Source organism: Micromys minutus, assembly GCF_963924665.1.
Source record: "Micromys minutus genome assembly, chromosome: 15".
Classification (NCBI taxonomy): domain Eukaryota; kingdom Metazoa; phylum Chordata; class Mammalia; order Rodentia; family Muridae; genus Micromys; species Micromys minutus.
Window position 1 is genome coordinate 4,098,475 of NC_137984.1, and position 72,089 is coordinate 4,170,563.

General features: G+C 43.0%; 2 protein-coding genes across 2 annotated transcripts; one reads left to right on the top strand and one right to left on the bottom strand.

Moving 5' to 3' along the window:
• Positions 1-2,073: 2,073 nt before the first annotated feature.
• Positions 2,074-37,332, bottom strand: STX7 (syntaxin 7). The gene is made up of 10 exons (XM_080929218.1): positions 37,247-37,332; positions 31,322-31,471; positions 13,083-13,152; positions 11,528-11,621; positions 10,733-10,870; positions 9,815-9,867; positions 9,123-9,219; positions 7,921-7,993; positions 5,792-5,874; positions 2,074-3,303 (listed from the first exon to the last, which is right to left on the bottom strand). Exons 2-10 carry the CDS (start codon positions 31,404-31,406, stop codon positions 3,211-3,213), a joined length of 786 nt encoding a protein of 261 aa, XP_080785344.1. The 5' UTR covers positions 31,407-31,471; positions 37,247-37,332; the 3' UTR covers positions 2,074-3,210.
• Positions 37,333-67,595: 30,263 nt separating this feature from the next.
• TAAR9 (trace amine associated receptor 9) lies at positions 67,596-68,642 on the top strand (the record flags this gene model as incomplete). The annotated part of the gene is made up of 1 exon (XM_080929307.1): positions 67,596-68,642. One exon carries the CDS (start codon positions 67,596-67,598, stop codon positions 68,640-68,642), a length of 1,047 nt encoding a protein of 348 aa, XP_080785433.1.
• Positions 68,643-72,089: the final 3,447 nt, after the last annotated feature.

Sequence of the window (72,089 nt, forward strand, 5' to 3'; positions counted from 1 at the left end):
TGAGTGAGTTCACCTCTTGCCTCCCATCCATGCCCACCGCTTTCAGAGTGAGCAACTCTGTCTAACAGCACTTACAGTAAACACTTAAAAATTTGTACTTTGGGTTGGCCCCAGTGGGAACTAATGCTCTTTCAAGTTTATTTAAAGACTCCTCAGTGCAGTTCCAGAAGACTCCTTGAAAACAAGCAGAGGTGTTATGCATGCATGGCCCACACAGGAAATCTGGTTTTGCTTTCCACCACGCTCAGGAAGAAAAAAAAATCCTGTAATTTCACAACCTCCAGGAACCCACTGGGAGTAACTGGGTGACAGACTTCTTAAAACCCTGCAAGAGGCAACAGCGTTGGCTACTTAGCTTGATTTCGGTGTTTGAGAAGGTTATTTGGATAATAATCCTCCCTGGTTACCTTTTTTTTTTTCATCAATCAAAATGATCACCAAGACAACAGGTTAAGATCAGCATGTTGGGGCATGTATGTGAATTACAGAAAATCGGACTAGCACCAATCATCCGTTTAATCCTCCTTCTTCCTTGTTCTTTTTTCTTCCTCCCTTGCCTCTCTTCCCTTTCTCTCCAGTTCCTTTGAAGACAGGGTCACAGGGTCACAGGTAGCCCGAACTGGCCTGGCTCTTCCTATGTAGCCAGTGGGGGTAGATGTTAATCCCTGATTCTCTGCCTTCTTGCCCTATGTGCTGGGATTTCAAGGGTGGATTACAGCCTAGGTGAGGGTTTCCTTCTATACTGGCTTTTCACTAGAGACAAAATAAAACCACAGACTAGAACAAAGGCTGAGGGGTGGGGTATGGTTAAATATGAATATCCTTTGATACAGTGTTGCACAGAGGATACTCAGTGTATCTGTTTGAGGCTGTTATGTTGCAATAGATTTCCAAGTCTGGTTACTCTCTCCCTTCTTTAGGTATCTCTGCCCTCTACTGGAAACAGTGGCATTCTGGGAATGTCTTTCTAACAAGGGACCTTGGTATTTAAGATGCCCTGAATCCAGCCACAGCTATCAGAGCAACTCCAGTTGGTGACATTTTAGATGTACCATCAAAACGATTATTTCTAGAAAACTTGATTTTCTAGAGGCCTTCTAATTGAGGAAAGAGGGTTTATTTCTGTCATTGTGAGAGAAAGATAAACAGGAGAGACTGGTCCTTAGAGTCTCGAAAATGGCTGAAGTTCCCAGAGGTCCCAGAGTGAATTTATCTCTGTACATTCCTTTCCTTTCCTATGCTGCATTTTCTTATGATGCATGAAGCGTAGCCCAGGCTTGCCTTAGACTCACTGTAGTGGAACATGGCCTTGAACTTCTGACCATCCTGCCTCGTGTCCCAGAGTTCTGACTGGTGTATGTGGTGCTAAGGATTGGGCCCATGACCCTGCATATGCCACATAAGCAGGATATCAGGCTGAGCTGCCTCCCCTTGTTTTACATTCAAGTCTTTTCAATAAAGGTAAGTTTTGTGTTCTAAATACTTTTGTGAAAGTTTCCTCAAATTAAATTCTTTCTAAAAGAATACAAGCAGCTAAAGTTCCTGTCAAAGATCACTGGCCAGTGCCCCAGGTAAAATAATAATCAAAGCTTAAATTTTAAATAGAGTTGCTCCAAGTATTAGGGCCTCCACTAAGACGAGAACAGGAGAAACGGGTGTGGTCTACAGGAGAAGAAACTTCCTTGGAAGCCCTCAGCACAGAGCCATTTTGCAGATACCACTGAAACTCTCCCTCAGCTATGAGATGACAGAGCACCATTTGATGCCACGCTACAGGGGCACATGGGAGAGACAACCTTGTGGGAGCAGGCCTCGCAGGCTGGTGCTGTCCTGACAGCATGTGAATAAATTGCTCTTGGAGTCTGAGCCAGGCACCAGAAAACCTCGGTGTTCTAGACTCTCACAAAAAATGTTTTTTCTGAGAGTAGCCCATTCAAAACTTCAAAATTAAACATCTTAACCAGTGATTCAGAAATGTGAAATGTCCCACCAGGGCGAGTACATCAGCAGCTACTCTCAGGGAAGCCCAGGTTCTCCAGCGAGAGTCCTCAGGAATCAGAATTGGGAGACATCTTCCTAATCATCTTTATTCTGCTTGCACAGGTACAATTATTTTGTTAATATTTCACGTGTTCCCATCTAAAGGTTTCAGAGTCACATTAAATAGCGCCATCATCAGCAAACCACTGCGTAAGGACGTTATAAAACACAATGATCTGAAATATACCCTTTTACAGCGTCCATATTAGTGCATTTAAACATCGATTCAGAAAGACAAGTAAGTTCACTGGCAGACATCTGATTCTTATCTGAATGAAAAATGGCAAAAAAAATCGCATCTAAATAAAATTTAAGGGTCAAAAATTAAGTATAGAAATGAAATCCCAAATCTGTAATTGTGGGAACATGACTTCGTGAAGACGGGACCCAAAGATACATGTCTAATCAGTGTTCTGTGGGACACAGGAAAAGTAACTAATGCCAAACAAAACAAACAAAACCCAACCAGACTGGATGGTGAAACTAGAATCTTTACCATCCAACTTACACTGAGCAGTAACTACACTTGCCTCAGTACACACTGAATTAAACAGTGCGTATGTGAGACAACCTAACCTTACTACCTTACTATGTGGTCTACACATAGGGAAGAGATTCACTGACTTTATTCAGACATGATAAGAACAATCCAATAATGTAACAGCAACAGTGATCTGCACTGCTGTGGACCAGAGGGGATAAAACGTCCCACAAACAGGTCTGTTAAGGTTTTCCTATTGAGAATCTTTACCGGACTGTGAAATTTAAACTTGGAGATTTTTTTTAATAAGATAGCACAATCATGTTACACACATTACACAGTGACAGAGGTGCAGGCAGAGTACACATGCCAATCAAATAATCTCCCCAAACTCAGCCAAATAACACAATAAATTATAAATGAAAGGCATATACAACGTGAGCAAAACCCCAACAGTTGTTGAACTGAAAGGCAGGGAAATTGTGCCAGCAAGGGTATTTAGAAAAACCTTGGGTATTAGAAAATATCAGATTGAATCCAAAAGAACCTCCTCCCCCTCCCCTGGTAAAAATGACAAAGTGTGGAACCATCTTTTACACAACAGCCTCAATACAGTGACGAGAGAGTGACCTCCAGCATCTGCCTGCACTGCTCAGATGACATCCTGCCGTCGGCCACACCTTCGGGGCTCAGCCTTTCAGTCCCCACACGATGAGGAAGATGACCACAATTCCGACCACGAGGATGAAAATGATGATGCAGAGGGTCTTCCTGGATTTGCGCTGTGGAGGCAAGAAGATGTGCCGTGAGGTGAGTCAGCAAGGGGACCCCACGGCAGCGGAACATCACCCCGTTTGCCTCAGGAACAGTTTGGAGACTTCATATTTGGGGCTGAGATTTTTCTTCTAAAAAAACCTCTACCACACATGGCATTGTTTTTTTTACATTTTTCTTAAAATAATGTTATAATTCAAAGATCATTTAAAAAAAATATTGCTGGTAGTTTTCTTGGGAGTATGGCTAGACTTAAGAAAGAAACCAGTGGGTAGAGAGATGGCTTGGTGGTTGAAACGATGACTAGATTCCTTCCAAGGACCCAGGTTCAGTTCCTACTACCTGCACGGCAACTGCATGTCTGTAACTCAAGCACGTGGTACAATGCCAACACACACTCTCAACATGGTGCAAGAATGGAGTCATGTAAGGGGAACTCTAACTGCTTGTGAAAAACCTTAAGAAAACATGGCAAGAGCCTTATGACCTCAGTTTCTTCAAACATGCAACTTTTAGAATGTGTTTCTGTGGCCCTGCGAGGTATAGCAGGCAGAAGTGAGCTTACCTTAGATTATTCCTCACAACTAGATACTGTTGTTTATGTGCCTCTGTGGGAAAATGTGTCTACACTGTCTTTTCCTTGTGACTGTACACTTTATTCACGTGGCTCTTCTTAACCCCAAGAGCACAAACTGATGCTCTGAATAAAGTTGGCTGTTTTGTGAGGTTTTACGAGTCTGTCTCATGTTTAAGCTCCGTTCCCCCAGGTTTGACTACCTTTAGCGCAGCCATGCACATAAAATAAATACATGAAAATGTTTAGAAATGAAAGAAGAAACGGTATTGGGTATATACTGTTCAGTGGCAAGGCACTGGTATGCAAGCTCCTAGGTCAGGTCCCCTGTTCTCCCCTCCACCCCTGATAATGCAAAGGAAGGTAGAAATAAGGACACCAGCCTAAGTGACAGACTGAGAACACATAGAAATAAGGACAAAGAATAACCCCATAAAATGTGAGGGTTCCAAGCTGCCAAATGCACAGTGGTCTGCCCCATGAAAAAGAAAATGGTGCCGCTGTGAACTTTTCAGGTGAGAGAGGAAAGTAAAAGGCACTTTTAAAGTATCTAGGAAGTTACAATACTGTGGGCAAGACTCAAGAAAGAACAACAGAAGCTGACGCTGTTAGAGGGGAACCAAACAATGCCTGATGATGTCCAGAACCTTCAAAAGTGTCTAACCTTGCTCGCACTGAAAGGTCTACACATTGTACAATCATTAGTAACTCGCAGACATAGTATCTGCATAGCGTCTGAAGCACCACTTGTACTTCACAGAGTCTCCCACATTAATGAGACTCCATTGAGAAATAAATTTATATTCATTGAAGGGTCTGCTGCATGTTGACATACTATGCAATGATTAATGACACTCCCAGAGAGTAGTTTCCAGGGACTTTCTAGTGTGAGGACCTTTGTCACGTTAGTCTGGTGTGCCACTGATAAGCCAAAAGGAAAAGTGGGGCGGGTGGTGGTGCTGCACTTGGGCAACATAAGCAGGTAGGTTTCTGAGTTTGATGCCAGCATGCTCTGCACTGTGAGTGCCGGGAAAGCCGGGGCTGTGAAAACTCTCTTTTGAAAAACCATTAACAACAAAAAGTAACAGGAATGAGAGGGAAACAGAGAGGAACAGGCCATCCAAGAGGTCTCTTCGTGTGTTGGCTATTGCTGTCCTTTCATAAACCGTCAGGGATGCAGAGGACAGCTCCCACATAGCACTAGAAACACTAGAAATTTTTGTGGGTTTGTTTTCCAATGAAAGGCACAGATGCCATTTGCAGCCCATACATCTGGGAATGTATGTGTTAATACCTAGCGATCTTTGCTATGGTGTAAAGCCAGCCCTCACCGAATCCCCCAGAATCCTCTGGGCTCTTGTCCTGTGCCCTGCTCCTCTGTCAAGAGAGCCCATGCCTATTCACATAAAGGTCACGATTGTTTTGCTAAAATGATGTTCTTCAGTGTGGCCATGCCCAAAGCTCTGTTGTCATAACTGTCTATAGGACCATTTCTTCCCAAATGGTTTCTATTTTTACCATATTTAAACATGTAAAGAATATATTGCTTGGTGTCAGACTGCAGAAGTGTTTGACCCAGCATCAGTCACGTTGTGCTGACCCCAGTCTCATTTGTAGCCTACCCACGTGGGTTCCTTGCCTGCTATGATGCCTGCGGGACCCCCACAATGGGTAAAGTCTGGAGCAGTAATCTCTTACAAGCTTGATGACTTCCTACCTCTATGGATCATCATGAAAAAACAAACAGACAGAAGCCCAAACTGACTGGAATTTCAAGTTGACTGGCATATTTTTGACCATTGCCACCACTAGCCTCCACATAAGTCTGATATCAGCACACACACCCACTTCAAAGCGGTTATATACTTGTATTTCAAGTCGAAACTCCAAGTTATAAGGAAATGTACCACAGTTAGCATTACCTGATAATCTGCTGCTCTTGACAGCTGCTGGTTTGCCTGTTGAACATGAGCCTCCGCACTTTCTACATTGGCCTCTATGCTGTCTTTAAGATAAAATGCACACACAGAGAGAATTGTTAAACACCTCTGATGCTCTGGCAATACATCACTCAATTCCATGCAGCGGACATTTACGGAAAAGACATAACCTAGCCAACACAGAAATGTGTAAACGAAGGACCGTGACCACCTTCTCCAGGTCTACTGGACACAATGCAGCAGTGCCATTTTGCAAGTACTGACTCTGTGTCAGCACATGCCTCTGTCTGCTTCTAACCCCAGAGCTTTCCCTGTCTCAAGGCCAAAGTGTAAACTGACCCACTTTGGCCCAGTCCCAAAGAACTCTCATTATCACCATCACATGAGAAAGTACCCACCTCAACTTCTCAAAACTGCAGTCTCCCCAAGAGCAATGGAGGAGCCCAAACATTCAACCTTGGTTCTCTATGTGTTGATTTAATCAGAATACCAGTTCTGGGAGTCTCCCCACTTTGTGTTTATTTCCATAGGGGCAGCCCACTCAAGTCACTCACATAAATGCAATGTTCAACCCACTACGCACGTGGTCAACTTCGCTGTAAAATCTGGTAAAATTCTGGTTTCTCTGATCTTGCTGCGGAGGTGAACCATGCCCGGGGCCCACAGGCTTCTGCAGCTCTGCCTTCCACACTGTTCTACTGTGGGTTTGCATCTCTGCCTCTTCCCTACAGACTCTCAAAGATGGTCGTGACACATTCATCAGTCAGCCCTTCCTCGGCAGCAGACATTCAAAGATCCCGTGGCTTCTTCCTTTCTTGGCTATCTTGGCTCCTGACTCAGCAACATTCTTTTCAATAATTCTCTAGGTGTCGGAGTCAGTGGTTTCCTTCTGCAGTGGCAGACTATCTAACTACACACTGGTCTCTCTATAAACCGACCAAACGTCTGGAGTGCATACACTTATAAACATGGGTGTGGAGGCCGGAAGTTGAAATCAGGTGTCCTCCTTAGATGTCTTCCTCACTAAGTTTTGACTCCGAGCCTCTCGCTGAACCTAGAGCTCATTAATTCAGCGAGGCTAACTGGCTAGTGAGCTCCAGGGATACCCATGTCTCTGCCTCTCCAGATCTCGAATTAGGGCTAGGGAAACATGAGCCCACATTCTACTCCATCTTTTCATGTAGATGCTACGATCTGAACTCAGGTCCTCATGGCTTGTGTACCAACCTGTTTATTAACCTAGCCATCTCTCCAGTCCTACCATAGTGCATGAGTGTGTGTGTGTGTGTGTGTGTGTGTTGTGTTGTGCACATGCACATGTATGTACATGTGTGTGAGTATGAATGTGTATGACTGTGGTCATGCATATGTGTGGGAGAGTGAATGTGTATGACTGTGGTATATATGTATGTATGGTGTATGTGATGTGCACATGTGTATTTGGGTACCTGTGTCTGTATGCACAAGAGGATGCCTGGTGACCCGCCTCACTTCTCTCCACGTTATTCCTTTGAGACAGGCTCTCCCTGGACCTGACGTTAGGCAAGGAACAAACCTCTGATCGCAGACTCGGCTTACACAACAAGAGCTCCTACCCACTGAACTCTCCCCCAGCTCCCAAATGTTTACCTTTTTAATAACCTTTAATAACACTTCCACAGTCACATCCCAAACCTAAAAATTTCCCGGGCCTCAGTCCCCTAGCATCTAAAGGCGCTACACGAATTTATCAAAATCTATTTGGTAACTGGAAGAACCAATTAGCAGGCGAATGGCTAACTATTCCCCACAAAACAATACGGCATACACAAGTACAAATATCATGAGATCCCCAGTCCTATTTGGATAAAAATGAAAAGCAAGAGCCGGAAGTAGGTTGGGATGCTATGTGGGGCCTTATGTCCCATCCTGAGCAGGCGCTGATGACACTGAGCTTCTGAAGCAAGAGGAGCGTCCTTCCATCTGTGGGAATGCAAACGCAGGCGAGGGCAGCCTGCCAACTGTAGGGACTGCAGAAGTGGAGCAGATGTGGGCACTCCTGACTGAGAAAGCGGCAGCAGGTGAGCTGCAGGTAAGAGACTCCCATCTCAGTCCACAGCAGCAGGACTTACCGATAACATCCCCTTGCTCGTGAATCATCATCCCCAAGTCTTTAAATATTTCGTTAATGTCCATAATATCAGCCTAAGACAAAAGCACACATTAGTATGCATTATTAAAAACATGGCCCCCATTCCTTCAATAGGGAAATTCAAAAGAAAGAAAAAAAGAAACAAATTTATACCCACTCACGCATATATAAGCCTGCATTTAGAAGTAATATATATATATATATATATTACTTCATATATATATACATACATATATATATATATTAGGAACATCAGAAAAATATACTACTGTAAGTAATTCTAACCAAACACCCTCTGTATGGCTTCTAGTTGTCCAAAGTAAATCTGTGACACCTTCTACCTCAAGGGAGGCAGGCCTGAACCTGAGGAAGGCCATGAAGTACTAAGTTCAACCTGATCATTTCTCTTGTCACAACCAATATTTGCTTAGAAGAATATGAATATTCTTGTATTTCAACAAAAATGTACCCAGCAACTTGACAATTTCAACAAATAAAACATGTATAAATTTAAAGCCATACATTAATAAATTTGAACATCCCATGGATCATAGTGAGATTATAGGCATCATTAGTGGATAAACAGATTATAAACTTACTGGATAAAGAAATTGTAACTTTATTTTTCTCATGTAAATATATACCTATTCATTTCTAAATTTAAAATATATTTATTTTAAAAATAAACATATACCTATTTACTTTTCCTGACTAAAGCCTCTGTTGAAAAGGTGTGTGAGGACATTTGTACATCTCTCATGGCCTTAGTTTGCCCATCTGTAAAATGTCAACGACAGTGACCTAGTTAGCAAGTCTAAAAGGTTAACACAGTTATCACACTAAGACCTTCGGGGACTGTAGTCACTGGAGGTTATTATTAGTTCACTTTCGGGAGCCGGATCAGTTCAACAGAACTACAACTGAACAAACCCTTCCTCTCTGTGACGTGGTAGATGTCCTAAGAAAATTAGATTCCTTAAGGCTACTGTCAGAGTGTCACTCATGGAGGGCGGTGTGAATGTGCTTTCCAGCGCTCCCGGGTTCTTTGGGGGGTGTTTATTTCCAGAGTGGAGTTTTCTCAGGACTAAAGGGGACTGTGCGTGGTTTAACAATGTGTGAGGAACGTGGCTTTTCATCCTGTGTGAACGGGGCAGCAGCCAGGCACGGCCTTCTAAGGCTTACTTCCAGCTGCCGGATTGAAGACTCTCTCTCGTGAATGAGTCGGAGGTCATCCTCTGTGATTTCTTCATCCTGGACCTGCACTTGAGGCTGTGTTTGGCTATAAAAACAAACACAGAAAGAAGACTTACGTACCACTTAAGACACACTTGCTAAACAAACGCTTTGGATCCTCAAGATCAGATATTCCTCATTTTAAAAGGTGCTGAAACATGTAGCCATGGTGATACCTGCCTACAATCCCAGTTTTCACTGGGTAAGGCAGGATAGGCTGTAACCTCACTCCAGTCCTAGCTACACGGTGAGTCCCAAGCTAGCCTGGAAAACACAGTGAGGTCCTGTCTCCAAAAAGCCTCAAGAAAGAAAGAAAATCTTCTAGGTCTAAACAGACATTTTATCCAAATTCTACCCTCTTTTCATTCTACCCATAATTTCAGTTTGTACAGATTTTGATTTACTTATTAGAAGTCATAATTGGCAATTTCATATGAGAATAATTTATTCTTACAATTAAGAATGTAAGTTTGTGTGATCTATTTATATATTACATAGTAAATAGTTTATAAATATTTACCTTTTTCCAAATCTACCATTTCAGTTGATAAATAATAGGCTTCTTCCTGCATCATGGACTATAATATATAAAACCTCAAAAATGATCTTTCGATTTGCAAAACTGTTTCCTTATTTCTTACCTTTCCCAGGATACAAGATTCTTTTCTTTTGAGCTGTCTTCAGGAAAACCACCCTGAATAATTTAGACAACAGAAAGAAAAAGCAAGAATAAGAAAAAGCAACAGAACACTCATATTTTCCATGTGCTTTGTATGAGTATGTGTTCATGTGTCTGTGTGTACATGTGTGTGCATGTGCGTACATTTGGGTGTGTGTACATACATGTGATCATATGTATGGGTGTATCATATGCATACACATAGGTGTGTATATGTGTATATGAGCATACATATAGGTATGTGCATGCATATGTGCATACATTTGGGTGTGTGTATGTGAGCATACGTATGATGTGTTCATGCATGCGTGTATGTGCATGTGAGTATGGGTGTATGCAGGTGTGTGTATATATTTTGGGTATACATGTGTGTGTGCATACATATGGGTGTATGCACTCATGTACAATGGGAGCAGGGAAAGCTAAGTTCTTGCTCTAATTTTCAAGATCAACTACATATGCAATGTCAAAATAGTATCTTAAGCTGACAAGGAGGGAATTTGCTGATTCACTATTTACAAGGTCCAAATAATAAATATGACTTAGCTCACATTAATGTCATTGTGGGACTTGAGCATTAAAGAATGGAACAGCAGCTAATGGCAGCTCCTGGGAGATTTAGAACAATGAACTCAAGAGTCCAGGTCAGAGCATCCGTCCACTGGTCTCTTCCAGGCTTTTCTAGCTTTATGTGGTCTGCACTCTGTTACTGCTCCACGAGGAGTAACTACAGGAACACACAACATTGTACCCCTTAAAACCTGAGGAGGCATCCCTTAAAGTATTCACAGATTCAAGAGTGCCACAGAACTCTACAGCCTCGCACATCACACACGATGATGGAGAAGTCACGCTTTCAGCTGTCCCTCACAGTACCTACCGACACTCTGGAGCTGGCTCTCACTCGGGCAACGAACTCTTTCTCTCTCTCAGCAGCCTGCCTCTGGGCCTTCTGAAAGTTCGTTAGCGATGTGGTAAATTCTGCCACTAATCGGTCTTTCTGTATCTTTCGTTGACGCTAGAAGGACAGGAGAGAAACAGTCTAGTAAATCAAACCGAGAAGCTCGGTAGGACCTGCCATGGTTGCTTCGCAGCTGTTTGGCTCTTTGTTTGATCCTGATGACTGTCATTCACTCTCCAGTCACAGAGACTCTCCGATGGCCTCTCACGCACACTTGCACTTTGAACTTAAGGCAGAAGGCCACCTTTGCAGGGCCGCCACTGGTGTGACGGTCATTTTAAGTAATCTCTGTTTTAGGAAGATAAAAACCTATACCCTATATACTTGCAGTAAGGGAGGAGATAACTGTGCCCCCAGGCACGTGTTGAGTGTGTGCGTGCTTGGGTGTGGTTGGCGGTGGGGAGGTGGTGATGAGGGGTAGGAGAGGGAGGGGGTGGGGGTCCTGCAAAGCCAGGAAGCAATTACACAGGAGGCATTTTCCCAGCATACACTTAATTATGGGTCAGGGCAACTCCATGGAAATAATTTCTGCTTTATGGAAGCACATGATACTACCTGAACAACTAAATACAGTTTTGTGTTCTGCTAACTAATCTCAAATACAATTATTTTTGGCTGCCTGACTTCCTTTGTAGCACCTCAGTTCAAAGATCCGACCATGAATTTCATTTCTCTCACATCCAGTACATCAAACCTCACACCTGAACCTCGTACCTGTTCGCTGGGGGTGGTGGGCAGGGAGCCAAACTCCTTAATGTACTTATCTGTTTCTTTTGCAAGTTGGTTAGTATACTGCTGCCTCTGCTGCCTAAAGTAAAAAAGGAAAAATAATAATGAAAAAGCAAAAGCAGAAAGCAAAGACACATACAGCCAAAGAAAAACTATATTAGTAGATAAATGTGAAGTGGGGAACCTAACAGAACTTCTCATAAATAGGTCTGAATACAACAAAAGGGGCAAATTATACCTATACCTATATTTTCCTAGGTATCTTATAGAGAAAAATGTACAAATTTCAATGAAAAAAAGCCTCAGCATTCAACAATATAATGTCACGTTAGAGGCATGTTAGAGGTGATCTCAGGCCTCCCCTGCACACATGGACAGCCAGTGGGACTCACGGGAACAAGAAGCGGAGATGCAGATGTCTACACAGAGCTAGTGAGGGAAACAATGACCAGCTCCCAGCTCTACACAGAAAATGCCCTGGCTTGCACAGGCTTTCCTAGCTCACAAAGTTCTCAATAAGGAGCCTGCACGGTCCTGTCTGCGAGTTCAGAACTTCCAGTGTTACCTCTACCAAAACAATGGCACTGTTCATTAAGTACTTGCACTGAGTGTTACTCCAGTGAGTGAGGGTGTACTAACTGTGATTCATTCCCAGCCTCTGCTTTACTGAAGAAAATAAAATGCAAACTATAGGTAACTACAAATACTTCAAATGGTGCTTCTAAAAAACATTAGTTGTTGTATAACTTTTCATGTCTTTTTCTACTTCTGTACTGTATGCACATAATGCTTAGTGTGTGTGCATGAGTGCATGTGCATACACGTGTGTGTACATGTGTGTGCATGTGTGTGTGTGCCTGTGTGTGCATATGCGTGCGCACATCTAGAAATTTTGAGACAAAGTCTCACCTTGTAGCTCAGGCTGGTCTAAAACTTACTCTACCTCTCAGCCATGCCCCTGCCTCAGCATTTGAAGAACTAACTTACAGGCATGAGCCACCATGCATGCATGCTTCGTTTTGCACAGAAGTTAAACAACTGGCACTTGTTTTCTGAAGTTCTCCCTGTGGAAGTTTTCTGGTTTGGTTTTGTTTTGCTTTGTTTGAGGGGGATAGTTCACGAGACTGAACATATACTAGATTGAAACCAATAAAAGAGAGAAAGAAATAAATCATATATATGATTATATATGTTACATTATGATATATATAATTATATATGTTATATTATTCTATATATACATGTATGTATGTATACCCAAATCTTCAAAAGACACCAAAAAAAAAAAAAACATTTTAAAACTAATATGAATGTAAAATAAATAAATGGATAGTTTTGCCTTGATAGAGCCAGCCAAATCCTAAAAGGAGAAAACAAACCACCTGTCTACACTAGATTAGCCATGTTACATAAAAACTTGGCAATGGTATGAGAGAAACCTTATTAAATTTTCAACCAAAAAAAAAAAAAAAAAAAAGCCACTACAAATGCAGCATAAAATAGATCCTCTTTCTCCATCTTAGAAAAAAAAAATACTTACAGCTGCTGCCTCAGTTCTGGTGAATCCTGAGGTGTTCCGAGTTGATTTAGAGTCCTTTGTATTTCCACGGCTATCAAAATAGAAAATCAATAAACAACTGTTACAAAAGTTGTAGCCACATAAAGTGTTACATTAGAAGCAACTGGGCAATTTAATGAGTAAAATAAAGAAAAACACACCCATAGTGATAGAAAACAATAACAAGGAAGAAAGGAAGGAAGGAAGGAAGGAAGGAAGGCAGGCAGGCAGAAAGGAAGGAAGGAAGGAAAGAAGGAAGGAAGGAAGGAAGGAAGGAAGGAAGAGTGGTTTATTAATGCCTATTCACAGACTGCTTTTCCAAGAGCAAAGTGAGTGGGAACATTGACCTTGGAAACTGTGCTCATGCCCCAAAATGGCTGCCTCTTTTCTGCGCTATGAGGACTATGCTGTTGGAGATACATATACATTTTACTTGAGTTTAAGTAGCTGTGAAAATAATATAATTTGTTTTATTATAAAGCATATATTATAGCTTTAAATGAGAAATGTGTATCAGAATTAGAAAAATCATGTTTGGTCATCTGTATAACAAGTGTTACAGAGAAGGTTAATTAAAGTATGCCAAAATCACAAGACATTTGATTATTAAGACAATGGTTAAGGGGCAACTTTTCCACTGATAAATTTATTGTTTAAAACAAACTCAAAGTCAGTAACAACATAGGACAAAGTGTCTCAGGAACCAAGTGGCTCAGTGTGATGAAAGGTCCCAGCAGTCCTTCCTTCCGTAATGTTTCTCCTGAGCTTCAATGAGGAAGAAACTGGACCAAGCGAGACAGTGGGATAATCTACAAGACACCTGGTCAGGACTTGTGAAAATGCCGGTGTTGCAGGGATTTCATTTGACAGGTCCTTTCACAGCCCAGTGTGAAAGGACCTAGGTGTCCAGACACTGGTGTCACCAAAGTCTGTTCCTTGTCTTGTTCTGGTGTAAACTGAAGTTGCAGGCACTCCTGGGAGTGTGGGAAGTGGAAACTCACTTTATTAAAGAGAACAGAGACAAGTAAGAAGTTAAGGGAACAGCGAGAGAGGCTGCAGAGAGGGGAGGAGGTTTTAAACCTCATCTAGAGCTATTGCAGGGCTATGACATAGGGTGCACAAAGCTTGGGGTGCCTGTTAAGACTAGTTACTTCTTGAGACTATGAACAGCAATGGAGGGCCAGAACACCTATGCATATCCTCTGGCACAACCAGGTTGATGACCATGGCTATGAAAGGAAATTAAATTCAAGGTCTGAAAACTCTTGTAAGTTGGGGCAAAAAAGGGTATTCTGTAAGCTTAAAGGCCTAGGACTGAGAACATTGTAAAACAAGTCTAGGCATGCCCAGCTAAGCCCATTGTTAAAACATTCCTGAGGCTAGGTTAACTGACCTTAAAGATAAAAAGGAATGCAAAAGCTGGTCCTGGCTGTCTTTAAAAACTGAGTCCTCAATCAAATGAACCCCCCCAACCCAGTCTATTCAAAGGTAAATTAGATGTTAACCACATGTATCCTGACTTAGATAAGCATCCAACCAGTCCCCAGATTTCATAACTGCGTGTAAGCTATGGGTGTTGGGTAAACTTTGTACTCCTGCTAATTCTTCCCAGCCCCCCCTCCCAACTCCCTCCCTATAAAAACCCCCAGCTTTCGAGTCTCGTGGTCTTTACCTTTGGCTCTTGCATGAGATATGTATTGGTCCAGAGCTCCGCCATTAAACTACCTCATGCTTTTGCAGCAAGAAGGTCTCTTGAGTTTCATTGGGTAACCCCGTGTCCTGAGACTTGAGTGGGGGGTCCCCGAAAGGGGGTCCTACAGCTACCCACCTGGTTGGGGGACACTGAAGCCCCCTCTGACCATCTCTCATGTATGCTTTCCTAAGCTGTTGGCCTTGCCTGGCTGCGAGCTGTCAATATGTAGACTTGGATGTCTAATTCCATACTTAGATCCAGAGTTAAATGACTATGTTACCCACTAGACGCCACAAGTCAAAAGTCAGCTCTTTACGGACAAAGGCGATAATTACACTACATGTATTTCTGTGTTCACAGGATTTACCATACTGTTGACACTCAATAGATCTCTTCATTAGAAAAAGCCTTAGAGAGAGAAAATGTATGTAAGAAACAGCATGTGTTGCTAAAACGCAGAGCTAATGCAGGAGGTGAGCTTAAAGTAGCTAAGTGCTCAATTGTAATCAATCCACCCATTCAGTAATAAGTGCTCAATTGTAATCAATTCACCATTCAGTGATCACTGGTCTTCCATTGTGGGCCAGACAGAGTCAGAGGTTTTGGACACACACAGCAATTCTGCAATGTCCTTTGACTTGAGTAAGTGTGCACCTGAAAATCAATTAAATCCTTTATGGAAACATAAGTCTGAAATTACCAAGTCCATTTCCCGCCCCCATCTTGCTCTCTCTCTCTCTCTCTCTCTATATATATATATATATGTGTGTGTGTGTGTGTGTGTGTGTGTGTGTGTGTGTGTGTGTGTGTGTGTGTATGTATATATGTATATGATTTACTTGAGTCTAAATAGCTATGAAAATTATATAATTTGTTTTATTATAAATCATATTATAGTTTTAAATAAGAAATATGTATCAGAATTAGAAAAAAAATATGTTTGGTCATCTGTATAACAACTGATATAGATAGATAAATAGATAGACACACAGACAGATAGATATAGAGATAGAGATATAGTAACCCCAAGAAACTCTATTTAGTAAAGGTGCTGGGATTACAGGATTGTTTTTCCCAACTTTTGAAACAGTTATTTTGTTAGTGTGATGGAATTACTGTGATGGTGCTTTCCTGGCTTGAGCGTGTGGCCAGTGGAGACAAGAGTCAGATGTATCTCACTCCGAGAAAAAATGGAAAGGCGCCAGGGGGAGACTGATGCTCTCCATAGCCAACTCTCCAAGTCCAGGCTGACAAGGCCCAGGCTATGCAGATGGAACTGGCCTCCGTTCGTTGCCTGAGGGGCTGTGGGCTGACAAATGTCTAGAGACATCACTTTCCACATCACCATCACCAGCTTCCTGTACCAAGGTCCTCAGTGGCCTGGTGAACCCAGGATCTGGTTCTGTCTGTTTCCCAAGCCACGGTCGGTGTTAAATAAAAAAAGCAAATACAAACCACAAAGGTGGGGCTTTGTAGGAACTCCTGCATTGCCTGCAACATCTAAAATATTTATTTGAGGTTTTAATGAAAAAGCTGGTTTATCCCTACTGTGAATCATTAAATGTTACTAAACTCTATTCAAAAGCACACTCAGCCCTGAGGTACTAAGAACTTAAGTAACTATGTCTGTTTGGTATAAATACTTAATAGTTTTGCAAATTTTCCACAAATGCTGCCTGAGCATCAAGCTGGGTTCCTGTAATTTTCAGAAGGTTGCTAGTGCTTGAGAAGTCGGGCTTGAGCAGGCTGTTCTAATTCCTTCCTCTAATTTAGAAGCTGGATTACAGCGCCTCATTTGTAATCCTCCCATCCCTGGTGGGTTCCGTTTCAGTTTATAGTCTAGTATTCCTGACTCACAGGACAGTCATATTCTATTTCAGTTGCAATAACTTCCATTAGAGAAAATTATGACGCATAAATATTAGTGAAATCTTTTAGGATCACAGAAGGAATCCTAGAAATGTCTGATTTACTACACAGCGGAAAGGTTAAATCAAGACGTCCATGAGAATGAAATACATGCATTGCTTTTGCTGCCGTTGGCCATCTTGTGCTGTCAGCATTGCCACTACCCTCCAGGGAGCGGGATTTATGAAATATACTGACTTTTTAAAACAGAAATATAAGACTATTTCCAACACATACACACCAAAGGGCTTTCTGTTTCATCAAAAAGTTGGCTTTTGCAGTCTTTCCTTGCTGGGTAAGTGTGTGCTGCCCTCTAGTGGACTGGGACATGAATAAGTGTATGTACTTTTAATTATTCAGTTGCTGGTACATTGGATGGGGGCTGTGTAAAGGTGCAGCTTAGGGAACGTGGAATTCTTGCAAATGTCTGACAAATGAGTGCATTGGGCAGTCAGGGAGCACAGAACATGCCTTAACCCACATAGAAACCCTCAAATAGCTTCCCCAAACAGCCGAGGGAAGAATTCACCACCCTCCATCAGCAGAACGCTTTTTGTCACTGACTCTACAGTAATAGTGTCAGCATGTCAGAAAGAAATGGCGAGTGAGACCCCGGTGAGGTGCTGATGCTCCCGGCTGCCACTCCCAGGGGACAGACAAGTTCGTGCCACCAGGAAAGGGTACCAGCAAGGGCACCTGAGTCAGCCTGGCTTGGAAATTCAATTCCACTTCCTGCTGCCGGCTGACTCTGCATTTACCTCGTCTCTCCAGCCGCAGCTCCTCGGCAGTTTCGCACACAGAAACCACCTAATTCCCAGTTGTCATTAACTTACGGGGAAGCGGCTTGTACCGGAGACAGTGTAAGCCATGGAATGGGCAAACAGAAGCAAGCCGTTTGCCATTTTCTCTTACGAGTGAGCAGTAAGAATATCCTTATTAACTGTTGCGATTCAGGCCTGAAGAGAGTTCAGTAGGAATAATGTCCTCACAGCCAGGACTTCAGGAAGGGACTCGTGAGACAGAAAATGCCTTCATAGACTGAGCTTGTCAGCAAGCACACGGTACATTTTTTACAATGGTGTTTAATGTGTCCTGTGCTCTCCGTGAAAGCAGGCTGAAGAAGCCGTGAGGAGAAAGCCAGTAAGCAGCACCCTCTATGGCCCCTGGATCAGCTCCTGCCTCTGGGTTCCCTCCTGGTTTGAGATTCTACCCTGGCTTTCTTCAATGGATTGACATGGGACATGTACGTCAGATATAGCCTTTCTTCCCCAAACTGCTTTTGGTCAGGATGCTTTGTCAGACAGCCGTCTGCAGTGCACTGCCTGTGCCAGTGGTAATAAGAGATCTCGAGAGTTACGTGTTAATTAGGAAAGACTCGTCAGCTAGTGCCCGCCCATGCTATATACCCTGCGGCTGCACGCTAGAGGCAGGACTGAATGTTTAAACATTCGAATTGCCCCTCACCTATGAGTTTCTACCTACATTACAGGAAGGTTTAGAATATAGAAAGAAGTAAACCAGAAATCTGGAAGTGGCCTGGATCCTCTAGAAGGATGGAAGATATTTGCTAGTAAATTCGGGAGCCGACACCAGGCTCAGTGCAGCCATGGGTTCAGAGAGCAGGGAATAGCTCCCTCACAGTCCTGTTCTCTGGTGAAAATGTGTAAGTCTTCAACACCCAAAAAATGTCTTACGGGAAAAAGTCAAGTGAACTTGGCCTATTTAATACCAACAAAACTGTGCTCTGATTTCAAGTAAAAAGGTCTTCTGGAGAAGACAAAAATCAGTGGCCTCTTTTCAAAGTGTTTCATCTCTTGTCTGTCTTGTGACTTCAGCAGAAAGGAGTTTATCTTCTGGGACAGTTCAAGCCCTGAGCAGACTGTGGAGACCATTTTCTGGGGTAGTGGAGAGAGGTGACCCACTTTAGCTGCTAGCATTTTGCTGCCCAGACAGATCATCCTTTGTAAAGCAATTAGGTCTAGAACATGTCTAGGTTGCTCGTCGGCGTAAGTCACCAAAGTAGCAAAGTGTAGTTTACTGCTACACAAGATTACTAGAGGGTGGTTCTGTTCTTCATGATAACCATGGAAACAAGTCTTCTCTTCAGCTGGGTTCCAGGTGAGTGGAACTGACAGGCTACACCTCTGAGCAAGGATGCGCTGCGTCCGCCTTTAACTCATGCACTGCTGGGCTGCTCTGCTCATGCGTGGACTGCCGGGTTGTCCTGTGAGGTCCTGGTCTCTACAGATTGGAACTTCGAACAAACTAAACACAGTTGGACTGGGCTGTGATGGGGGGTGGGGGTCCTACAACTTGCAGTTGCCCAGAGTTCCTTATATCTGACTGTTCATGATATCTCTAACTTCCCTCTCCTTCTCCCCCGCCTTCTTTCACACACACACACACACACACACACACACACACACACACACACACACACACACAGTAGCCTGGCCATTCTGCCTTAAGGCAGCAGGGGATGAGCTGTATCACCTCAAGCATTTATGGCAATGGTTTTCAAACTTTTGATCTGTGTTCACTGCCAAAACCCCACTTGTGGGATTCTAAATTACTAGAGAGATGCCTGATTCCTTTACGAAGCCAGAAGAAGCTTGGCTTGGAATCTTTTCCTCTCTTCCCTCTACCCGGATACACAGAGCAGGCATGAGGATGGGGATAGAAAACCTATATAAATTATATTTCCAGAGGTATTAAAAAAACAAAGGAGCAGAAATAAGCAGAAATAAACCAGGCAGGTAACCATGGGGAATGCCGAGTCAGGGAAGGGAAGCGGGGCTGTGAATGTCACCCACAGAACTTTCTTGTGAACGGAACATTTGCAATCCATAATCCAAAACAAAACACAAATCGCTCCAAATTAAAAACTCCTGAGCATCTACGGTGTGACAGACCCAGAGAGCTGCCTGGTGTGAACTTCTCGTGAACGAAGTCACTATCAAACACTGTGCACTGTGCACAGTTGCCTTTAGGCTGTGTGTTCGAGGTTGAAATGCAACACAGTTAAGTTTCAACCTGAAAGGGGGCGAGGAAGACAGATCCAGAGTCGTTGGCTCTCACTGGGCAGTAAAGTGCTGAGCAGGCTGCCAACACGATGGGTAGAGGAGATCGGAGCTTAAATGGACAGGTAAGGATTCTCTAAGGGGAGGGGCTGCTCAGAAAGAGCTGACTCTGTATCTTGGTACGCTAATATGACAGACTGACCAAGACTTAGGAAAACCCTCCCATACTGAGAAGCAAAGAAGGAGGGGCTTAAGCACCTAGGAACATAGGCACAGACTGGGAAAAAGTCCTTGAGCAGGGGTATAGGGGGTAGGTAATGGTTACTTTCTTTTCCACACGTCAGCCTCCTGCCTAGAAAAATCAAAGTCGCACCACAGAATGTCAAAGATGTACTTCTACTACACAAAAGGTCCTAAAACATGAAAGCGAAGGTCACAAAAGAACTAGAAGACCAAAACATAAACTAAAAAGTTTAAAGTGAGAGCCACTGTGGAAACAGGGAAAAGGGTAAATTCTAAAATGGGGGGGGGGGGGGGGAGGGCGAGTGTGCCAAAAAGAACCAATGTGCAGCACGTGCCAAAGCCATCTCCTCCAGCCAGGGCCGTTGGACATATTCTGGTTTCTCAGCCACACTTGCCTCTTGATAGCCGTGGCTCTTGGCTCACTCTTATCTTGCTCACGCAGACTCCTGTCTTAATCCTTGCTGATTTCCACTGCTCCTGAGCGCGCATGCTCCAAGACTATGTCACACCTGCGCTTCCTCCACAGCGCCCTGCCAGGCACATGACGTACAGCCACCCTGAGCATCCTCCTCCGCTCTGGCATGCTGGCTCCATGTGCCTTCTCCGCAGCCTTGCCTCTTCTCTCCTTCCTCTCCAGCAGCTTTCTGAGTGCACACTCCACGGTCTATCGCTGTATCTGCTCACTCTTGCACACATCTCTGACATATGTACAACCACGCCCGTCTGCCCCTGCACTGCCACAGTGAACCGCTGCTCCAACCCTTGTTCTAACCTTGGTAAAGGGGTGTCTAGCCTGGAACTGGTCCCACCTCACCCATCATAACCTCGAGGGAGCTGCCGTCCGAACAGCCCACTCTATTGCTTTTCCCATTCAAAACGTTCCCAGATACTGCAAGACTCATTGTGCAAATTGTTTCAGTGATGAGTTCAAGTGTCATCCCAGCCATGAGCTCTTCGGCAAGCCTATCTGGTCCCCAGGTCCTCCTCCAGCACACAGTATGCCTTTGTTATTGCCGTTGTTCAACTCTGTCCTTCCTTTTAACTCATGTCTTCGCCTTATCCTCTTCTAAGGCTTATTCTACAGGTGCAGACATCTGCGCTTTACTCACCGACAGGGTGCTAGCATCCACACTGTCTAGCACACCGCAGATGCCTCATGAACAGGGACAAGCTGTAAAGACACACAGGTTGCCCTCTCTTACAGTGTGACATCATCTAAATGTGTAGTGTTATATGAATCCCCCGAGATCCGACACCAAACTGTATATGCTAGAGCGAGTAACTTCAGCATTCCAGAGCTAAACTTTTCATTTGACAGACTTGATGTCGAGCTCTGATAAGAACGTTTTAAAAATATACAGCAGTTAACTCGGGGCACAGAGTACACACTTTGAAAGGGAGAGCTTTAAGTTTCCAGGTTAAGGTAAGGGAGATGGCCCAGTGGGTAAAATGTTTGCCACACGAGCTTGAGGTCCTAAATTCAAATCACTAGAACACATACAAGAGCAAGCAAGCACAGTAGCATGAATATGAATATATATATATATATATATATATATATATATGTATATATATTTATATATGTATATATATATATATATATATGTATATATATTTATATATGTATATATATATATATATGTGTGTGTGTGTATGTATATGTATATATGTATGTATTCCCTAGTGTTCCTACTCCAGGATGGAAGACTAAAACAAGAGGCGCCCTGGAAGTCTAGAAGTTCACTGGGCACTAGCCTGGTTTATACAAAACAGCAAAACATGAAAAACACCATCCCAAGTGAGCTGGAAGGCAAGGACTGGTTTCCGAGGTTGTTGTCCTTTGACCTCTATGCTATGGGACATATGCCTGGCTGTACTTCCATACTTCAATATAAACATATGTATACACACACACATACATACACACACACACACACTCATATGCATACCATACACACACAAAATTTAAAAACCAAAAAAATAAAAGACTCGATTAAGACAGCAGACACAATTGCCCATGCTATAATCTCAGCACCCTGGAGGCTGATGGATTACAAATTCAAGACCAACAGAGGCTGTAAAGCACAAATCACTCAAAAAGAACACAAACGGCAAACAGCTTAGACGCCTTCCGGGAAGACTACAGAACTAAGATCACCTGCCGGGCCTATTCCCACCTGTGCCTGCAGCAAGGCCACGCTGAGTTCCCCAGTGAACAGGCCCCAGGACCACTTCTCTAATGGCTCTCATTCCCAAACTGGAGAAGAATGGTCCATGAGCTACAAACCTTGGTAATTTTGTGGGTGTTCTGTTTGACTTCAAATGGAATGAAGACAGCTCCCCCCATACAGTTTTAAATGGTCATAACTCTCATCACTAACTCAGTGCCTTGGCCATGATTTCTTCACTATCATGATAAGTGTCCCAGAGAGGGAAGACTACAGACAATAAACACGCCAAAGCAGAACATTGTTCATGTCCTGTGTGGACTCTTCCAAAGTAAATAAAAGTATCAACTACTTTAAAAAAAAAAAAACTGCTTGGTATACACATGAAGGACAATTACTCCACAATGAAACGCGCTGCTCAGGGGGCACAGAACAGGCAAACCATTGCATGAAGAAGTCAAAGCGATGAGGACAGGCATTGTCAAACATAATTCCAGGAAACAAAAACTAGTCTGCTTCAAGCAACCAAATGCACGTGAGGCCATTGCCCAACTAACCACAAACTAATTTCATAACAGGGCAGCCACACTGTGATCCAGCCAATCACTGGGCATAGATTATGGTCATGGTAAATAAGGCTAAAAGTAACTGTTTATTTAAGCAAATGTACCATGTGGTGTAGACAAGGGATGCTGGTCACATGCACAGCATTACTTTATCCATGTATCTCTCCAAGTATGCATCCCGGGAGACAGGATATGTGTCAAGATCCCCAACTCATAAACAAACATTCAATCTTGGGATAAATTTTTCATGAATAAAAGATTTTTAAAATATGGAGATAATATCCATTAACGAAACACACAAAGGTAGCAGATGCAGGAGAAAAGGTAAATTATAAAAAAAAAAAAAATACCCATTGCATATTGTAACCTCATGTTCTTAAATTTTTTCATATAAATACTTTGGTGGCTGAGATATTCAAACCTTTCTCTCAAAGACTGACGTTTTAATGGGGGAACACAGCGAAAAATAACAAGTAAACTTTGATTTTTCTGATAAAAAGCATTATAAAAATGAATGCAAGACAATGAGGGCATGAATAGAGAATAGCCAAACAAGACATCACTTAAAATGGACTGAGATCACCGGGTACCCCAAAGGAGTTATCTGAAAGGAACGCAGGTACAAAGGCTTTCTCAGACGTGAGAAAGGATCACCCCAAGAAGCTGCAGAAAACACCTGAGGTGGACAGTGGGTGGAGACAGGTTAAAGGAGTGTGTGAACAGCACAGAGGCTCACACTTCATTGTAAAGGCCAAGAAAGTCACCGACGAGTTTTAATCTGGGTGTGACGTGTGCTCATGGTCTAAAGTGCCTTGTTTATGCTGTGGAGAAGATAAGGTATGCAAGAAAGGGGGCAGAGAGAACAATGTGGAGGCTGCCGTCATCTGAAGAACAGTATGGACCTCAAATGTAGACAAGGGGACAAGAGGGCAGACGGAACCAGTAGGCCGTGCACTTCTGTGCACTTAGACCAGATCCAGGCAGGGAAGTTTCCCACATCACAGGGTAGGATAGGAACTAAAGGGAAGAGAGTTCATGTTCGGGGCATTAGCCAGCAGATGAGTCACACACAGGGGAGAGAGAGAGTTACCAAGACGCACCTTAGCTGAGGTTTAAGAATGTGGTATATAAAATAAGTAAGAATGTGGTTCTATATAATAAGTAAGTATGTGGTATATAGAATAAGTAAGAAAGGGTTATATATAATAAGTAAGGATATGGTATATAGAATAAGTAAGACTGTGGTATATAGAATAAGTAAGAATGTGGTATATAGAATAAGTAAGTAAAGTGTATTCACACCTCAAAGAGCAGCTATGCTCTACTTTGTAGGAAAAGTCACCGGAGAGAAGAAAAGTTGCCCTTCTCACAGAGACTCCCTTGGATAAGAAGCATCCTTCCTCGTATATCTGGGTGGTGCCAACAGTTTAAGCATAAGAAAATTACATTACCAGAGCAACTGGTGTTCAGGGGGGTAAACAATCTCAACCACCCATTTTCAAATGTAACCGAGGACCTACTCACTTCTTGGGACTGGAGTCCTTCGTACAGAAAAGCCCTACTCTGATGCCAAAGAGAAAAGTCAAGACACTTGCTTCCCTCGTGTGCGGTCACATGTTCAGAGGCAAAAATGAGCAGCTCATCATCACCAGACCAGAACACGCTTCCTCCCAGAACAACAAAATGACCTGTATGTTTTAAAACTATTTTTATTGACTCCTTGGGGGATTTCAATGTATTTTGATGAGACTCACTCCCCTGGTTCCTCCCAGAACCCCTCCACCATTAGAGCCTACACTTCAGAGCCCTAAGAACCTTACAGAACTAAATAGAGATTCTTATTAACAAACAGGGACAGTGAGTGTGGAGTCAGAACCGTTACTGAACAGTGTGAAGACAGCGGGGGGTCTACCCAGTGCCTTCCCTGAGAGCTCCAGAAAACACACATACACAGAAAAGCACATTTAATATTATTATAAAAGGTTTAGCAGAAATTTCTATACTCAAATTCTGATGGGAAGGGTTTTTTTTTCTTTTTCCAATTATTTGCTGTTTATTTTGTGTGCATGAATATTTCGAATGTATGTATGTATGTGCACCAAGCTCTGGGGAGGGGCGTCGACGAGGGTGTTACATCCCTTTGAACTGGAGTTGCAGATGTTTGTAAGTCACCCTGTGGACGCTGGGGACTGAATCCTGCACTCTGTGTGCGTAGCAAGCCCTCTGAACAACCTCTCTAGCCCCATAACAAGATTTTGTTACTAATGTATTTAATTAGTTTACTGAAAGTTCTTAGCCACCTCAGATTTTCCTTAAAAACAAAAAAATAATTAAATGCCAGAATTTTCTTTTCTTATTCAAAATGTCATTCCTTGGCAATCTCATACATGGATATAAGAACTATGGCTACTCTCTCGTTCACCCCACCTTCTCCTGCCTCTGCGAGCAACACTTCACACATCTCCTTCCCGGTCCCACAGAATGTAACTAGGCCCATCTGTGTGACCCTGGGTTGTAGCTACCCATTAATGGCAGAGAGTTAACTCTAACAACTATGTAAGTTAACTATTCTCAATTTTATTTATTAATTTTCTTCAATCCTTAATTCAGTTAATCCCTGCATAACTCACTCTTGAAACATTTATACTAATAACTCCCATCTTCTGGTATCAGAAAATACCTCATAATCCTGGTGGTGCTCTAGCCTGGTGGCTCTCAACCTGGGGTTCGTGATCCATTTGGGGGTGACGGATCAGAAATCCTGTACATCAGATGTTTACACTATGATTCATAACAGTAGCAAATTTACAGCTATGAAGTCGCAGTGAAATACTTTTATGGTTGGGGGTCAGCACAACATGAGGAACTGTGTTAAGGGGTCACAGCGTTAGGAAGGTTGAAGCCCACTGTTCCAGTAACTCTAATAAATGGCTTCCATTATGGAAGTCTGGGAATAATTCAAAATTCCCATAAAATGGCCTCTTAACACTAAAACCTGCACACAATGGGCAGGTTCTTTATAATGTTGGAAGAGATCATAATTCAGCCCATAATACCCAAGAAACTACATTCTAGAGATGAAAGAGCATCTTAGACACACACACACACACACACAGAGAGAGAGAGAGAGAGAGAGAGAGAGAGAGAGAGAGAGAGCTTGCTGAATTGCAGCATGTTCTATGTTCACTGGATGTCCTATAACAGGCGCGTTCACAAAAACCCGACTCAAACGAGTAGTACAAATTAAGCCAAATGAGATAAGAATGTTGCTGAAATGGATTCAGCTTCAGGCTGTTCTTGTTGGCAAGGACGTGGAGCTGTCATCTCTGCCACCGGCTGGAGGAAGCAAGCACTTCAGGGGGCTTCCCTTGTGTCTATAATACAGACCACGCACAAATCCTAAGACCCACCACTGAATGTTTGCGCACAGTGGTAAAGTTTACTGGTATAAACTGATGTCAGAAGGCTAACTACAAACGAAAATAAATGACCCATTCCATACAAATGAGTCCCACAGAGTCGAAAGGGAGTACAGCTCAAGACAAAGTAAAACACACGTGTTAACTTTACCAGAATCACGTAAGAAGCTTAAGAACACGTAAGTTAATTGGTGATGCACATGGGGATGTGTGAGCCGGAGAAGGACTCTGGGCTCAGAACCCACCCTGTGATCTGCCCAATATGAGGCAGTCACTGGGCTGCACCCTCCTCACCGGCACTGCTTAGTAATAAGCATAAGCCAGCTTTTAAGGACACGCAATGTTAGGCAGCAGACCTCAGTGCATTTCTTCTGCTCTTCAAAAATACAAGTTATCTTTGTGTGTTCTAAAAACCTTTTCCTATGAGGTCTTGGGGAAGACGCATACATGGCCCAAGTGAAAATGCCCTTCTCTAGTCAGCCCGCAAACGCTCACTGACCCCCTCCTACACCACAGGTCGGACTTGACTCAGATGGCAGAAGAGAATGGCTAGACATCCCGGTTCCAGAGGCTCTAAAAAAACGCTACCTTTGAACGTGAACTCGAGCTTTGAGAAAACATCATCTCTGAGATGCACGCTGAGCTTCTTGACCTAGAGACGCTGTGGCACAGCAACTATAGCGTTCTGGGGGCAGCAGTGAGAAGCCTTGAGCTGAGAAGGACTGGAACACGAGGCATGGCCTCAGCAGCGGGGCGCGGGAGGAGGGCTGGCAGCACAGATGTCTTACCAGCTTTGCTAACGATCAGCAGCCTACACCTAGGCAGGCAAAGATCTGCCGCTCCATTTTAATGCTCCACACTGGGCTCACAAGGAGACCCATCACGTTCTAGTTTGCTTTGTCTTGTCTTGTCATTTCGAAGTCAGATTGCTGCTTTGATGTGGAACATCTCCGATATGCAGCATGTACCTGTTACATACGTGTAAACACTTGCCTGGATAGTCCACTTACTACAGCTCATGTCACGGCCATAGTACAAATGGTTACTATGGAAGCAGACTTGTAACAGTGTGGGTCGCCTTCAATAAAAAGCGATATAAGGACAAAACCTACCGAACATTTAAATGCTGTTTCAGAGCCAAGGACTCCAGAGACACAGTTCCGTGGCAGGGCACCGACCTCACACGCATGAGGCCCTCAATCAACACCCACTACCTCCGGGGGAAAAGTTTCATGTCTCTTAGGTTTTGCAATATAGACAATAGGAAACTGGTACAGGAAGACAAATGTATATTCCTGCTACTGGTTATTCTTGACTTCCTCTAATTAAAAACAAACAAACAAAAAACCTGTTTTTTTTTAGCACAAAATAAATGGCAAGACTTAATATTTATGTGAGCCTTTATTTATTTATCTGATCAAGACTAGCAGAAACATGAACTTTTCCTTTTACGGCCACAGGAAGCTACAGTCTCAGAAGGCCTTGAGTTCTGCTTGATCAAGACCACCTTCTAGCTACCTCACTTACCCTCCCTAGACCCATTTATAAAACCAGGTCATCTGCAAGGCCAGGAACTAAAACAACTCGAACGTTGGTGTCAGCGGAAGACCTTACCTGTGGCGCAGAGAGCCCTATTCCGTCACACCCTTCTGTATTAATAGCTTCGTCAGACCAGGAAAGGAGAAGTGAGATTTCACACTTCTGCCTTTCAGTTCCACAGGTTTCTACTCAGCTCGCATCAGAGTGGTAGGCTAGATTTCTACCAGCCACCTAGTTCCCCTCTAAACCTCTTTTCCCTCAGACACTGAACGCTAGAATCAGAAAACATGCACAACCGTGCTGGTCTAAAGTCGTGACCAACCTCAAGTTTGCATCAACCAACCAAACTTCCTCCTGGACGGCACACGCCTGTCTCAGTTCAAGCCATACACTCGCTTCTCTTCCCTCCCCTTCCTTATCTGATGCTTTCTCTTCATACTGCACTTAAAGGCAGACATACTGGGAAGAGGATTACACACACACACTCACACACACACACACACACACACACACACACACACCGTCACACTTGCCTCATCTTGCAGAGTAGGTGAAAAACAAACTGTTCTCTAGAGCAGTGGATGTCAACCTTTCCAACATTGTGTTGTTTAGTACAGTTGTGACAGTAACTCCCAACCATAACATTATTTCGTTGCTAATTCATAACTGGGATTCCGCTCCTGTTATGAATCCTAATCCAAATAATCTGCATTTTTCAGTAGTCTTAAGACAATCCCCGAGAAAGGTTCGTTTGGCCCCTCAAAGAGTCGTGAGCCAAAGGTTGAGAACCTCTGCCCTAAATGGTACAATTCCAGTCCCTTCTGGCCTTTTAGAGTTTCCCTTTTCTAGGGGAAACATTGCAGCTCCTGCTCTGACCACAATCTTTGGCTGGTGGTGACTCATGTCTTGAGTCCTGGGCAATGGACCAGAAGAAAGCAGGGAGGGTGACTTGTTTTGCTCACCCAGGAAAGGACCCTAGGTAAGACAGACAGTGAGAAGGAGAAGAGAGCGCCAGGGGTAGCGGTGGCAGCGGCCGCAGTTCAAGGACACAGAGAAGCCCCGTCTTGAGACTAACTATGTATCTTATTTCCAGTAAGCTCCTTCCTCTGGGCTTTGTTCTGGTCACTCAAACTCTTCTTTCTTCCTGGATTCCAGAGTTGTCCCATCCCCATCCCTTCCTCCTAGTCTTTAGGGCTTAACTCAGATTCGTGGTTTTAAACGCCAGTTGTGCTACAGTCCCGAATTCCGATTTGTGACATGGGTGCCAATTTTCCGAGTTCATGTAGCTCAACTGATGTCCAAAAGACATTTCAGAATGTCCCTGGCCAAGGGGGAAGTGATCAGCTGTGATGTACTTTCGCTAGAACTCTTATAAAAATAAAAACACTCACTAGAATGAAATAAAATCCTCCCCAACTAGTCCGGGACTTAGTCGGTCTCACCCAGTTCGTACTTGCAACTGCCTGCTCCCTCCATACTGGGTGCAGGCTCCTCCCACCCGCACACGCCAGTCCTCCTGACTCTCTCATCTCTCTCTCACTGATACTGACAAGTCTCTCCATGGGCCCCTGCCAAGAGCAACATATGCCCCCCTCCAAACGTCTGTCTGTTCCCTAAGGAGCAACCCAGTGATGCCTTCGGCGTACAGATCTGACTGTGTCTCTTCTTAAGTTTCCAGTGATCCCACCCCCTCATAGAGGGAGATAATCTCCCCACAGAGCAGACAAAGCTCTAGTAACACATCTGCCCTGCGCCTCAGTTCCCCTCCGGCTACTCTGGCCTCAAGTACCGTAGCCTCCTTCTCCTCTGAGCACCTCAAGCTCTAGGATGCTTTGGGGTGTCTGGTGCTGGCTCGCCCTCATGTGACTTGCCCCCCTTAGCTCTCTCTGCCAGGCTCTCCTGTTCCTGAATGCAGGGCCCAGCTAAGCAAGGGCACCCACCTGCTCCCACATCCCTCTCAGCCTGTCTCCTCACGGGAGGCTGTGCTGCTTACGACTGTAAACTGCACAGACAGGACCCTATAGAACTATTCACGGCTACGTTCACAATCTCTGAAACAGAATCTAGCGTGCCATAGGGGCTCAAAGAGCTACTGGTGAATGGGGCAGACAGAACACCACAATTAAAAGTCTGAACTATCCTCACGGTATTTAAATTTCTGAATAAGTGACCTAGGAATCTCTGACCACTGTTTCTAGTCATTTGGCAACAGCACCCCCTCCCCACTTTAGCTGGGGGCCTAACTCCCAGTAGCTTTAAACTTGTAGGGTGGCTCCAAAGAGACAGAACTTTGCATATCTGAAGATGGCGACTAGACCTTTTCTGAATGATATCAGTCTTCATTAAAAAGATGTTTTAATGATGTTGAATCTAGGACCAGGCACATGTGAGCTAAGGGTCCCATTGCTGACCTTTATCTCTATCCCTCTTTGCTTTTTATTTTAAGACAGGGGTCTCAGCAAGTTACCTAGGCTGGCCTTCCACTTCCTCAGTAGGCCAGGCAAGCCTTGAACTTGTAATCTTCTTGCCTCAGCCTTCTAAGTATCTGGAATTATAGGTCTGAAAAATGAGGTCCAGCTTGGTCCCTTCTGAAGAACTGTGGGCATGGGTTGTTGGGGAAGCCTCTACATAACCCGGTACTGTACAGGTAATCACTAGGTTGTTCATTCGCTGTCATCCACACTGTGGTACTGAGCCCTGGCTCAGATGATCACTGCTTATGTGGCTGCAACAACCGATCTCCTTCGCATACACGGACGGGTTTAAACCAGCCCTTTCTTCCTTGCAGGTTCAGCTGCCACTGTGTCCACAGTTTGCTGGATCCCTAATCTCAGAGTGGTACAGACTAGAGTTGGAGTCGGGGTCGGGGTCAGAGTCAGGGTTGGGGTCAGGGTTGGGGTCAGGGTCAGGGTTAAGGTCGGGGTCGGGGTCAGCATCAGGGTCAGGGTAAAGGTGGGGAAGGATGCTACTGAGAGGTAATCAGTATATGTCTAGGCTTTGGAAATGAACTGGTCTTTGTGGAGGTGACAGTAGTCACAATGACCACCACTCCTCATTCTGCAGCTTCCCTTCCCACCGTGTGATATTTCCTTTCCATAGGTCATCACCAGAAGCCAAGAGGCTTAGCTGTGTTCTTATCTCCAAAACTTTGGGGAAATAATGTATTCTTTTATGTCTATCTATCCCTGTGCATTTTGTTATGGCAGCAACAACAACCAAAACCTTAAATGCCTGCTGAGTTCTTTCCTGCCTCTTTTAATTTTATACCGCATGTTCGCAAGTACAGAATTTATCTGAGCACTGACTTTCCAAATTTTATTTCTAGTAAATATAATTCTTTTGAGCTCTCAGTAGTGCTTACTGGATCTTAACCTATGAAGCCAAGCCGAGAGACCTCAACATTGATATCCAGATGGCTAAGAAATATAAACACAACCTGTCAATCTTAACTTCACTAAAGAAACACCGCACCTGGGACCTGTGCTGGCACCCTGCCCCTCAGTTCAACCACGTCCATGCTGACTCTAAAGTCTTGTAGCCTCTTCAGTGGTGTTCCCATCACGTTCCTCCCTCTCCCTTCCCTAATAGCCAGTGCTTTACCAACTCCCACCAAGTTCAGTTCGGAACTGAGAACAGCAGTGAAGTCAGTTTGGAACTGGACTCACAGCATTGTGTGATCTTTTGGATGTTAGAGGAGATCCGCTGTGCAAGCTGAGCAGGGTCCCCACCGATGCCCGGAGTGTAAGACATGGCTGGAGGGATGAACGGCTGATTTCATCAGATGCGAGTAGGCTATCCGGTGTGCTAGGAGTCACCTAAAAGGACATAGAAGTTATACAATTACATTTTTTTAAGTTATTGGTGAACATTTCCCAAATTATCCACCTGGGATGTTACAGGGTTGAGAAAGGAAAATTACTACTGCTATCTTCTAGAAAGCATTTATAAAACAAACATATACATTGTTTATTTAGGTATGATGAAGATGGAGAACAGAGGCCTAGGTGTGAAGACCAACTGGACAGATCTAGAACATGTGGAAAGGCAAATGATGTTTATCAAAGGGAGGGGAAGTCCATGGCCAGCTCTGGACCAAACGATTCACAGCTGGTACCAGTGGGAGGCGACCCAGAAAGGAAGAGGGGGTGGCCGAGAATTTACTACACATCTGTGAGATGGAAATACCTCACTGGCAGTCTACCGTGATGTCACAACCTCCTCTTTAAAGTCCTCTTTCTCTGTTCCTTTGAGTGAACTGTGGCTTATGTCTGGTTCAAAGTAACAAAACCACCCATTGGTGAAGGTGAGATTTAAGCCCAGGGTTCAGATTCCAAATGTTGAGAATAAATACCTCAGAAGAGCAAGTGTCTTGGTTTCCAGGCCTAGCCTGACCATAGTCCAATAAACCAAACACTGAGGTTCCCAGCAGAGAAAGGTAGAAGGTACTATGTGCATGGCTGTTACACTGTATTGTTTAGAGAACATGCTAAAAAGTGAAGCCTGGATGTATGTTCTATGCTGATATAATTAAAAGACATTCTTGATGCAATGTTGGGCTAAATCTACCAACAGGGACGGAGTGTAGGGAAAGCACAGAGGGACAGTGCTGGGAGGAAACACGGCAGCTGAGTTGACACAGCTGGTCCTGTGCATTATGGGATATGCATGGACACTGGGTAATATCAGGAGCTCTGGGATCTTCCCCACTCTCCCTCCTTGCTCTACATGAACCAGGTGGAGGATACAGACTCAACATACTTAACTAAAAGCAAAGTCAAAATTTTAACTAACAGCTGACCCCCCATCCAGTGACAGTGTAGCAGGAATGAATTCCCTTCCAGGAAGCACTGAATTGGGACTGCAGTCATGTGAAGAGCCGGGGAGACTGAGTAGAGCCAGCCCTGAAAAGCTAAGTGTGATGTTCCATAGCTGGAATCCCAGCACAGGAGTTCCTAAAGCACAGGGACTTTTAGTTCAAGATCAGCTTAGGCCTGGAGAGTCAGTTACCCTGACAGCATTTTATGCTCAACTTTAGGAGCTGGTTTTCCCCTCTCACCATATGCATCCTGGAGACCAACCTCAGGTCATCAGGTTGAGCAACAAGGGCATGAGCTACCTTGCTAGCTAGCCCCATACTTTCAAAAAAAAATCTTTATTAAAGATATAATTCATATACCATACAACTGAAACTGTTTAAATCATATAATCCAATGGCTCTTAATGTGTTAACAAAGGTCTGTGATAATCATGTGTCCTTTACAATGCATATTCCTCTGAGAAGGAAGTTCATCTGTTTGTCCCTGACCTTTCAGCATTAGAACCATTTATCTGATTGTTTGTTCTTCTATTCTAGATGTTTCACATGAGTGAAATCAAGGAGTGTGTGGTGTGTGTGTGTGTGTGTGTGTATGGTGTGTGTGGTGTGTGTGTGTGTCTGTGTGTGTGTGTGTGTGTGTGTGGTGTGTGTATGTGTGTGTGTGTTTTCTCTGTGACTGACTTGTTTCTCCTCCACTCATTTCCAAGATCCTTGTAGGATCAGTGAGTACCTCATTGCCTTTTATTGACAAATAATATTGTTCTAAATGGATAAAGGCAACTTTCTTTTAGCTCAGGGGTATCTTTTAAAATCTAAAAACGGCTTAGACTTTTAAAAGTACCCTCAGTTTACAGCCAACACCGATACCCTGTAAATAACTTCTCCTGTAACCATGGTTACCAATAAGTAAGTCTCACATCCCTACCTACAAAAGACACCTTTAATAGTCTCTCTCTCTCTCTCTCTCTCTCTCTCTCTCTCTCTCTCTCTCTCTCTCTTGAATTCATCAACTACCTGTTCAGTTGCCAGGATAACTGGCAACCAGAAATCTCTACCTTGGGCAAGATACTTAGCATCTGGGCCTCCTGCCAGGATCAAAATAAGATAATGGGACCAAGCGCTTTCTACAGTGCACAGAGGACTTGTCTGAGGTGCTCCTGCACCTGCGTGGCTCTCATCAGCGGCATACGGCCACGAGCTCCCCTGAAACCCACACCCCCACCCACACACAGACCAATGCCGGCCTCCTGCTAATTCCTGCAAAGATTCCAGACTTTTCTTCTCAAAATTCATACATACATAGTCCAAACCTTCTCAGCGTTTTATTTCCAAGGGATTTTTTTATTTTCCATAACTTAAGTGAGACAGTCAAAATCGCAGCCCGCTCTTCTTCTCCCTATAGTCAAGCAGACTGGAGAATGTGGCTGTTGGTGTGACACTCGGGCCTCACCAATTCTAAAAGCCTCCCCTCTTCATCTCTCCTGGAGAAAGGGTTCGAAGACGACCACCACGGTTCCATCTTGAGTGATGAGTGAAGAGGAATCGGAGAATGTTTCCTGCACATGGTGTCTTTATGGTTGTTTCCCTCGGAAGCCTCTCTCTGCAGTGGGCATGAAGCCTCTCTCTGCAGTGGGCATGAAGCCTCTCTCTGCAGTAGGCATGAAGCCTCTCTCTGCAGTGGGCATGAAGCCTCTCTCTGCAGTGGGCATCACCGCTATTGTGCTTTTCACAAAGAAATGGAGGCATCACTGAGGTGAGCAAGGGATTTAAACTGAGTCTGGGAGCTCACACTGTCACAAGCACCACACCAAACCCTACTGCTGCCTGCAGAACAACTTAGCACAGCTGCACCTGGCCCACTCCAAAACCAACTTGCCACCAAGCTTGCCACCTCTCTGCAGGCCTGGGGGCCATTTCTTCACAGCAAGGAAACAAACCTGGATGGAGGTAAATGGCGACCGAGCAGCACTCGCCCTTTCTGTCCTGTTCAGCTACGACGACATTTAAAAGGTGAGAGCTGGCTCTTCAGATAAAATACAATTGAAGTGGGGCAGTGATTAACTTTGCTGGAAAAAATAAACTTACAAGTTCTTAAATAGTTATCGATAAATGACTTTATTTTAAACTCTGTGTTTATGAAGTGTCTGTGCTCTATAACCATCTGCTGTACCAGCTTGAGCTGCCATGCACAAAAATATTCTCGTTGAAAGCCTACTCGGAATTCCTAGCCTTTGCTCACAGTAATTACACAGCTCACCATGTACACCTGCACTGGCTCTACAGCGGCTGCTGCTCTCGTGGACTATTAAAGTGAGTTAAGATGAAAGCCACCCGGCCACCTTTCAAGTGCTCAGACACTATACGAGGCCAGTGGTCAGCAGCCGGGACAGCTCCCATATTCACTTCTATCCCCACAGAAAGATCCACCGGGCAGGGTTCAACTCACCTTCTCAGTAATTATCTGTTTATGAAGAAATATAAACACTAAGGTGAAAGAGGAGACGGGAGAGTCCAACTGTGACACGCACAGTGAGAGCTGTCTCCAGACCGTGTCAAAGAGCAAGTTTAAAGAAAAACAAAAACGCGCAAAGGGGATTTTTGTTGCTGATTCTTGACTGTGAAATACTGCTGCTCGTACCGTAGACTCTTAAAGACTTCTGCTGAGCAGAAACTGGCTCCCAATTTAGCGTGTTCAAGTCAGATGGCCAGTTTCACTTTCTCAGTCATGAACCACCAGCATAAAATATGAGCTTCCTCCTGCTTTGTCCCCCAGGATTTTTATTTGTGTGTGTGTGTGTGGTATGTTGGGTAAAGCTTGGACCTAGTCTAGTCTTGAGTACTTGGCTACAAATTAGGTCCCGGACATGCGTTTGAAGTGTGAAAGAACAAGTGCACCAATTTCCCGAAGTGTGAATGAACAAGTGTACCAATTTCCTTAAGTGTGAATGAACAAGTGTACCAATTTCCTGAAGTGTGAATGAACAAGTGTACCAATTTCCCGAAGTATGAAAGAACAAGTGTATCAATTCCCTGAAGTGTGAAAGAACAAGTGTACCAATTCCCTGAAGTGTGAAAGAACAAGTGTACCAATTTCCATAAGAACACATGCCCAGCCTGAGAGTAAATATTAATATTTCTAAAACACCATTTCAGGGTTATTGCCACCTGGACTTCTCTCAGTGTCCCTTTTCTATCTCTAGACGGCCCTTCCCAAGATACCCACCCTTCCCCCGTGACAACTAGCTCTTTCTCTCAGCAAGGTGTTATCACACACTAGAGATGGCAGGTCTGAAATAAGTCTCCAGTGTGCTCTCTGTCACTGGAATGTCATGAAGCCATGCATCATACTTAGAATGTTGGAACCTTCACACTCTTGGTTTCCAAATCCTAAAACAAGCAGGAGAGGAATCCTAGGAGACAGTCAACAGCTCCATCTTCCATGTGAGTATTTGTCCCACAAAAGAAGTGCGTCTCCACCTGGCTCCTTCACCAATCCAACCATGATGTTTCACACTTTGGTTTCAGCTTAATTCACCAAGAATTTTCTCCCCTCCACAGTTTCACACATTAATATTCCAAGTGACACTCAACCAGAGCGAAATTCACTCAGACTTCACTGTGGGGGTTTTAATTGGCAGTACTAGAAGACATGGCAGAGATATTTCATTGCAGTACTGGGGACTGACCCAGGGTCTTGTGCGCACACCACTTAGTGGCATATAGCTTAACATTATCATTCATAATTTTCACCAGCAGCATATAGATGAACGAGGGATCCCAATCAGAATTAGAAAGCACTGTTAGTCGGGAGTAGCATAAGTAAGCTAGCTGAAGGAAAAGCACCCAGCGGTCAATGAGTTAATAATACGGTGTTACATTAACTTCCCCAGACACTGGGAAACTACAACCTCACTCTTAGCTAGTCACAAGCCTGAGGCCAACTTTGAAAGCAGCTTGCAAATCCGAAGGCCCATCCCCACCACAAGATACAGTTTAACAGTTTTATCACTCTGCTCAGTGCGGCTCAGAGCACACCTGAAGAAATGCCTCCCTCCAATAGGACCAAACCAGTGTCTCATAACTACTTCCTTTTGTTTCCTGATTGTGGAAAACTTGTAAATAACAATTCTTGACAAAATACAAGATCTAAACCAAAAATGACATATGCATTTAAAATTCAAGCAAAAATTTTTAAAAACTATAAGGAAAATTACCATTGACTATAAAGCTTCCTCTCCCCACCCCCATCCAAGCATTTTCTTTTCCTTTCTTGTCTTTTTCCTTTTTTTTTTTTTTCTTTTTCTTTTTTATCTGAATTTAACCTAGCAAACACAGATGTGAATTCTTGAAATACTTTGTTAAGGGTCTTGGTGGATAAATCAAAGACGTGCATAATGTAGGTGAGAGAAAGTTAGCTTGTAAGGCCAACAGCCAAGCAAAGGCATTGGGCCGCGGAAAGAACCCATGGCCAGATGACCAGGGCCCATCGCGTTTCCCTCTCTGTCTTTCTGGAGGGGAAGTTGACAGAGAATGGGAACACGGCTGTCGCCTGCCAGGATCTGAGAGTAGGGTTCGGTCCCCGGGCGCCCGGGTGCTCGTACGTCGCGTCCCCGAGTCCGCCCCGCGTCGTGGGAGCCCGAGAAGGAGGTGCCGGCCCTGTGCCCTGTGCTCGGCGCGCACCCCAAACCAACCACCAGCGAGCTGCGGTTCTGGGGTGCTCCCCCGGTCCTCCCCCTCGGAGCCCCTTCCATCTGCCTCCGCAGTCTCGTCTTACCCTGACCTCCGCCACCTCCAGCCACTGTCACCCGGGGGCCCACTGCCCTGCGCAGCCAGTCTCAGCTGATGGGCGGTGGCGCGAGCACGCCCACTGCGCATGCTCGGGGGACACAGCCCCAGGAAGGAGGAGGCGGGGCTCGCGTGTCTCCCATTGGCCAGTGACGGCTGAAGCTTAGAGGGACTGGCAAAATTGCTGGGGAGCTAATCTCTGATGGGCGACAAAGTGATGTCTACGTGCAAGAGAAGAGGAAGAGAAGAGGAAGAAATCCAAGAGGGGAGAGTTGCGTTCTTTATTCGGTGGCGCCAATCTCGCTGGACTGAGGGAGCACCATCAGCTCCTGAGGGTTCTGTTTCCTAACCCTCAGCTCTGTGGTAGACGTGACAACTCCATTTTAAAATGTCACTGCAAAAATGTCAAGGCAATCCTAGCCAAACCCACGAAAGAATAAATGGAGAATTACCTCCCAATGCCCATTTGATAAAGGTGTTTTCCTGGCATACCCTTTAAATATGGGATGCGTTTTTAAAACCCTGACTTTAAGGGCACAGACTGTTCCAACAATAAGTCTTCAAACAAGGGGCTCTCAGATGAGGAACATCAGTTGTTCAGGTGAAAGAAATACTTTGCCAAATCAATTAGAAGAGATTGCCTGGACCTTGGTCTGTAATTAAGACAGCATTATTTCTGGAAAAAGCATAAAAACACATGATACGAAAAATGCAGTAGAATTCAAGTGAAGGTGGGGGAGGGGGATCCGGACTATTATGAATCAGAACAGACTGCACACTGGTTGGTTTTACACACGCCAGCATACATAGATGGTTTAGGTTGTACTTGAACATGGTATCTTCTCAGTTGCATCCATACAGTGGAGTGAACACACTGGTCAAAGGACACGTACCATTTCAAGCGACGTGGTTCAGCTAGAGCCACTGCAAACTGTTGGGTTTTGCTAGGGATTTTCCCCCAACAAACTGGAAACTGAACCAAGGTCCTTGCCCATGAGAAGCCCATGCCTTCACCATGTTCTGTGTCCCCAGTGTTTTTTGTTTTGAAACAAAGTCTCCACAGGTTGTCCAGATTAACCTTGAACTCACTCTATAGCCCAGGCAGGCCTTGAACTTGCAACCCTCCTGCCTCATCGTTCAGAGTACTGACCTGTGACTCTGTCCCAGGTTCTTTGTGGCTTTGTTTTGAAAAAATAGGGATCAAACCCAAGGCCTCACATTTCAGGTAAATTGATCCACCCCTGAGTTCTACCTGTTGTCTCCACTGTGAACTTACAGAAATATTCGCCCATTAAAGTGGCAGTATGTGTTTCCCAAGATACATAGGAAATTCAGGTTTTTCTTTGAAATCTCTCCTTTTTTTTCAAAATTGTTATATTTTTGAAAATCATTCTTTGACAATAACCTCTATAATAAAAAGTCATGTTAGCTACAGAGTCCCTTTAGAAAATCTGGTTCTGTTTCCTCATTATACAGATTGAGGAACCTGAAACCCGAACACTTCCAAGTCACACGAATAATTAGGAACAGCAGAGGCTTGAGTGTCCTGTCTGAACTCTGGAGTCCTTCCTGCCATGGGACCCAGACGACTAACGTCTGCTGAGAGTGTGCCCTACAGCGGCTACGAAGCCGTGCACTACCAGGTTCACAGCTGAGTGTAGTGTTTCCTGTCTGTCAGTGGTGCCCTTCAAGGGACACCACGTACCCTGCTGAGGATTTATACAGAGCACAGTGCTAACTGAAAGGATGGGTTCCTTACTGTATGTAGTGTCAGTAATGGTCTTTGAAGTGAAAACAGGAACAAATTTTTTGAAAGTTATATAAAAGTTTCACCAAAAGACAACATGGAAAGGGACATTTCTTCCAAGGAAGGCGTGTGTATGTTTATTTTAATATGTATAATATGTGTGAATGTTTACTTTATTTGGATAAAGCATAGTGTATGGACTCAAAAGTCAAGACATTAGAAATGCAAATGAGACTTAAGCAAATAACCTCTGTGTCACATTAATTGACTGATGGGAGTTAAGTTACTAGGAGATGTTAAGGAAAGGCACAAAGTACCTTCACTCCATGCCACAAAGTAAAGTCTGGGAGAAGTGTGGGAAATCAGAGGGAAATACTAAGAGAAGAGAAGCAATTATGTAACAATAGCATGCCCATAATGTAAAGATACAATGCCCACAATACAACAATAGCATGCCCATAATGTAAAGATACAATGCCCACAATGTAACAATAGCATGCCCATAATGTAACAATACAATGCCCACAATGTAACGATACCATGCCCATACTGTAAGGATAGCATACCCACAATGTAATGATACAATGCCCACAATGTATCAATACCATGCCGACAATGTAACAATAGCAGACCTCGGTAAAGAACTTCATCCTGGATGGAGATGTTGAAGGGCTGCACTAAGGCAGATAAGATGGAGAAGGTATGAGGTTAATGTGGCAAATATTTAAGGAGACTTACACAACAAGTGGGTATGGAGAGCCAGAGAGAGGATTTGTGAAATGAAACTGATATCTAGCATGCTTTCCATATGCCCTTCCTTGTTACTTTTGCTAGAATCCTGGGCTGGGTGGAAGGAAAGGTACAGGTCCCTAGAGAGGGTCCTGGATCTCAGAGACCTCTAAGTTGCCCCACTTGTCACTGGCTATACTGAAACCAAAGCTGGGAATTCTAAATGTTGAGCTTGCTCCAAGTTGTCTTTTTTTTTTTTTTAAGTGTAATAATTGGATTCTTTCTTAGTCATTTGAATTCAAAGAAAGAAATTAAGTGTAATGCTCTGCTAAACTTAGAGTCTCAGAGTATGAATGGGTCCCAAAGAGATTCCTGACAATTGTAGTCTATTTTATTATTTAAAAATAAAGAAGTGAGCATAACTGTGTGACCCAATGTTTCTGAATGTATTTCACTATGACTATTTTTAGACTTAATATTAAACATATGGCATTTTGAGGGTAAAAGAAGCATGTGTCAAGACAGCAATCTTCAAACAAAGCTGCTAAAGCCCTCACTATAGTTCTCAATCCCAGGTCTTCATAAAGCAACATTAGCACATTGTATTAGTTATTTTCTGGTGGCTCTATGAATACTGTGGCAAAAGCAAATTAAAAGGGGGGTTTGTTTTGACTCACACTTTTGAGTTAAAATCTATCATGACAAAGAAGTAACAGCATCAGGACCACAAGGCTGCTAGTTACATTAGGTCTACAGTCAAGTGGCAGTAGTGGCAGGGACTGACAAATGCCAGCGCCCTCCTCACTTTCTCTTCTCCAGGAGGGGATTTCAGCATAGGGGATGGTGTTACCCACAGGGGACAGGTCTTCCCATCTCAGTGAATCAAATCAAGACAGTCTCCCACAGGCATACTCAAAAGCCTATTATAAGGTGATGCTAAATTTCACTGAATTGATAGTTGAGATTAGCTATAACTTGTATGAACTGGGAACTCCATCAATAACACACAAGCCTTAGGAGACACAGCAAGCCACAGCCAACTGTTTTTGATCATTACCTTTCAAACAGTTTCCACGGGTCTTCTTTTGGTCCCTCACTGTCTATTCCCTGTCTGCTTCAGTATCCATGAAAGTGACCAATTCAGTTCTGCTCCATTTTCATATCAACATAGCAAACATGCTGGAAGCCTTACCCCCAAACCAGCCAACTGCCATAAACCCCAAAGTCAACTACTTCAAGATGAAAATACCCAACAGATAGAGGGTGGAACCTTGAGGGTAGGCGAAAGAGGCTGGAAATTGGTTTACAGAGAGATACTTGAGCAACATAAGACATTTGGAGGATGAAAGAGCACACTGCACAGTCATAAATCAGAGACCATGAAAAGTGGCTCAGTAAAGTAACAGGTGTGGCTTTATTCTAGCCAACATTTCCGAAAACATTCCATTATTAATATTTTTACATTTAATGTTTGAGGATACGTTTATGCTGGCTAGCTTTATGTCATCTCTAGAAAAGCTGGAGTTGTTTGGGAAAAGGAAACATCAACTGAGAAAATGCCCCCATCAGATTGAATAGAGGGCAAGCACATCAATCGAGAAAATGCCCCTATCAGATTGGATTGAGGAAAAGCCTTGATTGGCAATTGATGTAGGGAAGGCAGAGCTCACTTTGTGTGGTGCCACACATGAGCTGATGATACCGAGTTGAATTAGGACGCAGGATGAGGAAACCATGAAGAACAAGCCAGGACACAGCCTTGCTCCATGGCCTCTGCTTCTGTTTCTGCCTCTAAGTTCCTGCCTCTAAGTTCCTGCCTCTAAGTTCCTGCCTTGAGTCCCTGCACTGACTTTCCTGAATTATGGAGTAAAACTTATGAGATGAAGTAAACCCTTTCTTTTCCAACTTGTTTTCTGACACAATGTTTTATCACAGCAATAGAAATTCTTAAAACAGCTTTCAAGTATGCATTATTGAAAACACAGCTCTCAAAATTAAAGTCTAAACTTCTTATTGTGGTAAACTTCCAAAATTGTGTCCAAGCTTCTTAGGCTTACAGAACAGGGTTGATCATATCTACTTTGCTTCAGACAATCCCACTTTTAAGTTTTGGTCCAGGTATCCTGTCTGCTGAACAACCCGTTCACTCTTAAAGGTACCTCGGTTCAGACAATACATCACTGAGTCACGTTACATCTAAGGATCACGTGCTCTGGATCCAGGCATGCTGTGCAGTATAATAGAGTGCTTTAGGGTTGCTTTTAAGATCATTTGATCTCTCCTCCTACCTACCTCCTGGCAACAGTGTGACCACACACTGGAGGTTTTCTTATTTCTGTACTTGGCTCACAGAGTTATCTTTAACTATCATCTGCTGTTCCTACTTCCTCATTTTAATGTGTGTGTGCTGATTTTTTAATTTTAGAATAATTTTAGACATAGGAAAGTTGCAAGTTGAGCATGATAGCTCATGCCTGAAATCCCAGAATTCTGAAGGTTGGGGGCAAGATTGCTGTGAATTTGAGACCAACTCATCTACATAGAAAGCTAGAGGCCAGAATGTGCTATAAAGTGAGGCTTTGCAATCAATTTATGATAGACAGGCAGACAGACAGACAGACAGGTTGGAAGATTAGATAAATGATAGATAGATAGATAGATAGATAGATAGATAGATAGATAGATGATAAGTAGGTAGATAGATAGATAGATGATAGATAGATAGATAGATAGATAGATAGATAGATAGATAGATAGAAGGAAAGAAAGAAGGAACTGGGGCAAGGAGAAAGTTTTATAGGTAAAGGATTTGCCATCAGTCCTGGTAATGTGAGTTCAATCCTCAGTCTTCACCTAGTTGAAGAAGAGGAGTGATTCCCATGCCTTTGAACTCTATATGTCTGTACAATGCACACATTTGAATATGAAGCTCATTCAGATGCATTTATGGTATTAATCAAAAATAAGCAGTGAGCCTCTGTCCTGTAGCATCAATTAAGATACTGACTAAACAATTACAGTTAATTTTAACAGTTAAACAATTACATTAATGTCTGTTCTTGGAACCAATCCAGGAATCCACACTGTGTTGACACATTGTTTCCTTTGTCTGATCCCATCTGTGACTGTTTTTGTTTTTCTTTGTCATGACCTGAACACTTTTTAAGTCAGGAGTTCTTCGTTCTGCACAATACACTTCACTTTACAGTGCTGATGAGTTATGCGAATGGTCAGGATCAGAGGCGCTTGGAAAGCAAGCGACAGAGGAAGTGCTATCTCTTCATGTTGTGCCACCTCAGATGGAATGGGACATGGGCATGACCTGCTGCTGGTGACAGCAGTTTCATCCTCTAGGTTAAGGTGGTGCCTGAGGTTCCTCCAAGGGTGAAGGACTATTTTCATTTCCATATAACACTACAGAAACATCCCGTGCCTTCTTTACAATCAAGAGGAGTAGCTGTGAACTCCATATTTAGAAGGGAAGAACATTGAGCTTATGGCCTGGGCATATACGTGAAATCTCAGGTGGGGAGACTGAGGCAAGAGGATTGCTGTGAGTTTGAGGCCAGCCTGGGGTACACAGTGAAAGAATGTTTCAAACAGCATTGCAAACAAGAGTAACAAAGTTTATGGTGCCGTACTGAAATGCAACATTAGGCAATCGGTAGGGAGAAATAGTTTGAGATGTGCACATATTTTATATTTCCTTAACATTTGTAAATCAATTAAAAATTTATCAGTGAATTTTGGGCAGCATTCAGCAGGACTCTGGTGCTTATTTTCCCAGAGCTGGCTTCCTATTTTTATCTATGTGAGGAGGACCTTGTCACTACTCCCAGATTTATTTCTTAATCATTTCTTTATATCAGCATGGGTTGTGGATCTTTATTTTATTTTTTGTCCTTTGAATCCAGTTGTGTATATATAAAATGATATATACTTAAATGGAATTTTGGCAAACATACAATGCATCTTTCAGTGCAGTTCAGAACATTTCCATTGCCCTAAACACTTCCTTTCCTTTTAAACTAATATGCCTTCTCCTCTAACCTGGACAGTTAGGCTATGGTGTCTTCTGTTCCTGATGGGGCAGGATAGAAAGACAACCCTCTCTATGGGGATTCAGGAACTTCCTTCCCCAGGGACCAGGTTGAATTTACCAGCAATGAAGCAAGCATCCAGCACAATCAACTGCATGAGGTCAGTCTCCCTTCCCAGCAGTAAACACACTGTTTTCTAGGAATCCCACCAGAGACATGATTTACAGGAAGATGATAGCACTAACCCCTGCACAATGCTAGTGGTGTCTGGGTTTAGTTTATCAGGTTATAATTCCATACAAGGAGTCTCTGGATCCACCTCACAGATCTCATGTATTAGGGAAAGCAGGAGTTGAGGGAGGCTTTGTTCTTAGCGCCTTTTTCAGATGTAGCTTGAGAACCAACCCCCTCTCTCCCAAAGGTGATATTCTAAGACAGGGAATCTCAAAGCTCCTGCAGGAACTCAGGGCACTAAGCCTGATTTCCAACAGAAGCCCATGCTCCTGCGCTTGGGTGAGTTTCTTCTCTTTGCCTCTCTTTAGCTGAGTTTCAAACTAGCTAGCCAGAAATGATTGAAGCCACAGATCCTAGTTTGACCTGCATCACATCTCTAAGAGATTAAAGCCCCTCCTGAGGCTGCCCAGGGTGTGAGAGAGGAGAGGTAGCTCTGCCGCCCCTCCCCCACCATTGACACCAACACAAAACTGGAGCTCAGTAGCTCACCATTAGAGTGTCTTCCACTTAGCGTAATGCACTTAAGATGTTTCCACGTTGTTGTAGGAATCAAGACTGTTCTTTCTTGGCTGACTGTCTGGGTATGGTACAGCTTATTACCATTACCAGATGGCTACTTGTAGTTTGCAGTTATGAATAAAATGTCCATAAATACGAGAATACAGTATTTTTTTAGTAACAAAAGAATTTTTTTATTTTAATTAATTATCTAGAAATAAGATTTGATGGATTGAATCACACACACACACACACACACACACACACACACACACAAACACACACCTAAACATAAAAACGTTTAAAAACAGTTGCCATCAAAAGGAGTGGCTTACAAACATCTATGTGTTCTCAAGGTGGTTCAAGTATTCCAGGAATTTACTGAGATTCTACATACTTCTCTCCTTACTAAGAAACAAGGGTCAAAGTCTCCAACTAATGTTTGTGGATTCTCTCTCTCTCTCTCTCTCTCTCTCTCTCTCTCTCTCTCTCTCTCTCTCTCTCTCTCTCTCCTGAGTCAGTCAGAATTTACTTCACAGGTTTCCAAGAACAGCCACCCACCGTGTGTATGCCCAAATAGTTACTGTCTTCTGATGAACCGCCCTTTTACCAGCATGCCATGGCCCACACATATGCTCTCCAAGGTTCCCTTCACGTTCATTTTAGCTGCTTCAGCTTTCTTTGGCTGAGGTCTGCCTTTATCTGTCTCTTCACATTTAAAGGGGGCAGTCTGAAGATAGTGTGAAGTCTTTTCTTCAGTCTCTAACCCTTATCTGTTAATTAGCAGATACTGCGTTCATTGTAAAGTCAACCCTGGGTTTGAATTACATCATCGCCTCCCTGGTTGTCTGTTTGCTCCACTTTCTTCTTCATTTTGTTTTTTTTCATATTTTCTTTCTTCTTGAATTTCATTAAGAATTTGTAAAAATCCAGGCATGGTGGTTTATGCCTTTAATCCTGCCTGTTCTAAAAGTGAGTTCCAAGGCAGCCTACAGAGAGAGACCCTGTCTCAAAAAAACAAAACAAACAAACAAACAAACAAAAACCCAGAAACAATCAAAAATGTAAAAACAAAAGCTATATTTTTATCTCTGTCAAGTTACTGTATGTGCTTATAAAATTTATAATTTCAAAAAGCTTATTTCAATTTTGTATGAATCACGAGCTTTAACAGCCTTGGGCCCTGGAGCCTTAGTTCTTTGCTACTTTCACAGATTGCACTTTAAAAACCCAATAGGTCTTTCAATTTTTAAAAATCATGACTCTTTTGGGGTTATTTAAGGGGAAATGGGTTTGTTTTATATACTCAACTTAGATGGTCTTTCTACAGTCTGCCTCTTACCTTCTCCAGTTCTTTGTGTAGAAGCAAACTTACAACCCAGCTCAGATTTCTTCATCACCCTGTGTTGTCTCCTTCAGGTGAAAAAGACAAGAAGAGAAGAGACTTCATGGATGTGCAGACATGACACAGAGTGAACTTCATGGATGTTGTTCTGGCTGGTTTTGTGTCAACTCGACATGAGCTGGAGTCATCACAGAGAAAGGAGCCTCAGTTGAGGAAATGCCTCCATGAGATCCAGCTGTAAGGCATTTTCTCAACTAGTGATCAAGTGGGGGAGGGTCCAGCCCATTGTGGGTGGAGCCATCCCTGGCCCAGCCCATTGTGGGTGGAGCCATCCCTGGGCTGGGAGACCTGGGTTCTATAAGAAAGCAGGCTGAGCAAGCCAGGGGAAGCAAGCCAGTAAGTGACATCTCTCTATGGCCTCTGCATCAGCTCCTGCTTCCTGACCTGCTTGGGTTCCAGTCCTGACTTCTTTTGGTGATGAACAGCAATGTGGAAGTGTAAGCTGAATAAACCCTCTCCTCCCCAACTTGCTTCCTGGTCGTGATGTTTTGTGCAGGAATAGAAGCCCTGATTAAGACAGATGTGCAGACATGGTACAGAGTGAACTTCATGGATGTGCACACATGACACAGAGGGAGCTTCATACATGGGCAGACATGAATCAGAGGTTCCAGAACCATTTCTTATTACTGTGAAATTGAATGTTTGCAAGTCTGGCACAATCACTTCGTGTTTTCTCACAGATACGAAAAGACATTTCATGCACTAGTTGTTAATGATACAACAACCAGATTCCCCTTAATTACCATGGTAACTGCTCCTTAACGACTGTGGAAAATATTAAATTGAAATTAATTTGGCCTAAAATTTGCCTGTATGCATATATTTAAGTTTTTATCAAAGGCTTTTTGAAAGCAGAATTTGTTATGATCTTGTCTTTTAATTAAGCAAACAACCAAAAAGAAAACAAAGCAGGGGCTGGAGAGATGGCTCAGTGGTTGAAAGCACTTGCTACTCTTACAGAGGACCCAGGTTCAGACCTCAGCACCCATACAACAGCTCAAAATCAGCTGTAACTTCACTTCTAAGGGGTTTGACACCACCTTCGACCTCTGAGAGCACAAGACATTAACACAGTGCACAGCCACAAATGCAGGCGAAACCCTTACATCCAATAAGACAAACAGATGTACAAGGGTAAAAGCAGCAGGAACAAATCGCCCCTGACTCTCCGGAGAACTGTCTTCCCTCCAAGAAGAGCCACCTCATTCAGAGACCAATCTTCTGGCCCCAGTACCCGCTCTACTTTGGCGTTGATGATAGATGTTATTCCAGGGATGGTTTTCTGATTACTTGTTTCTTCAGTTACCAAGTGGTGAGTGTTGAAGCTTCTGGCGTAAGTGAATCTGTTTGCTTCCCTTCTTTATCATGTTTCCAATCTGCTTTACAAAGTGAACACACACTTGAGATTTCCAGGTCTTCTAGAAAGTTATTCTTTGTCTGAATTGGTTGACATCAGATCCTGGGCTTACAATGGAGCTAATTCTGTGACTCTGTTCGTGCTCCAGAGCATCTCTGTGGGCTTTGGCCAAAACTAGTCTCCAGCTGTACCTGGGTTCTGTGGTGTGTGTGTGTGTGTGGTGTTTGGGTGTGTGTGTGTATGTGTGTGTGTGTGTGTGTGTGTGTGTTTGGGTGTATGTGTATGTGTATATGTGTGAGTATGTGTGTGAGTGTGTGTGAGTGTGTGTTTGGGTGTGTGTGTGTGTGTTTGGGTGTGTGTGTATGTGTGTATGTGTGAGTATGTGTGTGAGTGTGTGTGTGTGTTTGTGTGTGTGTGTGTGTGTTTGTGTGTGTGTGTGTTTGTGTGTGTATGTGTGTGTATGTGTGTGTATATGTGTGTGTATGTGTGTGTTTGTGTGTGTGTGTATTTGTGTGTGTGTATGTGTGTATGTGTGTGTGTTTGTGTGTGTGTATGTGTGTTTGTGTGTGTGTATGTGTGTGTATGTGTATGTGTTTGTGTGTGTGTGTGTGTGTTGGGGGGATGTATGTTGTGGTGCGCTCCCCCATGAGGGCATGTGTGGAAGACAGAGGTCAGCATCGCTTTTCTTTTTCAATTGCTCTTCACTTTATTTTCTGAATCAATGTCTGACTGAACCTGGTGGTCACCGTGTCTACTTCCCCAAATCTGGGGTTAAAAGCCACACAACTGTGGCGCTTTCTGTGGGTGCTGTGGTTCTGCACTGAGATCCCCACACAGCCAGCCCCTTTACTCACACTCTCTGCCCAGCCCCTGAGGAGTCATTCTTAGCTGTTTTGTTTTTGTTGTTGGTTTTTTTTTTTTTTTTTTTTTTTTAATATCCAATTTTCCCTGGCCCTGGTCTCCTCTGACCCTTTTTCTAAATTATTTTCTCACTTTAGTCTTCAGAAAAAGACAGTGTAAGTACTACACTAGAAAATTGACCAAATTCTGAGAGCAGACAACCCAGAGAAGTCTAGTGCACCTTTCTTAAACAAAAGTGCCTAATAAACCGGCACGTTGAGACTTTACATTACTCCCAGGGAAGAGGGACAGGGCGAAGGGGACAGAGGCAGGACAGAGGGGAAGGGCACACAGTGGTAGAGCCTCCCAAACCCACACTCAGACACCTGGCGCATCCAGGTTAGGATTGTGACATCACCAAACTGGAGGCAAAATCCAGAGCAATGTGAGAATGGGGGAGGGGCAAGGAGGTGTTTACTGCTGTGTTCCCTTCTTTCCTTGATGCTTGTGAAATCAAAGAAAATCCCCGGGCTTTGGTTCTGAAAATTAGTGGATAATGAGAAATTTCAGTAAAAAAAAAATTAAAAATTGACTTTTTACTAATTTTTCTTATTCTCTGAATTTTTCCAGCACTGGAGATTTAATATACATATGTATATACACATGCACATATACATGTATATGATATATATGTATGATGTAGCAAATACATGTGTGTATATATGTATGCATCATATGTAGATTATGTGATTATATAATATGTAATGCATGTATACATATATGTATATGGTATATATGCACATAGACATATACACACATGATATATATGCATATATATGTGTGTCTAATATAATATATTTATATTATATGGCTGCTCACTTCTCAGATTCCAGATTTAGATGGGTTATGTTATCCATTTATTTCATAAGGTCAGATCCACAGTAGCGCTCTAACTGGTCCATTCAGTAGAAACCAGGAGAAGCCACTGCGTCTTGTGGGTGAGATGTGTTTGCAACTGCAACAGAGCCACTAAGGCCATGACAGAGACTTTGACCATTCAGTGTAGAAGCCAAGAGGTCCACAGGGTTAGGGTAATTAATGTCCTGTGTGACTGAAATCTCCCGGGAATAAAGAAGTAAAATCCTGGAGGCATCTGGGACCAAGCACACGGCCGTGGAATGTTATACACTGTACGGGAAGAGGCAGAGTAGCCGGAAATTACATTTGAGTAACAGGAAGTATGCTAAAGGAGAAAAACAAACAAAATTAAAAGTTCTGGTGATACAATAAATAATAACCAATCTGAATTTAGTAAACAACCCAGAAGTTATCCCTGCGGGTAGGGACTATGCTACCGGGAAGATCCTTGGTTTACAAAACCCCACTCCCAGATTCGCACACAAAGGAGTTTCCTTTTATAGAAACAGGGCCAGCAGAGAAAACTGGGTGTGGAGAAATGGGTGAATGGGAGTGACTGATCAGATAATGCTTAACCCCAGGCCTTCCTGCTCTCAGAAAGTTCTGCTAGCTGGCTGAGGCCACTGGACAGAAATTTAGAACTTGGAGAACAAAGTCTCAGCTGAGGTTCACTGAGATGAGTTTGGTTCTTGTTGATTGACTGTTGGAGCAAGTGCCAAGCGTAATTACAGGAAAAGACAGGCAACGTTGTCTCAGCCCTATAGAAACTGTAGTTTCCGGAACACAGAATACAGCCGGACAGAGGTTCTTAAACACTACTGTTTGGTGGGCTAGGGGTGGGGGTCATGGGTCCCCTGTGAAACAGCCGTACGATAAAGAATGAAATTTGTATTGAGGAGGGGTAGGTACCCAGGGACCAGCTGTCTTTTGGTACTGTAACCCTGTTGTGACACTTTCTCTGAGTGTATGAAAGTTATAGCTGTAGTCAATTAAGTCTTTAGTCCAGCCCTAGCTGGAAAAGCATGCTGAAGTGGCAGGTCATATGAAAAACATGCTGAAATGGCAGGTCACATGCTTTGGAAACCCAACAGGACCCACAGGATGGCTTGGTGGTAAGGAAGTCCTTCCACCAAGCCTGACCATTTGACTTTGATTCCTAGAACTCACACCGTAGGAGAGAACTTGGTCCATACACTGTCCTCTGACCTCCACAGAAATGCCGGGGTGCACACCCCACCCCCACCCCAGCCCCAAATAAATAAAATAAAATAAGTCAAACAAAATAAACCTCAGGACATTTGTGAACAGAAACCTGCCGACAGGGATTTTGAAGGGTGTTTGCAGGTATTTAAGAATGGAGTGACAACTGACCACTGGCACAGGGGACAACTGTGGGTAGCAGTGCTCACAGAGCCAGTTCAGACAGCTCTGGAGGTTTGATTAATACATTTAATCTCTAGATGCTTTTGCTTTCTCACTTGGAAAATAGAGACGAAGATATTTCACAGGTTGTCTGTGAGGATCGCCTCAGTGACTTTGTGGCATTCTCTGATATAAATTCAGGAGAATAACTATTATCAGGTTATTAAGATTTTATCATAATAAACACAGACACACACACACACACACACACACACTCACACATGGGGGCGGGGACAATGAGTCAAAATCTGGAAGCATACAGTTTGTAAACATCCACATTGTTAATTTTTTTTTCTTTATTTGCTTTTGAACTTTTGTTTTTCCCCCTTTAAATGAGATACATAAAAATATAAAATTTGTCTGTTTGAAAACAAATGAATCGCATGGACTCTTGGAGAATGGCTGGTGGACTTTAGCCAGCAAGTGGCCCGGAGGTGGCTCAGGGTGATGGTGGTCCTGAGAGGATGACTCTCTGGTCACAGAAATTGAAGGGAGAGTCTATTTGAACTGCGGTGGAATTATTCTATGTGCATTAGTGGTTTTCCGGTGTTATTTATTTTTGTTTATATATAAGGTGCTTCTTTCCTACATGTACGTCTGTGTTATTTATATATATTTATGTATAAGGTGCTCTTTTCCTACATGTATGTCTGTGTTATTTATTTTTATTTATATATAAGGTGCTTTTTTCCTACATGTATGTCTGTGTTATTTATATTTATTTATGTATAAGGTGCTTCTTTCCTACATGTATGCCTGTGCTGCGTCTGTGCAGAGCCTGCTGAGGCCAGAAGCAGGCACCGGATCTTCAGGAACAGGAAGGAGTTGAAGACTGGGGGCTACTAGGACAGAAACCCAGTTTGTGTTCTCTTAGCAAAAAGAGCCTTTCAGGCCCCACCTGGAGTTTGTTATTTACATTAGCATTTTGTCTAAGCTCCGCCCCACAGTTACCTGGCCAGGTGTGCCTGACTCACTATAAAAGGGGCTGCCTGCCCCCTTCGCCCTCTCTTGCTCTTGCCTTCTTTCTCTAGCTCTCTCCCCATTCCCTTCCCCCATCTCTCTCCATGACCAACCTCTACTTCTCTGTTTTCTCTCTCTCTCTCTCTCTGCCTTTCTCTTCCTCTATTACCCTCTCAACTCCCCTCCCCATGCCCTGAATGAACTCTATTCTATACTATACAGTCATGGCTGGTCCCTCAGGGGGAAGGGACCCCTCAGCTTGGGCACATGGAGGCAGCTCCTTCTCCCATACCTCACCACACACTCTTTATCTTTTTATAAACACAACAATTTAAGTGGTTTTCTGTTTGTTTTTACTTGGAGGACTGCCTGGGATAATCAGCTCACCCACAATTTAAAGGTTGGCAGATTGCCAATTAAAACTGCACTTGGATATTTCTGCTCAAGACCAAGTTGGCTCCAGTTTTTCTCAAAACTTCCTGACTTCTAGAGTGATAGGCAAGATACAAATGTGTGGGTGTTGGTGTTGCTTCCTGAAGGACGACAGGAAGTATTTTTCTAGGACAGACACAAAAAGAGAAGGAGGAAATGACAGATAGATGTAGAAGGAGGGAGAGGAGAGGAGGGGGAGGGAGGGGAGGAGAAGGAAGGGGAGGAGAGTGAGAGGAGAGAAGGGGGAAAGGAAGAGAGGAGAGGGAGAGAAGAGAGGGGAAGGAAGGGAGGGGAGGGAAGGGAGAGGAGAGGAGGGGAGGGAAGGGAAAGGAGGGGAGGGGGGAGAGAGGAGAGGAGAGGAGGTGAGAAAAATCTAGCAGCAGCAACAGCAGAATCACCAAAACATGAAGGTGGCAATTTAGAAACATACTTTCTCTGGTTTCTTTTGGCCTTTTCTTTCTTTCCTTCCTTCCTTTCTTCCTTCCTTCCTTCCTTCCTTCTTTCTTTCTTTCTCCATAATTTTTTTCCTTTCCATTTAAAATACTCGGTTTCCATCTGTGGCTCTCACGGCCCCTCCCATCATCAAGCACAGCTCTCCGTTTGGACCCGTATCTTCCCATGTTTGCTAGCGAAAAGATGAAAGGCGTTACGGAGTCAGCTCTGACTCACTATCGGCTGTGGACAACCGTCCAGCAGCAGTGAAAATCCCCCAAACAACCAAGGGAGTGTAATTCACATTTAGCCTTATGAAAGTGACAAAGACAGGCTCAGAGAGTTTTGGGGTGTGTGTGGGGGTCACACAGATTAGAAACTGAATACACCCCAGAGTCTCTTTGATAGGAGGCACTTGAAAGTCTTCAACCAGGCCCTCTCTAAGGCCAGGGTGCCGCCTGGTTGTTTACTTGGCCCCTCCCTAAGTAGACTATGAACTTACTGGAGCTGCTGCTTGTATTCTTAGCACCGGCCTGTGCTTAGCCTGTCTGAGAAGAGTGGATGTTACCCTGACTCTCCTAAGCCCGTGTTGAAACTTATTTATAAGCAGGCCAGGACCCCATGGAAACGTTGTTTCAGGATCCAGTTTAGACTCAAGAAGATGTGCCTAGAACACCAGCAGATCTGAAACAGACACCTTTAATGGTGACTAATGTAATTCTGATGGAGATGGTAGTTCCAAACACTAGGCTGAATTTTACGGAGGGGTGGCTGGGAAGAGAGAGGATCCTGGAGATGCGGACTGGTGCAGTTCAGCTGAAGAACGGCCCGGAAACGCTTTAACTCTGGAGGATGGTGTCGGTGAGAGAACCACTCTCTGCTCACAGCAGGTGAGGGGAGAGTCAGTTCGTGTTCAATGACACTATTCCGTAGTTCGTTAATATTCTTAACTGTTATTTTCGTTTTATTATCTGGAACACGATCAAAGGGTTTTGTTGCAGGGTGAAGGTGGAGGAGAGGTCTTATTTCTTTTAAAGATGTTTTCATAATGGTGCCCAGAAGTATGGTTACAATTACTGCAGTTTGACCTACAAAGCCACGGACAATCAGGAACTGGGACGTTACAACCTGACAGAAGCAACACAGGATGTGGGAAGAAAAGCTGTTTCCGGAATCCAGGACCAAGTATGGCTTCTCCCTGAGATCCTGTCTGTTCTCAACTTGGAGTCCATCTTGTCAGAGCCAAAGTTTTCTCTTTCCTCCACATATCTGCAGAGAGGGTCCCTTTGAAAGAAATAGTCCAGGTTTGTTTCTCTTGCTTTTGTTTCCTTTAGATCAGTTTGCATTTGTCCAATTTGACCGCGAGGGGGCAGCAAATTATAGCAAAAGTAGAGGTCCTTAACTTGGAGCAGAGGCCGGTAGCAAAGGCTCGTGCCCTAACTCGCTTCCCACTTTGAGTTGCTGTTATCAAGTACAGCTCATACTGTTCTTATGTACATTATATCTAAGTTACTAGAGGACTTCCCCGAGAACCGAAAAATACAGAGCCTGGAAACATGGTTTCGTTTTGTTGTCTTTTAAAAAACATTAAAAAAAAAAAAGTTTTAATGAAAATCATATTGCAACAAACTCAAAAATAAAAATATCACACTTCACGGTTAGAATCGTCATTCCGACGCCATGGGGCTTCCCTGGAAGTTTTACGCGTTCTCCATCAGTCATAAAAATAAATAAATAAAAACAAGAACAAACCCTCCGGAATCGAAACTAGAAAACCAAATTATTTGCTTTCTGCTCTTTCTCACAGCTCCTGTGCCCGTTTACCTGCTTCCTGTCCCGTCACCTAAGAGCACCCTTTTGGGGGTCTCCACTGTAAACGTTATGCTGTGCTCACACTTAAACCTGCTTCCGTAAATATATGTCTGTGTTATACACTGAACTCTGCATACGAGGGAATAAGCATGTTCCTTGCACTATATCAAGGTAACGTTCCCTTGCTATAGTAAATAGAACAGGATTCCACCCGGGTGTGCAAATGTCTGTGTACCGGGTAAGGAGTGTAATGGCTGACGCATGTGGTAAGGGTTGTGGGCATTGCTGTTCTACTGCGAAGACACCATGACCACAGCAACTCTGACAGAGCATTTAACCAGGCTTGGGACAGTTTCGGAGGTTTAGTCCATTGTCCTGAACTGGGAACATGGAAGTGTGCAGGCAGACACGGTGATGGCCTGTCCTTTTGAAACATCAAAGCCCCACCCTCAGTGACATACTTCCTCCAACAAGGCCACACCTCTTAATCCTTTCAAGTAATGCTGGAGACCAAGCGTTTAGATCTGGGAGTCTTTGGGCGCCGTCGTCATTCACACCATCAAAGCAGACTTAGGCTTTTCAGAACCTCCACACGGATTCCCATGATGACTGTGTTAATCTCAACTCCCCCCAGCGGGGAATAAACGTTCTTTCTTCACATCTTCTATGACATCTGTTGTCAGATTCTTGATGGTAGCCATCCTGATAACAGTGAGGTGGTATCCCAAAGACCTTTTAAAAAAACAATAACAAACGAAAAGGGCTAGGGATGGTGAACATTCTGTTAAATGGTATGGGCAATTTTGTCTTTCTTTGAAATATGTCTGCTCTGTTCATTAGCCAATTTGCTGATTAACAGTCTTATTCACTTGGTATTTAATTTCTGCAATTTTTGGGAGTTCTAGGTATTAGTCCCTTGTGTGAAGCGTATACAGAGGTTTCTCCCATCCCGGGGGCTGTCTGTGCATGAGGCTGACATCCTGCTCTGCCGCGTGTGCAGAGACTTCCTGCTTCCATGCACACTCAACTTGATACTTAGGGCAGTTCCTACTCTATGCAGAAAATTCTCGCCTTTTCCAATACCTTGGAGACTATTCCTTTTTTATCTGATAGTTTTAGCATTTCAAGATTTTAAAAAAATTGTTTCATTATGTATTTATTTATTATACATCTTGACTACAGTTTCTCTTTCCTCTCCTCTCTTGTCCTCCCCTCCACCCCCCCCCCACACATCTCACTCCATGTCTCCAAGGACTTTGATCCATTTCATATTGATTTTTATATACAAAGTGAGAGTTATTGATCTAATTTCACTCTTCTTCAGGTGAATATGCAATTTTGCAAGCACATTTTATTGAAGGGGCTTTTTTTCCCCGAGTGCATATTTTTGAACCCTTTGTCAAAAACTAGGTGACTATACTTTGTTTATCTCCAGGGCGTGTATTCTGTCCCATTAGTCTCCCTGTGCATCTTTACGCTGGACCCAAACTGCCTTTCTCTCTATATCTCTGGAGTATAGTTTGAGTTGGTACCACTAGCTGTGATTTTTCTTCTGATGTTTGCGTTATTCATGGTTATATATTGTTACTGCTCTAGTTGGTGGGCTTAACCTGGAAGAATGGAGCCAAAACCTGAGGCGGACTAGAGTCTCATGCAATAACCAGCTTTATTCCGAGTATCGGACAGTTTATGTTCTGAGGGCATTATGAATGTTAAGCCAGCTAAAATGAGCCACAGTCACATGAGTTTAGGCTGTCCACAGTTACAGCCATTTTTATACAATTAATTCTGCCAGTCCAGGTGTGCGGAAGCTCACTGTACTCTATACTACCTTGTTTGATCTCCTTTTCCACTGCCTCGAAGTCTTTGTTGTGTGAGGAATTTTTATAACACTCTAAAGGGATATTTTTCTTAATTATTTTACTCTGAGAGCACATTGTTTGTTTCAATATGGAAAGTGAGGTGTGGAGGCTCCCAGTTTTCCTTACATTGGCTTTGAATTATGCAACTTTAAGTGTTCATCAAATCTAAATGTTGTCCTAGTAGATTCTAAGGGGTTTTTTACATGTAGAATCATGACATCTGCAAATATAGATAGTTTGACTTTCTTTCCTATTTTTATTTTTATTCATGTCTTTCTGATTACTATAGCTAAGATTTCTGAAACTCTATTGACAAGAAAGAGAGCAGACCTTCAACAGTATCCGCCCGTCTTTGTTCACTGTAAGGTTGCCATCTTAGTTACTAGCCTATCGCCGTGAGGGGACACCGTGACCAGAACAGCTGATAAGAGGAAGTATGTAATTGTACGTAATTAGAAGTTTGTCTGCAGTTGTTGGGGGTTCATTCATGAGCATCATGGCAGGGAACATGGTGGTGTGCAGGCATAGTGCTGGAGCAGTCGCTGAGGCATTTGATGCATACGTTGTGGACATAGAGAGACTGCACCTAGTGTCAGCTTTTGAAACATCAAGCACACTCCTAGTGATACACCTCTTCCAACAATACTTCACCTCCTCCAACAAGGCCACACCTCCTAATTCTTCTCAAACAGTTCCACTAACTGGGGAACAACCATTGAAATCTATGAGCCTATGGAGGCCATTCTCACTCAAACCACCATAGTTGCCATGGTTTTATTATTTTGAGATAGTCTCCAGTCAAGCCTAGGACAATGGTCTTCAGGACTTTTATCGTGAAGGCATGTCAAATTTTGTCAAATTCCCCGTTGGCATTATAAGGAATGGTTATGTAGTTTCTGTCCTTAAGCTTCTTTATAGACCAATGCATTTACTGTTTTAAGTATTTTGAAGCAAACTTTTCTAATCCAGGATGAAGTGCACTTGGTCAAAATGTGTGATCTTAATGCATTTCTGAATTTAATTTGTAAGTATTGTGAAATAAATTTTTGTGTCTATGTTCAAGGAAAAAAATGGTCTTTATCTGGTTTTTGTATCAGAATAATACAGTTTTGTGTAATGAGTTTGATAGTGTTCTTTCACTTTGTATTTTGAAAAAGAAGAATTAATAGCAGCTCTTTCTTGAAAGTTTAGTAAAGTTCCACTGTGAATCCATCTGTCCCTGGACTTTTCTTTGAGGGGAGACTTTTGAACCTCACCTCAAACTTATAGCTATGAGTCTGTTAAATGGCTGTGCCTTTTGGCTTTTCACATTGGTAGAGGATATGGCTTTAGAATTTATCCATTTCTTCTTTTTTCCAGCTTTTGAGAGTATATATTTTCAACAATATCCTGTATTTCATTGTTGTTTGTTGTAATAATCTCTTTTTCAGTTCTAATGTTAATTTCTGTTTTTTTTCAGGTTGGCTATGAGTTTGTCAGTCTTACTGACTTATAAAGAACAACTGGTTCTTTGTGTGTTGTTATTTTAGGCTCCATTACTTTCTTAATTTTTGCTGTTTTTTGCTGTCTATTGGGCTTGTAATTGGCTGCTTGTTGTTTTACCACAGTTCTGGGCTCATCCTTAGGTGGTTTATTTGAGTATTGCTCTCTTACCCTCTTCCCTCATTCCCCTTCACTCCCCATTCCCCTCCTCCTCTCTTTACATGTGCATGACTGCCCTCTATTCCCCCCCCCCACTCTCTCCCTTTCTCTGTCTCTACTACCCCTTCAGCTGCCCTCTTTATGCCATAAATAAACTCTATTACATAATAACAAAAAAGAGAGATTTTTCAGATCTTTGAATGGGGCATTTATTACCATAAGGAGTCCTCTAGGGCTGCCTTTGTTGTGGCCAGGTATCCTGAGAGATTGTCTTTTTATTTTCATTGTCTCTGAAGAATTTTTAAAATTTTCTCTACGATTTTTTTTGAATGAGCCACTATTCAAAGGTGTGTCATTTAGTGTTCAAGTCTTTCTGTAGTTTCTTTTGTTATTTTCTACTTTTATTCCATTTTAATACAATAGGACACAAAGAATTATCTCCATTTTAAAATTTGTGGATATTTAATTTGTGTCTCATAATTTGATCAACTTTAAACGATTCATGTGCCGTGAAAAAAAAAAATATTCCCTCTCTGTTGGTAACATTTCTCCATATCTTTTAGTTAATCCACAGTGTATCTTAGTTCCAACGTTTCTTTGGTTATTTTTGGTGTGGAAGACCTATCTAAATATGAGAATGGGGTACCAAAGTCCCATCTCTAATGATGTTCCAAGATGTATGTGGCCTTTAGTATTTGTTTCATGAAATTAGGCATTCTGACTTTAATGCATGTTTACAGTTTTCACGTCGTCTTGGTGAACTGCCCCATTTGTAATGTGCACTATGAGCTTTTATCATCTCTAACTAGATTTGTCTTGGTACCTGTTTGACATAATGAATCCCACATCTGTTTGTAAATATAAATTAACTTTTATTTTCTCAGAAGAAGCGGTGAGACCAGAGCTGTACCTGTGCGAACAGCGTGGGCTAAGCTGAGTGTTTCTCTCCAACTATCCCTGGGCCTAGGCCTGGAAACGTCTACAATATGATCTTCTGCAGGCCTGAACCTTGAAAGTTTCAGCTACAGACTCTGTGGGCTAACCTAGGTCTAGAATATTTCAGCCTCCAAACCTACGAATGCATGAACTCAGTTTTTCTAGCTCTTTCTGAACTCTGGCTGGCTGGCTCAACTCAGATATTCTGGCTCAAACTCCTCTTTAAGCTGAGCAGCAATGAACTTAACTGTTCTGCTCGGAACAAAACTGAGCTCAACAACACTCAACTGAACCACACCAAACAGAACTGAATTTAACTGAACTCTCTGTCCCTGGCCTGCTTTTAAGTATCCTCCCTTTCCTGTCTGTTCTTGTGAGTGTTCAACATATCCCATCTGTGATGGTTTGTATATGCTTGGCCCAGGGAGTGGCACTATTAGAAAGTGTGATCCTGTTGGAGTGGGTGTGTCACTATGAGTATGTGCTTAGGACCCTTACCTTGACTGTCCAGAAGTCAGTCTTCCACTAGCAGCCTTCAGATGAAGATGTAGAACTCTCAGCTCCTCTTGTACCATGCCTATCTGGATGCTGCCATGTTACTGCTTGATAACAATGGACTTAATCTGTGAATTTGTAGACCAGCTCCAATTAAATGTTGTCCTTATAAGAGTTGCCTTGGTCATGGTGTCTTTTCACAGCAGTAAAACCCTAACTAAGATACCATCTTTGACTCATTTGGTCAAATCTTTCTCTGATTCTTCACTCTGTCTGCCCCTCAATTCGATGTTCTTATTTGTGATTGAAGGTATGTACTCCAGCCAGAGGGATTGATGGTGTATGACATGTCTGCATTCCAGCCAGATCTTATCTTTTGATGTGATCCCTTACCAGAGTAGCCATGTTACTGGGTTAAGTTCCCCTCCATCTGTTTATTTATGGTTTCCATCTGTTTGGCAAATTGTTTCTCATCCTTTGACCCCAAACTTTTTGAATCATCACTTGATAAATGTATTCTTGGTGAAGACTTCCATTTCTATTGGACCAAAGAATACTGCATATCAGATTTCTGTCTTTAGTGGGATGAGATATCAGGACAAACCCTTCAGATCCATCGAGATAAGACAACATCATGTATCTAGATCTCTGATTCTTATATGACCATACCTGTAGCCCCAGTAGCGCCTACTCAGTACAAGGTGGGAATTCAGGTACAATTGCCAAGGATCCCCTTAAAGACTATAGCTTTGGCGACAATAGTTGTAAAGTATGGCTCTAGAGATTTGGGCTCTGTCTAGTGAGTGTAGGATTAGGAATCAATAGTTAGAAGTTAGTTCAGACCTATGGTTTTAAGTACAGTTCTGCTCCTGCTCTGAACAATAGATAGACATATTAGTGGAACTAATGGTGTTGTGCCCTCAGCAGATTCACAGAATCCAAGGAATGGTCCAATATTTTATACTCCTGGTTGCCTTGGTGCTCTATAGTTAGGCACAAACATTGGTCAAATTGGCCGATAGCCAAGGCAGGGTAACCTCAGCAACAATACCTGACATTCAGCATCATGTCTGACCAGTATCCAAAGCTAACATCATCCATGATGTGTCACCAAAACCAAAGCAACCAAATGGAAGAGGGGGGGAGTTAAAATTAAAATACAAACCCATTCCAGATGTGCAAACCAGACAAAACCCACAAAGAATATGTCCCAACCACCTACCTATAACTCATCTCCAGCCAAAAAAAAAAAAAAAAAAACCATATATCTCCACTATAATGGAACCCAAAAGCTACAGAAGTAGCTGAAATGTCTGAGAAAAATTTAGTCTTCCTTTTAAAAATAATTACCAATCATATAGAAGATAAAGATATTCAGATTAAGGGAACCTATTTAAGCCTTTTCAAGACAATCTTCAAAGTGAAGAAAACAGTAATTGGAGGTGAAGGTCCAAAGAATGGGGGAAATATTCAGCAAGGAGATTCGAACATTGATAAACAGCCAAACAGAAACACTTAAGAAGAAGGACACTGCCAATGGAATAGAAGAACCAAACCATGTAGCATTGTAAACTGACAATGTTACATAGAAAAACAACTTTGGGGAATGGATAACAAAGTGGAAACAAAACTAAAGCAGGTACACATAAGAAATGTTAAGGAACACGAGTGATTTTTCTAAAAGTTCAAGATTCATTCCCAAGGTCAAACCTGTGAATTTGTAATAGAAAAAGGAACAGAGGTTACAGCCAGTGGAATTTATAGACTATTTAGCAGTATAGCAGAAAACTACCCAACATGGAGAATGAGCCAGAGATACAAACAGGAAAAGGGTAGAAACTCCAAATAGCATGAGCAGGGAAAGTTTCCATAGCATATCAGAGTGCGAATTCAGTCAGAGGAACTATTACGAGGAACTCAAGAGAAGCATCAAATCAAACACAAGGGCAGAAATATCAGACTTACACTAGACTTTTCCCCAGACAAGCATGCCATGAAGCAAGGAGACACTTCAAGCTCAGCGTAACAACTATGAACTGTGACTTCTACTCCTGAGAAAGAAACAACCACATTTAATACAACAAGCAAATTCCCAGAAACTGATATGATAGAAGAAGTACTCACAGCCCAACCAATCAGAAGACCACCTCGCACAGCTGTGAAAGCCAGAAGATATCCCATGAAGCCATTTTACTTCATGGTTCCTGGACATCCTCACCAACTCAGTCTTCCTGAAGTTTCTTACCACAACTGACTTGTTCAGCATCCCAAAACAACAAGATTTCAGGTAACATTTTTCTCAGGTCATAGTGCAGAACTGTAAAGTCACTAATGTATTTCCATGTGACCTGGGAAAAGCGGTTCCATTATCTTACAGTGACATTTAGGAGATGCCTGAAAGTGAAGACTTGTTATGAATCATCTCGTTCCCATTTGTGTACTCTGGTGATTGATGATAATAATGACAGTCTGCACTTCTACTGAGAACCGTTACCAGGTAAACTTCTAGACCTCCAGAAGATGTGTCCAAAAGATGAGACTTTACCCAAAACCTGATGTCACCTTGGATTTTAGGAACAGCAGGGCCTCCCGGACAGATCACCCCATGATGACAGCAGGATCATTATCTTATAGCAACTGGTATCTCTCTCAGCAATAAAGACTTCTTTGAACCATCGTAAAGAACCAGATCCTACTTTAACAGAGACAACTTAGTTATACACACATGCCCCTTGCCTACAACCCCATTCCATCTTCTATCTAAGCCTAAAGCCCATGTATACTGCAAATTAAAATCAAGGAAGAATAATGTAGAGCGGGCTGGTGCGCCACAGGACTCCTGCATAGAAGCAGCTCATATTCCGGAGAGTGTGATGGGATATTCTGTACTTGAGACGTTCAGCTGCATATTTGAGCTCACAGGTTATTGGGTATTTGCAGAGGATGTTAATAGAAACAGTAGAGGAAGAGTAGATGCCATCCAGACATAGACTTGGAGGTGGAAGAGTAGCAAGAAGTAGATATTTGTGTAAAGTCACTAACTCCTCTGAAGGCTCCTTTTCTTAGCACTTTAATGTGGCTGTTTATTTGCAATGTGGAAATTTGAGACGGAATACAATACAACATGAGAGGGGATACAATACAACATGAGAGGGGATACAATACAACATGAGAGGGGATACAACAATACAGAGTGAGAGGGGATACAATACAACATGAGAGGAGATACAATACAACATGAGAGGGGATACAATACAATGTGAGAGGGGATACAATACAACATGAGAGGGGATACAATACAACATTCCATATTTATGTGTTGATGTGCATATGTGACACTGATGACTAGAGACAAAGAGGACATGAGCTGAGAGGGATCGAAGGGAGGCATGGGAGGGTTTAGGAGGAAAAGGGAGGAGGAGACAATAGGATTATACTTTAATTTGAATATTTTAAAAGGGTTATAAATAGAGGAAAATCAATATGGACTCAAAACTTGTTCAGCAGGTCCTCGGCAGCCCTCTGCATCAGCATCTGTGTGCTGTGGCTCTCTGGCTGCTGCGTCTCAGCCTCCCCACTCTGCAACTGCTTTCTTCTCATCCTCCTGGTGTGTGTGATGCCACACTCAGCAGTGAGAACAGACTTCTTGGAGTACCTTGACCAAGAGCAAAGGCAAGCGTGAAGTCTCCACTTCTCTCCCCACGTCCTCTGTCTGCTGGAGTTTGTGGGCTGTGGCCTGTCTGTGTTGCCTGTCTGTTCTCTGTGTCTGTTCTGTCCCCATCACCTGTTATGTGTCTGCTGTGCCCGGGTGCATTCTGTTTCTGTGTCTTGCCTAATAATGGGTTGTTCTGTCTTTATTGAAAGGAACAGAGGCTGCTGACAGAGGTATTTGTTTTGTTTTGTTTTGTTTTTCTGGAGCTGAGGACCGAAGCCAGAGCCTGGTGCTTGCTAGGCAAGTGCTCTACCACTGAGCTAAACCCCAACAGAGTTTCAAAAGAAATCATTTCACTGCAACCAACTGACCCAGGATAGCTCTCAAAGCCGCAGCCATATGTTGCTTCTAATGCATATGCAATCCTGTTTTGTTTAGGTTTTATTTCCACCCGTTTACTGTAGCAAATGGTTGTCATAATACACACATATATCCATACTTTACTCTGGGTCAGGGGAATGAAGGGATACAGGACATTACCACCACACACCTGTCAACCCAAGGCTTCCTGAGGTTAGTTACACCGTTACCTTAAAGATGAGTTAAACTTAATTAGGCCGAGCCTACAGTACAGAACCTTTATATGATCTTAAGGCATCTTTGAAGTGGGAACTTAAGGGTTCTTTAGAAAGTCAGTTGGGTTGGATGGTGTTTTGCTGGACAAACCAGTGAAGGAGTGTTTAGCTGAAGTTGGTACAGGTGAAGGGCTAAGGCAGAAGGAACATTTAGCTGAAGCAGACACAGAACAGAGGATGTTCTGCTAAAGCAAGCACATGACAGGTCACGTGACAAAGGATTTCTCGCTAATCACAGGAATGTATTGGCCTGTCTTACGTTGTGCCTGCTTCATTTGTTGGGATTCCACAGAAATAAATGCACTGAAAAACATCTGGCGGTGAGATGGGGGGGTTCTTGCCACTTCCTCGGACTTTAATTGGCAGAGTGACATCAGCTGAGACAGACTCACGAGCTGGAGCAAGACCCATGGAGGGCTCGTGATGCTTGCAGGGAACATGAGAAGGGTTCCAAGGACAGTGACAGGGGCTGAGCTTGGCTTGCTTGCATAGCTAAATGCTTCCTGGTCTCAAGTGTTTGCTGGTCTTACATTCACCGAGAGAGATACAGCTGAGAACTGCTCCTCGTGTCCCTCTGGGTCCCTCCTTCTGACGTGTGCTGAGACTGAAGCCTGGCTGGCTGTGCTACGTCATGCCAATGCTGCTGATTCTTGTTTGCTACCCTGACTATACGAAATTCGACCACTGCTACATCTGTGAAGTGTTTGCTTCACCACCCATGGTGGGTGGGGGGCTGGAAGGGAGGTGAGCGATAGGAGGTGTTTTCTGAAACTTCATCACCACACTGACACAGTTTGTACTCACTACAGCAATTCTATGATAGGCAGAAGTTGGTACTGTGTGGGTACAATGTGCCATTGTGCAGTATGCACAAATTACATCAGTCTTGACAGCTAAAATGTACTTTTTAGGTGGCTTAGTTTTTTTTTTTTTAATGTATTTACATTTGAGATGTTATCCCTTTACCCCACCCTGCTCCCCTCCCCCTCCCCCTCTACGTGTCTTCACGAGGGTGCACTAGTTCCCAATCACCCTCTCCACAATGTGAGAAGAGGCCTTGGCTTCCCCTGCACTGAGTAAACATGCCCTCACTGGACCAAAGGCCTCTTCTCACATTGTTGCCAGACACTGCTATTCTCTGCTACATATGCAACTGGAGCCATGGCTTCTCAGTGTGTGTTCAATGGTTGGGGTCCTAGTCCACAGGGGGCTGTGGAGATTTGGTTGGTCGACAATGATGTTCTTCCCATGAGGCCGCAACCCCCTTCAGCTCCTTAATTCCCCTCTCCCTCAGCACCCTCACTGGGGTCCCTGTGCTCAGTCTGATGGTTAGCTGCAAGCATGCTCTGCTGCATGACTCTGGCAGAGCCCCTGAGGAGGCACCCCTGTCTGGTCCCTGCCAGCAAACACCTCCCAGCATCAGCTATAGTGCTTGGGCCTGGTGGCTGCACATGGGGTGGATCCCCAGGTGAGGCAGCCCCTGAAAGATTCCCCTCTTCAATCCCTGCTCTTCTGCTTGATCCTGTACCTCCTCTCGTAAGTGTTTTGTTCTCTCCTCTAAGCAGGACTAAAGTTTTCACATTTTGTCCTTCTTTCTTTTTGAGCTTCATAAGGTCTGTGAATTGTTTCTTGGGTGTTCAGAGCTTTCTGGGGCTAATATCCAATTATCAGTGACTGCATAATGTGGCTCAGTTTTAAAACTAATTTTTTAGGTTAGTACATAGAACACTTCAGCTACAACTGCTTACAGAGAATTCCCACCCTATGAAAAGAAATTTTTAAAAAGTTAAGACAGTTCTTTTAGCAGATATTGTCACGGGGTGTGGTATGACTATCTTGTTCTCTTACCAGTAAACCACTTCTTAGAGAAAATGTGTCTGTTGTGTTGACTAAACTATTTCAATAATACGTTTATAGAGGCAAATGCAGCTATACCGAGGCCCTCACAGCTTTATTTGGCTAAACTAGCTTTCTTTTTCATCATCTCCTCTGCCTCTTCTTCCTCCTCTTCTTTTTTCTTTTCTTCCTCCTCCTCTACTATATCTTATATACAGATCTGTCCTTAATTACTGTGACCTTGTTAGTCTCCTTTCTGACTACTTATCCATCTTTATTCTCCATTATTACATTGGCATTTGAGATGTGTACTAGGTGCCTATCCACATTGTCAGCAGTGTTCTCATGGAACGGTGTGACCTTAACAAAGATCTCCTCCTTAGTTTCCGGCATAAACGTGGCTTTGGTTGTCCCTTTCCCTCTCCTTATCCCAGTGTTGGGAACAACATTTCTTTAAGAAATCCTGATCTCTCTTAGAAATAAAGAACTCCACTGAAGAACAATATGGATCTTGGAGGCGCTTGTTGCCCTGGAGTCTTTGCGTCTCTGGTAAGGGAAAGGATCAAGAGACTGTTGAGACTGAAAGTTTCTATTCTGGAGTTCAAGGATAGAGAACTAGGAAAGACAACCATGCTTCTTGCACAAGACCATCATTGGGTGGACATAGAGGCATGGGGCGGTTATCCAAAGACCGAGGACTCAGAATTCATTACACAGACATTTAAAATTAAAAAAATTAGAGTGAAATACTTTAGCTCTCCTGAGAGTCAACCAAAACACATGTGGACTTTGTTCGAAGACGGAAACTAGAAAGAAAACAGGTCACCAGTAAGATACTGTAACTTTGGACATGCTGATGTACAAACATGGAGAGTTACCACCAGGGGGAGCCCAAGCGTGACCAGGTACACTGTGCCTAAAAGGGGAACGTTCATTCTGGAAAAACAAACCAATTAGAGCTCTGTATAAATCAAAGTCAACACAATTTGTGAACCTTGTAACAGCACACGCATCATTTAAAAACTTGTAGACAGAGAAACCCATTAACAAAATAAGTGGTAAAAACAAAAGACACGTCTGATGTCTGAAAATCCTGAATTTCTAACACACGTGACCTGAGATAAACGACCTTGAGTAGAGTTGATTTTCTGGGATAGAGATGAATAATATTAAAATCCAGGCGTCTCTTACTCACAAAGTAGAAACTAATCCCTTGCTTGTCTGGTACATTTTAGAAAGCCTTTTACACTGTAAGGTCTTCTAAAACCAGATTCAAACACACCCGGAACTATCAGTCAGTACCTTGGGTGTCAGCATGCTTGCATATTTACAGGACTCAGCAGATGTACAAGTATCTGCTCACACACACCCCAAGATGCTTCCACTCACTCCCGTTTAAAACTAAGCTTCCTGAAGTACAAGGAGAGTTATGTTGTTGTTGTTGTTGTTGTTGTTTTTAATTCTCCCTGGTTTTAGACAACTCACACAGTATTTTCCTAAGAAATACTTTCATAATGATTATCTTAGTAACCGTTTGGTAATAGGTTTCCAGGACACTTCCAGCTGCTCAAATCATCAAAACAAAAAGACAGTAAGTCACAGATGAAGTACAGTCCTCAAGTGTACGTAAGGTGACTATGAGTAAGCTCTTCCCAGCCTTCACACTCTATACTATGGGGATTTTGAAATTACAATTTCAAGGATATGTAATTTATTTTTTCCAGTTTAAAAAAAAAAAGCAGAACCAAGTCGGTGATTGCTGGACAATGTCTACTCTGGGGAGATGAGGAAGAAGTAAATAAAATCCAGCCAATGATGGCCAAATCATTTCTCAATCCTAGTGACAATTTCAAAAGGTAAGATTACATCTGCAGAAAATAACTTTTCTAATTATTAATAATTTAAATTCCAGGAGGATAATAATGGTAATATAGTAATAATAGTTCAAAGATATAATATAACATAAAATAAGCATTAGACTATGTACTTTTACTGTTCATTTACTTAGTAATACATTTGAGTTTTAAAATAGCTCTCTGCAACAAGTTTTTGTTTCTTGTTTTTAAAGATTTATTTATTATATATAAGTACACTATAGCTGTCCTCAGACACACCAGAAAAGGGTATTATATCTCATTACAGATGGTTGTGAACTACCATGTAGTTGCTGGGATTTGAACGCAGGAACTCTGGGAGAGCTGTCAGTGCCCTTAACCACTGAACCATCTCTCCAGCCCCAAGTTTCTGTTTCTTACCAACTCTGGAGCATTTCTGGAAAAGACTAACATGGGCATGAGACAGCAGGCAGAAAGTATGAGTGCAAAGGCTACATTCAGTTTAACTGGAGTTTTTGTTTCTGTTTCCCCAGGAGGTTTTGAAGTTGTCAACCCCATGTTGTTTCAGGTTCTAGCATGGAAGCCCGGGGCGTTTAAAACGATCAAGACCGAGGGCAATGGCAAGCGACTTCTCCCCAGCGGGATCCATGGAGCTCTGCTACGAGAACGTGAATGGGTCCTGCATCAAAAGCTCCTACTCACCCTGGCCACGAGCCTTCCTCTACGCGGTCCTTGGCTTGGGAGCGCTGCTGGCAGTGTTTGGGAACTTACTGGTCATGGTCGCCATCCTCCACTTCAAACAGCTGCACACACCGACGAACTTCCTGGTGGCCTCCCTGGCCTGTGCCGACTTCCTGGTCGGGGTGACAGTGATGCCCTTCAGCACGGTGCGGTCGGTGGAGAGCTGCTGGTACTTTGGGGACAGTTACTGTAAGTTCCACACGTGCTTCGACACCTCCTTCTGTTTTGCGTCTCTGTTTCACTTATGCTGCATCTCCATCGACAGGTACATAGCTGTTACCGACCCACTGGCTTATCCGACCAAATTCACCAGATCGGTTTCGGGACTGTGCGTCGCTCTCTCTTGGTTCTTTTCTGTCACGTACAGCTTTTCCATCTTTTACACAGGAGCCAACGAGGAGGGGATCGAGGAATTGGTGGTTGCTCTGACCTGTGTGGGAGGCTGCCAGGCTCCCCTGAATCAGAACTGGGTTTTACTTTGTTTCCTGTTGTTCTTTCTGCCGACTGTTGTCATGGTGTTTCTATATGGCCGGATATTTTTGGTGGCAAAGCACCAGGCTAGGAAGATAGAGGGTACAGCCAACCAACCTCAGGCCTCCTCTGAGAGCTACAAGGAAAGAGTAGCCAAGAGAGAGAGGAAGGCTGCCAAAACCTTGGGGATTGCCATGGCTGCGTTTCTCGTGTCCTGGCTGCCCTACATTACAGATGCTGTGATTGATGCCTACATGAACTTCATAACTCCCCCGTACATCTATGAGATCTTAGTGTGGTGCGTTTACTACAATTCAGCTATGAACCCCTTGATATATGCCTTTTTTTATCCTTGGTTTCGAAAGGCAATAAAGCTTATTGTGAGCGGCAAAGTCTTCAGGGCTGATTCATCAAGAACTAATCTATTCTCTGAAGAGGCAGCTGCAGGTTAAAACAATCGCTGTAGAGGTTTGAAATCTGACTAGGATTTATGGTCAGAGGTAAAACTAAACCTGTGATCTAGCTAGGTCCCATAATCGCTCACCCAGCAGGAGATCTGACTTTCAAAGGCTGTCCTGAAACACAGTCTTCTTAGTGTGTCTGTACATTACAGAGCAGAGCAACAGGTGGCCTGTCTGTTAACTCCTTCCGCAGCCCTATGCTCCTTAACGTTTTTGCTTTGACCTGAAGTTTCTACTCTTTTCTTTGAGTACTTTGAAGGAGTGTAGTTTCCCTCCCATGGTCAGTTTTCTCCCATAATGAATGTTTAGATATTGACAATAACATAAAGAAAATGAAGCTCTTACAAACATGGAATTAGGTTAGAAGGGAACAAAGCATTCTTTAAAGCTTATCTTGCATGAGAAGCAAACATGATTACACATTATTTCAACATTAATTTTTAACCTTAAGGAACTTTACAAGGCACTAGCACTTAGATCTGATGAGTGACTGAAAACTGCTAAACACACACAAAGGCTCACATTTCTAGAACCCGGTAATCACACCTCCCCATTTTACAGATACAATTTACAGATATAAACAGGTCCACAAGAAACGTGTGTGCTTTTACTGCCTTGCAGCATGGCTTTTAGAGAACACACTGGATTACTGAAGGGTCTGCACATGAATAAAAATGATCCATTTGATGAGGGGAGTTGTTTGTCTTGTTATTTTTCAGACAGTGTCTCACTTTGGTGCCTGCGGTGGCCTGACACTTGAGATTTAGACCAGGCCAGCCTTGAACGCAAAGAGATTTGTCTGCATCTTGACTACTCTTTTAAAATTTAAAGTAAGATGTGAATTTCACATTTTAAAGTGTTAGTTCATATTAGTATGTTTTAATATTTGCGATCTTCCTTTGAGTCAAAGAAAGCACATTTGGTGCTCAAAACACATAAAGCTGGAATCCATGAAGGGCTGTATTAATATTTCAAAAACTTGGCTACTCTGAGAATAGCTCCCACTTTCTAGTCCTGTAAACATTTCTCAATCAACATGATTTTTATTTCATTTCAATTAAAATATGTATTGTGTCTTCAAGATACAGTGTGGAAACACCTCATGAGAAGGAAGTCCTTGCTTCCATCTTTGTGTAGGTAGCCAACCACACCCAAGATTCTGTACAAGCTGAAGTTACACCTTTGTAAAGTGACATAGTTCCATGTAGACAGTCTCATAGTGGTTTGTAGAATTCCTGCTGCAGGGTTTAGACCTGAAACAGTCAGAAAACACTTCAGATGCAATGAAGCCACATGATGTCTGATGTTCATACATTTTGAGTAGAATCGAAGAGTGTGTAGCAGGAAGAAGCTAACAGAGGAGGAAACATGAAGTTTCCCATCAGAGCACCTGGCTGTGGTTAGGAAACAACCACAGGCCAAGGTTCTGCTGCTCAACTTTCCAGAGACAGCTGTTAGCTCCTGTCCTGTGGTCTCACTCCTAAAGACTTCACTGACAGCTCGGTCTGCTAGCCTGTGGTCACTGACAGCTCGGTCTGCTAGCCTGTGGTCACTGACAGCTCGGTCTGCTAGCCTGTGGTCACTGACAGCTCGGTCTGCTAGCCTGTGGTCACTGACAGCTCGGTCTGCTAGCCTGTGGTCACTGACAGCTCGGTCTGCTAGCCTGTGGTCACTGACAGCTCGGTCTGCTAGCTTGTGGTCACTGACAGCTCGGTCTGCTAGCCTGTGGTCACTGACAGTTCGGTCTGCTAGCCTGTGGGTCAGATGTGTCTTTATACCAACATGTTCTTTCCTTCTGTTGTAAATGTAAACTTTGTACTAGCACTTATAGTAACAGAGACAAGAACCTTAAGTTATTGAAAGGCACATACTATCCTCTTCATTTTTAGCTCTTTTTTTTTACCTTTGTAGAGCACATTCTTAGAGGAATAGATTATAAAGGTAATAAATTCTAACTAGAAATGCCTTAAGTTCTTCCCTGCATCACTATGTGTGGAATATCCTCCAACTTCTGGTAAAATTCCTGTGTTGGTTTTCTCAAGATCAGACAGAATGTTAGCACTGGTCCATCCTCTAGACTATGATGCCCTGATTCTTAGAAATCAAGCAAAAGCCTTTGCCTGTTACACACCAAGAGCCTTCAACACCATGGATACGCACAGAGCCAGATCCATGGAAGAGGGAAATGAGCTCTTCTCTCTAATGGTCTCTATTATCTCAGACACGGGGCTGAACTTCATCTTTCAATCTAGTGATCTGTAGCTCTTGATTAATTTGCTTTGTACAGTAAAAGCTTCCATAACGTTACAAAGAAGAACTAATCTATTTTTACCCACCATAGCTATGGAAATACTGTGCCTCTAATATAAAGGAATTATTGTTAAATAAAGCTTTACTTTATTCATCAAATATAAATCTATTTTAGAATATTTCTTAATTCACAATAGCAAAAAAACAAATTAAAAAAACAAATTCAAATGTGTTTTTTCAGGTTGATACTTAAATTGACAACTAAATTATATCAAGCTCTGTGTATTTTAAATAGTATTTAAAAGATGTGCTCAGACACATCACATAAAATATCAGTAAATGGACAATTCCCATCACTACTCTTCAATATGGCAATGTTTACAATAATTTGGTTGTAAGGCTATCGGTATTTTGTTAATAACAAAATATAGACACAGTAATCATGGATTGGGGATATAGAACAGTGATAGAGCTTGCCTAGTATTTGTGAGGCCACAATTCTCATTCCAAGCATAGCTAAGGATGAATGAATCAACATTTGTGTATTTTGGATACTAGCCCTCTATTGGCTATAGGTTAGTGAAGATCGTTTCCCAATCTGTGGGTTTCCATTTTGTCCTATTGACAGTGTCCTTCGCCTTACAAAGGCTCTCCAGGTTTATGACCTTCTATGTGTCAATTGCTGATCTTAAAGACTGAGCCAATGGTGTTCTGTTCAGGAAAATTTCCCCTGTGCCCATGTGTTCCAGGCTCTTTCCCATTTTCTCTTCTGTTAGATTGTATCTTGTTTCATGTGGAGGTCTTTGGTATGCTTTGACTTCAGTTTTGTACAAGGGAATAAATACAGTACAACTTGCATTCTTCTATGTGCAGATTGCCAGTTATACCAGCACCAATTGTTGAGATTTTTTTCTTTTTCCCATTGTATGGTTTTGGTCTCTTTGAAAAATATCACATATCCATGGACGTGTGGGTGTATTTCTGGGTCTTCAATTCTATTCTATTGATTCACCAGGCTGTCTTTTTTACCAATACCATAAAGTTTTTATTCACTAGTGCTCAGTGGTATATTTTAAAGGCAGGGATTGTGATTTGCCCAGAAATTCCTTTATTGTTGAGAATTGTTTTTGATATCTTCTTTTCTGTTTTTCCAGATGAAAGTGAGAGTTGGTCTTTTCATGTATGTGA

What these genes read in the sequence shown, in the direction of transcription:
- STX7 (XM_080929218.1), bottom strand. Translation starts at nt 31,406, where the DNA reads ATGTCTTACACTCCGGGCATCGGTGGGGACCCTGCTCAGCTTGCACAG. An exon ending in CCAGAACTGAGGCAGCAGCT is followed by an intron (nt 11,622 to 13,082) that starts GTAAGTATTTTT and finishes TTTTTACTTTAG; the next exon opens with GCAGCAGAGGCAGCAGTATA. An exon ending in GAGCCAGCTCCAGAGTGTCG is followed by an intron (nt 9,868 to 10,732) that starts GTAGGTACTGTG and finishes TAAATTATTCAG; the next exon opens with GGTGGTTTTCCTGAAGACAG.